Source organism: Chiloscyllium punctatum, chromosome 11, assembly GCF_047496795.1.
Source record: "Chiloscyllium punctatum isolate Juve2018m chromosome 11, sChiPun1.3, whole genome shotgun sequence".
Classification (NCBI taxonomy): domain Eukaryota; kingdom Metazoa; phylum Chordata; class Chondrichthyes; order Orectolobiformes; family Hemiscylliidae; genus Chiloscyllium; species Chiloscyllium punctatum.
In genome coordinates, this window is record NC_092749.1 from 15,916,005 (window position 1) to 15,980,293 (window position 64,289).

Consider the following 64,289-nt stretch of genomic DNA (forward strand, 5'->3'; position numbering starts at 1 on the left):
CACTTGCGTAGGCAGAGTGAGACCATCTCCACGCCAGGACCAGACCACACAATCCAAACTGCTAATTCGGGGCTGCGATTGCCCCAGTTGCCTTTCCCCGTGGGTAGGTGGGAAATATACAAGAAATAGGAATAGGAGAGCCTTTCAAGTCTGCTCTGCCACTCATTATGATCTTTGCCCATATTCTTCAGTATTGAAACTGGGTCTACAGCACCAGGTGAGGAACCAACAAGAGGGATCAATCTACCTGACTTCATTTTCCAATCTACTGTCACCTGTGCTGTGCAACCTTTGATGAGACCAGACCTCCTCTTCCATCCCGTTTAGCACAGTATGAATGTGACTTTGCTGAACACTTTAGATCCTGGAAAGAAGTTTAGCCTTCTAGGTACTTTTCTAATTCAATTATAATGTGGTGGTCATTCACTGATACAATCCGGTGAGGCTGCAGAGTTTCTTTAACAACAGAAGCTTATTATACAAAAGCCCTTGTTGAAAATAAGATTTTTTTGTGATAATCTCCTGGTTTTTTTTGTGAACTCCTGTTTTTTTTTCTCTCTCCTGTTTACTTTTTTATTATTTCACCCGCGTGGCCAGTGACACTCCTGTTTACTTTTTTTTATATATAACCCCCACACTACCACCTAACTGCGGTAGTGCTTTTTTTCCCCAGCACCCATGGTGTGTGTGTGTGTGCAGGTGTGAGACACAGTGAAAGACAAGGTGCACTAATCTTTATTTAATTTCCACCACCAGGAAGATAGGAAAACACCTAAGTGGCCAGTGATAAGCAGTGCCCTTCACATCAAAGGGCAATGCTGTGTGAGCAAAACAGTGAAGGGGAGGACAGGGATTAACTCAAAATAGAGTTGGAGGGGGAAATAATGCACTCCACTCCCTGCGGTGCCCACCTCTCCCTGAACGACTCCAGGGTGTTGATGGACACTGCGTGCTCCTTCTCCAAGGACACCCGGGCCCTAACGTAACCGTGGAAGAGGGGCAGGCAGTCGGCCCTAACGACCCCCTCCATGGCCCGCTGCCTGGGCCTGTTGATAGCCAATTTGGCCAGGCCCAGGAGCAGACCCACGAGGAGGTCTTCAGACCTGCCCTCCCTCCTCCGTACTGGGTGCATGGGACTGAAGTGCAACCAAAAGCAGAGGAGGAGGTTTTTGAGAAAATCAAAAAGGGAGTGCAAACGCCCACACCCAATATACACATGGTCCACTGACTCCACAGCGCCACAGAGCAAGCAGTTGGGTTGGGATATCTGCTTGGTAATGACGGGTTGGACTGAAGGGTCTGTTTCGTGCTGTACATCTCTATGATCTGTGAATGGGAACATCATGTAATGATTATATGATGTTCCCGTGCAGGACACATACTATCCTGACTTTGAATGCTATAGTGATTTTCTTTTCTTTTGTTGCTTGCTAAAATTTCTGGAAATCCATTCCTTATTAACTCTTCACCCAAGGACTGCAGTGGTTTGAGAAGGCAGATCACGGTGACTTGCTCCAGGGCAATTTGGGATGGCCAGTAGATGTTGGCCCAGCTAGCACTGTATGCATAATTTTTTTTAAAAAGAAGGACCTTTTCCATTGACACTACCAATCTTCCTGACTCACCAGGATCAACAAAGGGCTCACCTGTAGTTAATTTACCGATACTGCCCTGCTCAAACAAACAAGGAAGATTTATTGGTTCTGATGCAATTTAGGGCTTATTTGGTGTGATTCTGCAATATCAAGTCAGAAAAAAAAATGGTAACTTTTTGTTGCTGAACATTTTCTGGTTTTCTGGCAGTGTCAGTGGAGACAAAAGCAGATGTAGATTCATAGAACATTACAGTGCCCTTCGGCCCTCGATGTTGCGCGGCCCTGAAAAACCAATCGAATCCCATCTATTCCATTCTCGTGTTTCTGCGTTGGAATTGGAGATAATTAGTGAGACTGGGAAGAAGTAAAAGGAAGCTGTGATAGGGTGGAAAGCAGGAGAGATTGAACGTGTAGTTAGATTTAATATTGCAACGGCTATCTTAAAATTACTAATAAAAACAAAATAAAACTCCATTCGCTGAAAATCTGAAATAAAAACAGAATTAGCGAATCAAAAATACTGCAACACTCGCGGAGTGTATCCACACTTTGTGGTTTTTTTTGTGCATCCACAGCTCTTATTAGTCCGTGTCTTATTGAAGGGGATGAATGCTCAAAAGGGAGTGGTTTGTCCAGCCCCTCAAACCAGGATGCTCATTCTACGGAAGTGGCTTCAGGTTCGCTGTTTCTGTCCAGGTGTCGCTTCCGGGCTGAGCTGTGCGGTAACGTCAAAGCGGGTTACCTTGCTCCAGGTGAGGAGCGCCTGCAGACGGGGGCCAGGAGCAGCGAGCCCGAGCTCTCGGCGACATGTGCGGCTTCGGTAAGTCACTATGTTGTTCTTCATCGGTTAGAAAGGATGGAGTGGTAATAGTGTGTCCAGGGAAGAAAAGGATCCCGAAACGCGTTGGTGTAACCCACAACAGATCATCCCACGAATGACTTCCCCCTCCCCTAAAATCTTGTTAAGTAACTTCTTTGCTGAGAGTTAAGTGTTAAACAAATCCCACCTTAATGTAATGATGCATTTCCAATATTTGAATGCTTTTCCTTTTACGATTAAACACAATAGATTTAAAACAAAGGAATTCTTGTTCTGGAATATTGCGATGAATTTGAAATGTGTTGATTGAGAATGAAGGATTAGAAACAGATTTACTGGTGACTCTTGAGAGATTGAAGTGGAAACCTTTTGTAAGGCTGTGGTGAAATAATAGGTGATTGTGACTGAATAGTATTTCAAAGCACCAAGGCAGGTAGTGGAGCAAAAGGCCTAGTTCTGAAAGATTCTGTGAAAAAGCTGAGATAGCTACTTCCATTTTTTTTTAGATAACCAGTGCTGATTTTTCTTTTCAGTCTATAAATTGGTTGAACAAATATGGGACTATTGACACATGTTTTATAACTCTATTTGGTCAATTTCCGATGTGGAGCCAGGAACCTTTTGTCTTTTTTTAATCTCTGAGAAGAACTTTTGATTGCGTTCACTCCATTACTAATGCTACCTAGTCATCGCTTCTTTTGATTACAAATTACAGCCCTGCTACAGTTCATATGTAGCTGAACTTTCACCTTTGCCTTTTGATATAATCAAGTCCGTGAGGAACAATGTTCTCATGGCCAGCGAACTATTTTGTACTCTTTAAGAGAACTGAGAGAGGAAAATAAGAATTAGAATTAGAATTCCTACAGTGTGGAAAGAAGCCCTTCAGCCCAGCAGGTCCACACCAACCCTCTGGAGATTATCCCACTCAAACCCATTCTTCTACGTTTATCCCTGAATAAAGCATCTATCTTACACATCCCTGACCACTATGGGCAATTTAGTATGGCCAATTCACCTAATCTGCATATCTTTTGGATTGTGGGAGGAAACTGGAGCAAGAGTGACAGGAGGACAATAATAAAAGACACTATGGATTTGTAAAGGATCAATAAAACCTACTGATCCTGCTGGAATCTTTTGCACAGGGGAATATCAGTGATTACAATGGATTTTCAAAGGATGGAGTCTGACATGAGAAACTAATGTTGGAATTCATGGAGTTGAGAGTAAGTTATTGACCTAGTTAAAACACAAAGTAGCAGGAGAAAGAGTCACTATAATGCTCAGGAACTCTTTATTTGCAAAATGTAACCTCTGCATTCATTGTATTAATTAACAACTGGACAGCCTGTCCTATCCAAATTTGTTGTATGGCACAGGGATAAGTGGCATTGTATAGATTTTAAAAAATGACAAGTTATTGGTGAATTAAGTGAGTGGGTAAAGCTGACAGATGTCAATGTACTTTGGATCCAAGAACAGTTGATTAGAATACTTACACTGCAATAGCTTTTTACTCTTTAATAAGCTTGAAGAGACTTGGGAGTTTATGTACACAGATCACTGAACTGTCATTTACTGCCCCAAAATAAATCAAAATAATTGTAAAATGTATGGTGGCTCAGTGGTTAGCACTGCTGCCTCACAGCACTAGGGACCAGGGCTTGAGACCCCCCCCCCTCAGGCAGCTGTCTGTGTGGCATTTACATATTCTCCCACAGTCCAAAGATGTGCAGGGTCAGGTGAATTGGCCATGCTAAATTGCCCGTAGTGTTAGGTAAGGGGTAAATGTAGGGGAATGGGTGGGCTGCGCTTCGGCGGGTCGGTGTGGACTTGTTGGGCCGAAGGGCCTGTTTCCACACTAAGTCTAATCTAATCTCTGAACACAATGTGTAATTGGCATGGCAAATTCACTTAACTCAGCGAAAGTGAGAACTGCAGACGCTGGAGATTAGAGTCAAAAGTATGGTGCTGGAAAAGCACAGCAGATCAGGCAGCATCCGGGAGCAGGTGTTTTCACCAGGTGTTTTGGTTTCCTCCCACAATCCAAAGATGTACAAGTTTGGTGAATGGAGTATGGTGTTGGAAAAGGACAGCAGGTCAGGCAGCATCCGAGGCACAAGAGAATTGATGTTTCATTCCTGATGGAGGGCTTTTGTGCAAAACATCGGTTCTCCTGCTCCCGGATGCTGCCTGATCTGCTGTGCTTTTCCAGCACCATACTTTTGACTCTAATCTCCAGCGTCTGCAGTTCTCACTTTCGCTGAGTTAAGTGAATTTGCCATGCCAATTACACATTGTGTTCAGAGATTAGATTAGACTTAGTGTGGAAACAGGCCCTTCGGCCCAACAAGTCCACACCGACCCGCCGAAGCGCAGCCCACCCATTCCCCTACATTTACCCCTTACCTAACACTACGGGCAATTTAGCATGGCCAATTCACCTGACCCTGCACATCTTTGGACTGTGGGAGGAAACCGGAGCACCTGGAGGAAACCCACGCAGACATGGGGAGAACGTGCAAACTCCACACAGTCAGTAGCCTGAGGCGGGAACTGAACCCGGGTCTCTGACGCTGTGAGGCAGCAGTGCTAACCACTGTGCCACCATGCCGCCCAAATGTGTAGGTTGGGTGGATTAGCCATGGAAAATGTAGGGGTAGAGGGATGGGAATGGGTGGGAATCGGAGGGTTGGTGTGGACTCGTTGGGCTGAATGGCCTGTTTCCACACCGTAGAGATGCTATTCTATTCATATCTTGAGAACTTGAGTATCGCATTAGATGTCATACTGCAGTCTTTGAGGGAGAATTTTGGAAGGAGTATAACATCAAAAACGATAAGAGTGGGATAAAACCATTGAACGTGTTTATCATGTGTGTATTAAACAAATTTAACATTGTATATGTGGTTGTTGGGTCAAAGCTACACCAATGAAGCTCTGGTTTTGTGAGACTGTTGGGAGGATCTTAGAAATTGTGGTCTTGAATGCTCATCGTTGTTCTCCATCACTCCTTTTGTCTCTTCCCTCCCTGACGTTGATCTCTACTTCTGTCTCTTTCTGGTCTTTTGTGAAAGCAAGAGCAAAATAAAGTCCTTAATGTCTCTGAGCTACATGTCCTGCTTTTTAACTGCTTTGCAATGACTTACCATACCTTCTGCTCCGGGGCCCCCTGTTCTGAAATCTTTCCCTAAACGTCTCTAACTTTCCATGTCTCTTTCCCTGCTCCTTTTAAAATGGTCCTCAAAACCTACCTCTTTGACCAAGCTCATGGTTACCTGTCTGATACATCCATGTGTGGCTGAATGCTAAACTTTATTGGGATTGCTCCTGTTAAGGACCTTTAGGATACATTGCTCCGTTTAAATGTGCTGTATAAATGCAATTTGTTGCTCGTGTCATTACCCTGGAAGTGGTTGCAACAGATATGTGATTTTAGGATTGAGACAGCAGGTGTACAAGGATTATTGGTTGAAAGCATTCAGACTTGCATGCTGACAACTTTTATACAAATTTTAATTGATTTTAAATTATTCAGGTAATTCAACTCTTGACAACATCAGCAGTCAATTATCGCTACTTATTCAGGTGAATAGAAAATGACCAGGCAGATCTACCCACATTTGTTGCATTGACTTGTGTTGAGTGAATAATTGCGCTTTTAAATCATCTACCCATTTAGTTATATCACAGTAATTAGTTGCAAATACTTGTTTTGTGAGGTCCCTTTGACATCCCAAAGCCAGTTCTTGGACTTAAATAGGCACTGAGCTATAGTTGTGCTAAGGGTGGAAGCAAATGATGTTGTGCAGATCAAAATACGCTGTGTGTGCCTTGATAATGAAGGGGACATGTATACCGTAGTCTGGATTTGATTATAGCACATTTTCTCATGCCGGTTTAGTTTGAGCAAGCTGAAGTCAGGGTAAGAATATTCAGATGAACAAAAACAAACACATTACTAGAGAAGCTCAGCAGGTCTGGCAGCATCTGTGGAGAGAAATCAGTTACCGTTTTGGGTCCATTGACCCTTCAGAATTATTCAGAAAATGTTGAAGTTTGATGCAAGGCTCTCAAAGGTCTTGCCTTTGTTAAGTTGCAGAAGTTTGTTGAGAACTTGTTTCCGTGCTGAGCAAGTGGTGATCAAGAAATCAAAGGTAGCTGCAGACAAGTTAAAGCTGGGTATCATCAACATGCAATTAAATGCTTACTCTTATCTCTGGGTATTGTTGTTGAGAATGAGTAAGCAAAGGTCAAAGGGTTGAGGGAAATGGCGTGTTCAGGAGGTGATGTAATGTGAGGTAGGTGCTGGTATTGTAGAGAGGGCGAAGAAGAAGATATTTTGAAACCTCTGGAATCACCAGTATTCCCAAAATAAGATGAGCTACATTTCCAGTCAGAAGGTTTTGATTGGATTAGACTGGTGTTTTGTAGAAGGTAAGCGAATTCCTCCCTTCCCAATTTAAGATAATCTTGAAAGCCTGACTCTTACTTGCATACATTTCTGATTAAATGATATCTGATAAACTGATTCTGCTGAGGGCGGGTCATGCCAAGTGCAAATAAAAAAACACTTTGCAAATATTTGTGTTTTGGTTCAAATAGCAATTCAACTTATCACTCAATACTTTTTTTAAAAGAGCTTTTGCGCTGCAAGACCCCACATCAAATTTAACAGTATTATTTGTCCTTCTTCACCACTGCCTTAGATAATTAGCATTGTCAAATTGTGAAGCTACTTGTTGCCAGCTTTTTTTTTTGTAAATATATTTATTAGCGCAAAAAATTTTTCTGACTTTTATAAAATTATTGAAAGTACAACCAATAACAAATACCAGTATAATAAAGAGAAAGCAAGCACAAATTACAATACAACTACTGTCTACTAAGTACTAACCTACCCTATAATACAAAACAAAACCTAATACTGTGCAAAACAACACCAACAAATAAGTCACTAATAGATTTTAAAAAAAAGCAAAAGAAAACAAAAAAAACACAAAGTAGCTATGCTCAGCACAAAGCTCCCAAACAAAAGAACGGGATCATTGTGTATATATCCGTATTAACTCAGGAGTACCCCTCCAGGGCTCAACAAACCTAACCGTCCTGGTTAAACAAGCTCCCTAGTTAAAATAACTGACAAATCTATATCCAAATAACCCAAATACGGCTTCCATCTCTTATAAAAATGGTCTGTTGTGTGGTGTACCATGTTTGTAAAAAATTCCGAGGGAATGTGCTCCATAATTAATTTCCGCCATCCCAGCAAACCTGGCGGGATCTCAACTCCCCCAATTCATCAGAATATTCTTCTGTGCACAGTATGCCAGAATATTAAATAGTATCTTCCCATGCCCATCTAAGGATGATAAATTCGGTAGACGTAGAGGATAGATATTGGGTGTACTTTAACTGAAGTCCTCAATACCCTCCTTATCTCTCCTTCCACAGTGCTCCAATTAACATGGAGCCTGTGCCATATCCAGAAGCAATGGGTAAGAGTACCTGCACTTATTTTACATTTGGGGTACATTGAAGATGCCCCTTTTTAAACTTCACCAGACGGTCCAGTGCCAGATGAACCCTGTGCAGAACTCTTAATTGCATAGCACATGTCCTATTACAGATTGAGATCTTTTGTGCATTCTCCCATGTTTCAGAAGAGATCTCCACTCCTAACTCTCGCTCCCAGACCTCATGTAATGAGAAATATCCTGCCAGGCCCTGCCACCCAGCAGGTGATAGAAGGCACTAACCGAAAAGGTGCTTGTGGAACCTAGCAACAACCTCTTAATACCGGGCTTATAGGACTTAGTAAGAAGCGTAGTCATCTTCTGGATGAAATCCCTAATCTGGAAAAAAAATGGAAAATATCTCTGCTGGGCAACTCAGATGCTCAAAAGACATCATTACATCCCCCTCAAACAAGTCTCCCAAACTGGAAATGCCATAGTGTGAAGCCCGAGTCCATCACCCCTGGTCGGAACCTTGGCATACCAACCATAGGCATAAGTGGCGAAGTCTTGGATAAGCAATCCTCACTCTGACGCATTGCCCTCCATGCCTTGACTGTACTAACAACAATGGGGTTCTGACAGTGGTCCAGAATTGTCCTCCTCTTATCTATGAACAACAGGTTAATAAGAGGGTACTTTGCCTGGGAGGCCTCGATATCCCACCATATTGAACATGGATCGTTATCTACTCAATCACAAAGGACCACAGGGAACTCAGTTGATATCTCCTAATGTCTGGGAAATCAACTCCTCCCCCTCCTTGAGGCAACTGCAATTTAATAAGTTTGATGAGGGGCTGTCCATGATGCCAGACAAAGGAACCAAACCAACCCATAAGTTACCACAGCGTTGACCTGGGAAACATTATAGGGAGCATATGCATGGGATAAAGCAAATGAGGAAGAACGTTCATCTTGATAAGAGATATTTGGCCCAACCATGAAATTGGAAGAGCCTCCCATCTCTGGAGATCCCACCTAATATTGTCGAGCAAGTGAGCAAAGTTAGTCCGAAATAACCGATCAAACTTGGGGGTAATAAAAATGCCTAGGTATCGGAACACTGCCTGTGTCCACTTAAAAAGGAACTTAGGTCCACTTTCAACCTCTGGCACTTCCTTGAAGTTCCCAAAGGCATAGCCTCTGATTTTGCAAAGTTGTTCTTATATCCTGAAATAGCCCCAACGAATTGATACATTGTATCAGATGTGGCATGGAGGTCATCAAAAGGACATCATCCGCATACCGTGTAATCTTGTGTACTCTCAATCCCACACCCGGAGTGATTATGTGGACGTTCTGACAATTGGCCTCTGCCATCACCAACGTAAACAACAATTTGTGTGAAAGGGGGCAGCCTTGATGACTACCCCTATCAATCCTAAAGTTCCCAGACCTCACCCCATTGATGATGACCGTGGCTAGAAGGTGGCAATTATAAAACCTCCACCTACCTAGCAAAGACCCACCCAACCCAAACTACTCTAAGATATTAAAAAATACGGCCATTTCACCCAGTCAAGTGCTTTCTCTGCATCTAAGGAAATCAGCAACCCTGAATCGATCGTTGCTGACAAACTTGGACCATATTCAGCAACCTTCTAATATTATTGGAAGACCTACGGCCACTTTATAAAACCTGTCTGGTCCTCTTTAACAATATGGGGCAACACCTTTTCCAATCTTAGACAGAATCTTGAAATTTGAATTTAATAGAGAGATGGGCCTGTATGAGGCACAATCCTCAGGAACCTTCCTCTTTAAGAATTAAGGAAATATTAGCTTCTCTCAAAGATGGTGGTAAGCGTTCATGCATATAGGAGTGATTGTACATCTCCAACATCGGCCTTGACAGAATTCCTACAAACTCTTTATAAAACTCACCTGGGAGACCATCGGGGCCAAGCGCTTTCCCGCTCTGAAGTTGCCTAGCTGCCTCCTGTATTTCCTGAACTGTCAAGGGGAAATTAAGGAGAGAGGTCTGTTCCAAGGTTACCTCTGGGAGGTCCAGGTTCTTAAAAAAGGCCTCCACTTGTCCTTGCAACCTTCAGACTGATACAATTCAGAGTAAAAACTCCGAAAAGCCTCATTAATCTTTTTCGCATCATATGTTAAGGATCCTGGCACTGTCTCTGATTGCAGAATTGAATTGGGGAGCACATTTTCTCCTAGTCATGTATGCTAAATACTTTCCTGGCCTATCACCATACTCAAACAGGCTTTGTCTAGCAAAAGCAAGTTTGTTCTTTGTGGTTTATGTAAGTATTGAATTCAAGGCAGCCCGGAGGGCTATGATCTGCTGTAGCTTAGTCACAGAAGGCTGTGCAAAGCATGCTGCCTTGGTGGCTTTCAATCGCGCCTCAAGTGGACGTTGCTGTTCCTCCTTCTGTCTTTTCCCAAGCCAAACAGGAAATAGCTAATCCCCAGCAAAGGCCTTAGCAGTCTCCCATAGCATAGACTGACTACTAGACGTGCCTGAGTTGATAGTCAAGAATTCCCGAAATTCCTTCAGAAAGTATTCCACAAATTTGAAGTCCTTAAGGAGAAAAGGATCCAGACGCCAGTGCCGCAAACCTAGCCCCTCACTCATGGCCTCCAAATATACCGACACATGATCAGAGATACCTATGATCCCAATTTTACAACCCATAAATGAATCCGGAAGGGCCGAGGGAGCCAGAAGGAGATCAATCCTCGTTTGACATTTATGTGGGTTTGAAGAAAAAGATGAAGTCCCTGCCTGTAGGGTGAAGACATCTCCAAATGTCCACCAGCCCTAACTCCTTGCATAAGTCAGTCACCTGCTTGGCCTGTGAAGAAATAGTTGGAAGCCCACGAGGCGTCCTGTCCACTGTTGGATCCAAAAGACAATTTAAATCCACCCCCCTCCCCCCAATGATGATGTGCCGTGTTCCAGAGGCACTCTGCTTAGAGAAGGCACTAATCAAAAATTTGATTGGATGCACCGGAGGACAGTAGACATTTAAAATGCCATATTCGTCTCCATGTATCAGGGCCTTAAGTATTGCAAACTGCCCCTGCTCATTTTTCACCTGCTCTAATAATGCGAACGGAAGATTTTTCATGATAAGTACTGCCTCTCCCCTACTTTTAGTAGTAAAGAATGAAAAGAATACCCAGTCATAATTCTGCCCCCCCCACCCCACTGTTGTAGCTTCAGGTGTTTCCCATCATCAAGATGGGTTTCCTGCAACAAAGCAATATCAACCCTTTCACTCTTAAGGCTAGAAAGTACTTTTTTTTCCCCTTTTAACAGGTGAATGACTTCCCCTGATGTTCCAAGTGCACCGTTTAACAAGAGACTTGGCCATATCCCCTTTCAGAGACCCTTAAACCCCTGGGAGGAAGAACCCTGCTTACAATGTGCCACGCACAAGTAAATAAAGACTCCGAGTCAAAGAGTAGTTTTTGTTTACACAATTCTATCATAATTACAAACAACTATTACTACCAAAAAACTACAAAGAAAACCAACAGAAGACTCTCCCCCTGCCCATCCCCTCCTTCTCAACTCCTTCAAGCCTGGACTGTGCCCCAGCCTTAGCTGAAAAAAAAACAAGATGATCCTCAAATCAACAAAAAAAAGGCAAAGTCAGGTTAAGCACTCAGCCCATCCCCAGCTTCATGTCACCCCTACTTGTGACTAAAGGAGAAAGAGAACAAGCAAACAAAAAGACAACAAAGGACATCCACAAAATTTCTCATAATAAAATCCAGTTAGGTAAAAAAAGCATCAACATATTCCAATTTTTTTTTAATTATTAGGGGGAGAGAAAGGAAGATGCAGGGAAAAAAAGGAAAAAGAGGACGGGCATTAAAATAGATGGACTGGTCTGAAGAATGCAGTTAAAGTTTTTAGCTTTATCCGCTGAGTCAAATATATAAACTGAGTCCTTGTGGCTGAAATAGAGCATCTCATGGAGTACTGGATACCCGGGTTCCTTAGCCTCTTTTTAACTTAAAGGATGGACTTCCTCTTTTGAGTTGTGCAGCAGTGCCTGTGGATCTTTTCCCAGTGATCTGGAGGCTTCTATTACTTTTTGCTTGTCCTTGTATGAGTGGAATGCACTAGGGGGTGCTGTACTGACCCTGACCTGTGCACTGCAACCGATAGGCCCTTTTGATCTGCAGCCAGCTGGACTTGATTCAAAGGCCCAGGAACTCAGGCAGCCAGTGTTCAAAGAATTTGACTGGATGCCCACCACCTTCACCCTCTGGGAGCCCAACAATCCAAAGATTCATCCTCCGACCTTGATTTTAGAGGTGGTCGCCTTGGCCTAGTAAGGCCTGCACCTCCTCTTCCGGTGCCTGGATTCGACTGGATGAGGACTCCCATCACCGCTTCCGAGGCCTCGGTTTGACTCTCCACCTCCAGCTGCTCCCTGAGGCCCTGGATCTCCCGGTCATACTTCTGCAGCATGGGCATGATGGGTTGGATCTGGGCATGATTCTCACGGATCTCCTCAATCGCAGCCCCAACTTTCGAGGTAAGTCTCTCCATCACCGCTGCCACTTCCTGTGAGTCTCAGGTCCCTAGGGGCGGTTCAGGAGAGGCTGCTGCTCCTGCAGTCTCTGGTATGCCTCATGCTGCAGGAGAGTGTCCTCTTTGCTGCTGTTTGCTCACTCCTTTTCCCTTTGGCATCCTTCCCTTTCCCAAATATTAACAAATATGTGTACTGTAAGGTTTTGAACTAATAATTTCTCCACATAAGTTGGCCAGGGATGGTTTAAAGAAAACAATATGCCTTGGCTGTTCGGCAGAGTCGTCCATGGCAGTTCTACAGAATTGCCGCCATCTTAGAGTTGTTTCCAGACTTTTAAGACCCTATTAAACCTACTTCCTATGTTATGGATGTCTTTGGCAAGACTGACATTGTTGTTCATCCTAATTGTCATTGAACTGAATGGCTTGCTTGGCCATTTCAGACGGCAGTTAAGAGTCAAACACATTGCAGTGGGTCTGCAGGTGTGTAGGCCAGATCTGACGTGAATGGCAGATTGCTTTCCCTAAAGGGGAGTGGGTTTTTACAGAAATCAATGATAGCTCATCTTTATTTTCAACTCCAAATTTTTATTTATTGAAATTCAATTTCACCATCTGCCTTGATGGGATTTGCATCCATGTCCCCAGAACATTATCCTTTTGATTACTATTTCAGTTTTTACTATTGCCACTGTATCAACTGAGACCACAACCACTATTGACTGGTGGAGGCAGCTTGAAGGACTAAACGGCCTATTCTTTTCAATCATTCTGTTCAGACATGTTATGTCACATACGTAAACAGATATTGCTGGTAAAACTCAGTATGTCTAGGAGCTGCTGTTCCTAGATAAATCTACATTTGACATTTATGAGCTTTTTCAAAAGCCAAAAGTCAAACAACACCAGGTTATAGTCCAACAGGTTTATTTGAAATTGCAATTTCACATAAACCTGTTGGACTGTAACCTAGTGTTTTATGTTTGACCTTGTCCACCCCAGTTCAACTGTGGCATCTCTACATCATTTTGAAAAACCAGTTGACCCGAGTTCAGAACCAGCATGGTTCTGTGAGGATGAAAGATGCTGATGGTAAGATTTGGGAACCTTGGACGACAAGAGATGTGGTAAGTTTAGTTGAAAATAAAAAGAAAGTATATGTTGGGTTTAGGAAACAGAAATTAAACAAAGCCTGTGAGTATATTGGAAGCAGAAAATAATTTTTCAAAAATTGGGAGGGCTAGAAAGGGCCATGAAATGTCCCAAGGCAGGCAGAATCCCAAGGCATTTTATACCTATTAGGAGCAAGAAGGTAAATAGGGAAAAGGTAGGTTCACTCAAGGATAAAGGGCATTTGTGTGTGGAGCTAGAGGGAGTGGTGAGATCCTTTTAATGAGTGCTTTGCTTCAGTATTCACCAAAGAGAAAGACATGAATGATGGCAACTTTAAAGAGGGATTTGTTGTTACTCTCTAAGGCATCGCAATATTAAAAAGGAGAATGTGTTGGGTGACTTGAAATACATCTATCACTGTATACTGAAGGGAACAAGGGAGGAGATTGTTGAGGCCTTGACAAAGGACACAGATCTCTTTAACCACAGGCAGGGTCCCAGAAGGCTGGAGAATAGCCAGTGTTGTTTCAATGTTTGAGAAGGCCAACAGGGATAATCCAGGAAATTTATAGGCTGGTGAGTCCTACATCAATGGCAGGGAAAGTATTGGAGAAGATTCTGAGGGACAAGGTTTACTTGCATTTGGAGAAGAGTTGACTTGTTGGCAGTAGTCAACATGGCTTTATGCAGGCAAGGTCTTGTCTTATAAACTTGCTTGTATGTTTTGAGGAAGTTACAAGGATAATTGATTGAGGTTAAGGTGGTAGATCTTGTCTACATGGACTTTACAAAAGCATTTCACAAGGTCCCCCATGATAGGCTGGTCCAGAAGATCCAATAGCATTTAATCCATAGGAGTTGGTAAGTTAGATCAAAATTGGCTTGGCTTTCAAAGACAGTAGTTGTAGAGGTTGTTTTTCTGACTAGAGGTCTGTAACCAGTGTGGCTGTGCAAGGATCAGTACAAAGACCTCTGTTGTTCGCAAGTTATGTAAATTATTTAGATGAAAATGTTTTAATAAATTAGCAGATGACGTGAAAATTACTGGAGTTGTGGATAGTTAGGAAGGATATCAAAGGATGCAGCAGGATATAGATCAGCTGGAAAGTTTTGGGGAGAAATGGCAGATGGAGGTTAGTCCAGATAATTGTGAGGTGATGCATTTTGGAAATCCAAATGCAAGAGAAAAGTAAATGGCTGCACCCTTAGAGCATTGATTTACAGAGAAAACTTGACATCCAAGTTCATCACTCCCTGCAAGTGGAAACACAAGTGGATAAGATGGTGAAGAAAACATCCAGCAAGCTTGCCTTCATTATTTGGGGCACTGAATGGAAAAGTTGGCAAGTCATTCCGCAACTGTATAAGACTTTGGTCAGGCCACATCAGGAGTACTCTGCATAGTTCTGGTTGCCGCACTTATAGCATGGATGTGGAGAATTTTGAAGATGCAGAAGAGGTTTAGCAGGATGTTGCCTAGTTTAGTGTATATTGGCTATAAGGAGAGGTTGGACAATCCTAGCTTGTTTTCAGTGGAGTATCAGAGGCTAAGGAGCAGGGGCGCATCCTAATAGAAATACATAAAATTTGAGGGGCATGGGTAGGGTGGGCAGTCAGAGTCTCTTTGCCAGGTGGAAATGTCAAATATGAGGGGGCATAGATTTAAGGTAAGAGGGGCAAAGTAGGCACCTGGAATGCTGCTAGCGGAAATGGTAGAAGCACATATGTGAGCAAGATTTGAGGCATTCAGGTAGACAGTAAAAGGATATACAGTAGACCATGTGCAGGCAGGTGGCTTTAGTTTTAGAATAGCATTGTGGTCAGCACAGGGGTGGCCTGGAGGGCGTGTTCCTGTACAATTCTGTGGAGAGAAAAGAGTTAATGTTTTGAGTCCCATGTTTTGATGAAATGTCACTAGACTTTAAACTAACTCTGGCAGCATCTGCAAAGAGAAAACAGACTTGGTGATTTCTCCAGAAATTTCTGGTTTTATCTGTTTCATTTCTCCAGTTCATTTTTTTAAAACAGGATGTCTGATACTGCTGTTTTTTTTTTATTACCCCAACACTACCACCTAACAGCGATAGTGCTTATATTTTCCCCAGCACCCATGTGTGTGTGTGCGCGCAAGTGAGAGACACAAGGTGCACGAATCTTTTTATTCAATTTCCACCACCAGGAAGAAACTAAATACCCGAGTGGCCAGTGACAAGCAGTGCCCCTCACATCAACGGGCCATGCTGCATGATCAAACAGTGAAGGGGAGGGCAGGGATTAAACCAAAATAGTTGGGCAGGAAATAATACACTCCACTCCCTGCGGTGCCCACCTCTCCCTGAACAGCTCAAAGGTGTTGGTGGACACCGCGTACTCCTCCTCCAGAGACACCCAGACTCTAACATATCCAGTTCATTGTTTTGTGTTATGGCACATGCCTACGATAGGTGGGACTTGAACCGGGGCCTTTTGGACCCAAGGTATAGACACTGCCACTCTGCTGCAGGAATTCATCAAATCACAGAATCCCTCCAGTGCAGATTTGAGGCCTTTCATGACATATGGTAAACTGGCCAGATTTGCCGAGGGTTAACAAGGAGTGACCTTTTATTAATTTCCTTTGGTGAATCTGGAAGGTTTATGTGGAAGATCTTTGCCTCTCTTTTGTTTATGAACCTTTCTTTCCTCAATGCATGTGCAAACTGGTTGTTCTTTGCTTCAACAGATAAGGTCAAGGGTCCCCGGAATTTAATGAGAAAGGGAATCGCGCTAATTTTTCTTGGGCACATCAACTTCATTGTTGGTGCAATCGTTCATGGCACTGTCCTGAGGCACATTTCAAAACCTGAAGGAAAAGTGACTGCTGAGTATTCAGTAGCCAACATTATTTGTGTCATCTCAGGTTTGTTGGTGAGTTCCTATATTCCATTTATTTTATTGGAGTGAACTGCATTCATCCTGCCTGGAGTGTTGCTGTCAAATTCTTGATTTGATGGAATTAGATGCTCATGAGTGTTGTTTTATGAGAGAATAACAGGACTTGCATTTCCAGAGCAACTTTCACAATATTGTAACATCTTTAAGGGTTGATAGCCAAGAAAGCATTTTCATCTGAAGTGCACCTGTAATGGTTGAATAAGGCTTCAGTTTAGCATCTTGATCAAAAGATAGAAACTTGGATTGTGTAGTACTCCCTCAGAACTGCACTAGAAGTGGCAGCCTAAATTTTGCACTTAAACTATGGAGTAGGACTTGAAGCAAGAACCTCTTAGGGGAACAAATGCTACTTATGGGCAGCTCTAATTCGAACTGAGATTTTTAAAAAATCCTTGAGTGTTGCCATGGCTTGTTTGGAAGGAGTCTCAACAGTCAGAAGGTTGTGAGTATAGTAGCTACTTTAGAGATCAATACAGAATGTAGCGTGACAGTCCCGGTACTAGTACTGGGGCATGGTCAGAGCATCATCATCAAACCAAGACCTTGTCTGATGCCTTGAGTGGGCGTTAAAGCTTGTGGCACAACGTCAAAGAAGAGCAGGCAGTTATTACACATGTAATGAAAATAAATATTTATCCTGGAGCCAGCATAATTTTAAAAAAGACAAATTCTCAGGCTGTTTATGGGAGCTTCCTGTGTCCAAATTGGCTGCCATGTTTCCTACAGCAGTGAGTCCCTAAAGAAAAAGCAAATAAAGCAATTTTGAATTCTAAGATCATAAAATGTAATATTTTAACTTGGTGTACAGTGCTTCGAACTTAATAAATCAACCTAAGATGCTTCTTAGGGTTATAAAGCAAAATTTGGCATCCAATCCTATGAAGATCCAATCCTATGGGCGGCACGGTGGCACAGTGGTTAGCACTGCTGCCTCACAGCGCCAGAGACCCGGGTTCAATTCCCGCCTCAGGCGACTGACTGTGTGGAGTTTGCACGTTCTCCCCATGTCTGCGTGGGTTTCCTCCGGGTGCTCCGGTTTCCTCCCACAGTCCAAAGATGTGCAGGTCAGGTGAATTGGCCATGCTAAATTGCCCGTAGTGTTAGGTAAGGGGTAGATATAGAGGTAGGGGTATGGGTGGATTACGCTTCGGCGGGGCGGTGTGGACTTGTTGGGCCGAAGGGCCTGTTTCCACACTGTAAGTAATCTAATCTAAGTAATCTAATCTAATCTAATCAAAGACATTTTAAGGCAAATGACCAAAAGCTTCTTCAGAAGCAAAGTTTAGAGATTGTCTTAAAGGAGGGAAAGATGGAGAGGTTCAGGGTGGGAAATCCTAGTGTGAAGCCTTGCTGGCTGAAGGCATGGTTATCAGTCGTGGAGCACTTAAAATCAGTAATGTACCACCGAACAGAAGTGGAGAGTGCAGACATTTCTCCAGAATTTTGAGCTGAGGGTGGTCGCAGAGATCAGGAAGGACAGGGGATTCCAAATGCTGGCAATAAAAATATAAGGTACTAGAAATACCCACTGTCAATCAGCATTTGTAAAAGGAGGATGTTTCATGTTACTGAGAGACAGCTGTGTTCTATTGAGATTCTGTACTTAAAATAGTTAACTGTCCTTTCTCTTTGTACCTGCTGAGTGACCATTTCCCCCCTCAATGGTTGCACTATTCTGTCTTTTAGCAACAGTATCACTGCTGCTGTGTAGATTGTTGAATTGTTTGTTTAATCAAGAAGCACTCTTCAACTCTTCCAAGTGACTTTGTAGAACCCAGAACCCATTTAAACTCTGGGCGTGACTAATTGGAGTTTTTTATGTTTTGATTCTTTCAGAGTATCTTAACGGGTATCATCGCTATTCTGGTCTCACGGAATGTAACCAAGATAAAACTGGTATGTGGTTTAATTATAGTTATGCTGAAAAGTGAAAGGAATTTTTTTGAGTTAAGTTTTATTTTTGAACTTTTTATAAATGTGAAAATAGTGTGAAATGGTGAAGATTCAACAGGGGAGGGTTTGCACAATTTTCTAGCACTTATATTGTGATCTGTCAGCACTTGTCTTTAAAACTAACTGGTTTAGCTAAATGAGCAGCCTGCAAATGTCGAAATACAGAAGTTATCAGTGATTTCATGCCTTCTCTGTTGAAGGCTATTGTCTTCTCCACCGCCAACACTCATGCAACACACAGTCTACAATCAAGTACATAGCACTGAAATGATGAGAAAACTCTGCCCTTTTTATATTGCTCCTCTTCCTGTCAAAACCCTCAAAATAATTGCACCTTGTTGAATGAGGTGCATCTGCAGTTTTAGTGGTATACTATTGCCCACAGAAACCAATACTCTAAAACAGTACACTTCTAGTTGAGAGATCCCGAAACATTCCCATTGATACATGACCTCAAAACAAAACCTACACTTAGATGTGATTTGGAGATGCTAGTGTTGGACTGGGGTGTACAAAGTTAAAAATCACACAACACCAAGTTATAGTCCAACAGGTTTAATTGGAAGCACTAGCTTTTGGAGCATCGCTCCTTCATCAGGTGGTAGTGGAGGGTTGAATCCTAACATACAGAATTTATAACCAAAATTTCATGGTGTGATGTAACTGAAATTATACATTGAAAAATTGATTGTTTGTTAAGCCTTTCATCTGTTAGAATACCGTGATAGTTTCACTTCTTTCATGTGTAAATCACAACCTTTTTTTTAAAAAGTTGCATTCTCGGGTTAGTTGTTAACAATGGTGATAGCTAGACAATATGTTGGCCCCCTGTGTTCTCTGTCTATGCCATGATGTTTAGATTGATTCTAATCTAAAAAGTGAGGTAACTGACTTTTACATGAATTCATGCAGTTTTTGAGCAAAGTACAATGTAACCCTGCAAGTACAAATTCACCCCTCAAAATATGTGTGCATGTGGGTCTGACACTCTGTCTGTCTGGGTTGGGGATTGTGTGTGTAGGTGTAGTGAGTGCAGAGTGTCTTAAGTGTGTGTGTGTGGTGTGTGTGTGTGGTGCAATGGTGGTCACCTGTAATGTGACATGAACCCAAGGTCCCGGTTGAGGCCCTCCCTATGGGTACCGAACTTGGCTATCAGCCTCTGCTCGGCCACTTTTCTCTGCTGCCTGTCCTGAAGTCCACCTTGGAGGATGGTCACCCGAAGGTCTGAGGTCGAATGTCCAGGACATCCTCCAAAGTGGACTTCGGGACATAGCAGCAGAGAAAAGTGGCCGAGCAGAGGCCGATAGCTAAGTTTGGTACCCATAGGGAGGGCCTCAACCAGGACCTTGGGTTCATGTCACATTATAGGTGACCACCATTGCACTATACACACACGGACGGACGGGCACGCACACACACACTCCCATATTCTCACATGCACCCCCTCACAGACTTGAGACACTTTGCACTCACTACACACACACACTATATATTTGAGGGGTGAATTTGTACTTGCAGGGTTACATTGTATTTTGCTCAAAAACTGCATGAATTCATGTAGAACTCCGTTATCTCTTTTTAGATTAGAATCCATCTAAACATCATGGCATAGACCGAGAACACAGGGGGCAAACACCTTCAACATATTGTCTAGCTATCACCATTGTTAACAGCTAACCTGAGAATGCAACTTTTTTTTTTAAAAAGGTTTTGTGATTCACACATGAAAGAAGTGAAACTATCACAGCATTCTAATAGATGAAACGGTTAACAGACAATCAATTTTTTAATGTATAATTTCAGTTACATCACACCATGAAATTTTGGTTATGAATTCTGTATGTTAGGATTGAGCCCTCAACTACTACCTGATGAAGGAGCGACGCTCCGAAAGCTAGTGTGCTTCCAATTAAATCTGTTAGACTATAACCTGGTGTTGTGTGATTTTTAACTTTTTGTACACTTAGATGAAATCCTGTAGTGCTCATTGGAACATACTTAAACCAACACCAGTCCCAGCTACTTATAGCCTACCTGTGGTTCACTGCAAAAATCAGGTTCAACTCCAGCCTCAGGCGACTGTTTGTGTGGAGTTTGCACATTCTCCCAGTGTCTGCGTGGGTTTCCTCCCACAATCCAAATATGTGCAGGTTAGGTGAATTGGCCATGCTAAATTGCCCAGTGTTCAGGGATGTGTAGGCTAGGTGCATTAGTCAGGGCTAAATATAGGGTAGAGGAATAGGTTTGGTTGGGCTACTCTTTGGTGGGTTGTCGTCCCATTTTTTGTTTCCCCCCCCACCTCAGTCAAAGCAAAATGCTCAGAGATACAGTGTAGTTTTACTCCTTCATCTTTGTTCCGGGCTCTGGAGAGAGAGAGACAACGATTGCCCATGTGCACAGAGACATGAGTTCACGGTCTTCTCTGAAAGAGCAGTTACTCAATGAACTATATAGTCACATTCTACAGGGAGGAGCATCGGGATAAGGGAACATACATATTACTTGGGTGACTATTACAACCAACTAGTATCAATAGTAAAGATTAAGCCATCTGCTGTTACACAATGAATAACTGACTTCACATAATGAATACTTTTCACCTTGTTGACTGACATTACATACTGAATGCCACCTCATCTTGTAAAATGGCTCTACATAATGAATGTTTTTCAACCCATTACCCTTGTCTCCAGCACTCCATTGTTCACTGGAAGTTCTTATCTGATCTGAATCATGCTCAGCTGAGCGTCTTGTTTCACAAAATTCAGAACTTCACTCTTTCCCTACCTACTTAAACCCCATACACATTGTCCGGGTTAGCGTGGACTTGTTGGGCTGAAGGGCCTATTTCCACACAAGGGATTCTAATTTGAGCTAAAGTTGCTGAATGATTTGTTGACATGATTTGGAGATGCCTGTGTTGGACTGGGGTGTACAAAGTTTAAAAATCACGGGTTATAGTCCAACAAGTTTAATTGGAAGTACACAAGTTTTCGGAGCGCCGCTCCTTCATCGGGTGATTGTGGACTCTCAATCACCTGATTTGGTGGCCTCCAAATCAAACTATGCCTCCTTCAATCCTGCAATGTTTTTGAAAAAGGGGCTGACTAAATTCAGTGATAATGCAAAACATCCTTGATGCTGTTGAAAATCAAATTTTGCATTTTAAAAAGTTCACCATTTTAATTTCTAGGAGGCTTGATATTTCACCATTAGTCCTATTTGTACTTCACTCACTGTGAAACTTTAATTAGAAGTGACAATTTCAATGCCTTTCATTCTCTATATTTATAACAGTGGTGACACTTCACCTCACAAGAACTTCAGTGGCAAGTAGATTAAGCCATTAAATTAGCTCTTGAACTAGTTGCCTGGTTCAAGTAGAATGCATTATTTGTTCATTAGAGGCTACTGTCTGACAGGTAATCTGAGCACAATAAGCACATTACCTGGTGTGCATTGTATCCATTTATTGTTGTCAATCCAATAATTCCTGAAGAAGGGCTCATGCCCGAAACGTCGATTCTCCTGCTCCTTGGATGCTGCCTGACCTGCGCTTTTCCAGCAACACATTTTCAGCTCTGATCTCCAGCATCTGCAGTCCTCACTTTCTCCAATCCAATAACTCATACCTTGTTTAAATTTTGCTGGAATGTATTTTACAATTTCTGATTGTGCATCAGGAGGATCTTGCAGCAATACAGCACCAAATAAAGAAATGTCGTCTGGGTTATTTTCACTGAAGGATGCCCAGCACATTATTACATCAGAGTTGTGAGGTGAAATCATGAGTTTGTCTTTTGAAGTATTAATTATGATAGCACTCATTGTGCTCTCACGTGTGAATCAGAAGGTTGAGAGTTCAGTTCCACTCCAGATCAGCACCTCTTGTGTAGCGCTGAGGGAATATTTGAAGTTATCATCTTTAAAATCATACATTAAACTGAGATCATATCTGCCTACTCAAATGGTTTCTGTGGGAAAACAATACAAGAATATACTACAACAATGACTGCACTTCATAAATAATTCTTCATTACAAAGAAGGGAGGATGGGTAAATTGAAAGTTCTTCCCTTCTGTCCATAATCATGTGATTTAGTTTTGAAAATGTAGATTGTGTAAGCTTTGACAATAACAGACGTGAAACTCCACAAAGGAGTGCTGTTTGTGTCCAATCAAGGAAACCCCCACTTGTTATGACTGACTTTGGAATTTTCTGGAAGCTTGATCATTAGTGCTGAACTAGCGAAGTTCATCTGATATACATTTCAACTCCTGTCACCACCAACTAAGCAATCATTTTGACAGTTTCAGTGGTTTTTTAAAAAAAATAAACAATTGTATTACCCTCTAGCTTGATAATAAAATGCTTTGGGATTTGTTTTCATCACTTGTACAGTGTTTGTCCATACCTAAATGCCTGGAGATCAGCTAAAAGTCAACTACTGTACTTTGCTGTGGGTCTACAGTACATATAAACCTGACCAGATAAGAATGGCAGATTTCCTTCCCTAAAGGACATTAAGCTTACCAAATAATAGGTTGTTACAACAATTAAGTGGCCAGGTTAGTCTTCCCATCTATTAAATTCCAGTTTCATTATTTACCATGATGGAATTTGAATCCATGTCCCCACAACATTCACTTAGTCCTTTGGATTGCTAGTCCAGTGACATTGCCACTATGCCAGCTCCTCCCCAATTTCATGAAAGCTGCCACAAAAAATTTATTTTTCAAGGGCAAATGCAGCCTTGACCAAGGACTTTCTTTTTTCCCAGCCAACCATATTTGTCATTTTTTTTGCATTTGTACCTAGCTCAGTAATCCATCTTAATTTTTGCAATCAGCAATTAAGTGATGCTGCTTATCACTGACCACAGAAGATTTAATGATCTGAGATATGGATTTTCCCCTTTCTTGATAGCAGTTTGAACAAATTTGTGGACAGATTATGGAAAAGTGTAAAAATGGGGTGGTTGTGTTGTTTTGTTTTCACCTCCTATATTGACTGGAACTCTTCCAGGGGCTTGGATTGGAGGGAATTTGTTAGAGATGTCCAGGAGGGGTGATTTTTGAAGCCAGATGTAAATGGTCCAACAAAGGAAGGGGCCTACTAGACCTGTTATTGGGAAATGATTGAAGTTTCATTGGAGGAGCATTTTGGCAACCGTGACCAAAAATGCTGTAAGTTTTTTTAAATGTGAAAATGAAAGAGAAGGATGGCAAGATTGGGAACCTTCGATGATAAGAGAAATTGTGACCTTAATCAAAATTTAAAAGGGGACATACCTAAGGTTTAGGAAACTGAAGGCTGACAGCTCTCAGAGAGCAGGAATTACCTTAAGGAAGGAGCTGGGGCTTAAAGGAGCCTTGGCAAACAGGATTAAGAAAAATCCCAAGGCATTCTATGCATATAAAAGGAGCAAGAGGGTAGCTGGGAAAAAAGATAAGTCCACTCAAGGCTAAAGGAGGGAATTTTTGGATGGAGCCAAAGAAATAGGGTGAAGTCCTTAGTGAATACTTTGCCTTCTCTAGACTCACCACCCCCCATGTCCTACTCCTTTATGAATACCAATGCAATGTGGATGTTCTGAGGCATGTAAATTATAAGAAAAGGGAGGTGGTGTTGAAAAGCATTAAGATAGATAAGTCACCAGGACCTGATGGGATCTATCTCCAAATACTGAGAGGGACTATTGAAGAAAGTGCTGGTGCCTTGTGCGAAGTCTTTATATGATCTTTGACAGAGATCCCAGAGGACTGGAGAATGGCCACAGGCATAGTGTCATACAGCTTGGAAACAGATCCTTTGGTCCAACCAGTTCATGCCAACCATGTTTCCAAATGAAACTAGTCCCACCTGCCTGCCCTTGGCCCATATCCCTCTGAACCTTTCCTATTCATTAACTTATACAAATGTTTGTTAAACATTGCAACTGTACCTGTATTCCACACATGAACTACCCTGTATGTTTTTTTTAGAAAGTTGCCCCTCCTGTCCTTTTGAAATCTCTCTCCTCTCACCTTGAAAATATACCCCCTGGTTTTGAACTGTAGGGAAAAGACTTGTGATTCACATTATCCATGCACCTCATAATTTTATAAACATCAATAAGGACACCCCTCAATCTCCTCTGTTCCAATGAAAAAAGTCCCAGCCGTTCCAGACTATTTTAATATGTCAAACCCTCCATCCCTGGCAACATCCTGGTAAGTTTTTTTCTGAACTCTCTTCAGCTTAATATCCTTTCTATAATAGGGCAACCAGAACTGCACAGTCTTCCAGAAGAGGCCCCACTAACATCCTGTATAGCCTCAACATGACATCTCAACTCCTATCCTCAAAGGTTTGAGCAATGAAGGCAAGTGTGCTAAATGCCACCTTAAACACCCTGGCTATCTGTGATGCAAATTTCAAAGAATTATGTCCCTGAACTCCAAGGTTTCTCTGTTCTACAGCACTGCCCGGGATCCTACCATTAATTATATAAGTCCTGTCCTAGCCAATGGCGTTCCTTTGTTTAAGAATGGCAATAGGGATAATCCAGGAAATTACAGGCCAGTGATTCTTATGTCAGTGATAGGGAAATTTTAAAGAAGGTTCTTAGGGACAGGATTTACTCCCATTAAGAAAAATATGGACTTATTAGCAATAAGCAGCATGGCTTTGTGCAGGCTCTCTTTTGAGGAAATGATAAAGATTGACAGAAGTGCAATGGATTTTGTCTACATCGATTTTTAGCAATATTTTTGACAAGCTTCCTCATGGCAAGTTGGTTCAGAAGGTGAAGTAATGTCAGATCGGAGGTGAGATGGATGCAGAACTGGCTTGGTCATGGAAGACAGTCGTAGTGGAAGGATGTTTTACTGACTGGAGATCTGTGACGAGTGGCGTTGTGCTGGGACCCCTGTGTGTAATACATACAAATGACTTGTAGGAGAAGGTAGGGTAGTCTGATTAGGAGGCTTACAGACATCACAAAAATTGGAGGAGCTGCAGATAATGAGGATGATTTAGAGGATACAGCAGGATATAGATAGGAGACTTGAGTGGAGAAATGGTAGATGGAATTTAATCAGGGCAAATGTTGGGTAGTGGAAGATCTAATGTAGGAAAGACTTATACAGTAAATGGTAGATCATGAACACACAGTGATCTAGGCATAACAGGTCCACCGTTCCCTGAATACGACAACACTGGTGGACATGTTTGTGTTCATTGGTAGGGGCATAAGAGTATAAAAATTTGCAAGTCATGTTGCAGCTGTATAAAACTTGAAATGGGCCCACCTTTGGAACATTGTGTGTAGTTCTGGTTACAACACTACCAGAAGGATGTGGGGGCCTTGGAGAGGGTACAGAAAAGGTTTACAAGGTATTAGCTATGAGATACATTGAACAAATTTACTTTTTTCACTTGAACATTGGAGGCTTAGAGGTGACCTGATAGAAGTTTACAAAATTGAGATAGACAGATAGTCAGGGTCCTTTTCCTAGGATAATGCCAATTACTAGGAGACATGGGTTTAAGGTACAAGGAGTAAAGTTTTAAAGGAGAGGCAAGTTTTTTTTGTTTTTGTACCGAGGGTGGTAAGAATAGAGAGATGGTAGAAGCTGACACAATTGCATTATTCAGGAGGCATCTTGACAGATACGTGAAAAGGCAGGGAATACAGGGATATGGACCACCTAGAGGCAACAGGTTTTTGGTTTAGAGAGTCATCATGTGGCTGTGCAGGTTTGCTTTGTTGAAGGCCTGTTCTGTGCTGTACTGCTTTTTGTTCTTTGTTCTATATCCTTGTGTACTGTTCCCTAATGCAACCTCTTCCCCTCTGCATCTGTGATGATTGACTGCTTCTTCTGTGATCATATGCATCTTCATCTAAGTTGGGTGAAGTACCAGAGGGTGCTAGAGGTCCATAGAATACTTTTGCTAGCCAGGAAGCCATGTCATTTAGGAGAGATGGGGAGCTAAGGCTGGTGTATTTCACAAACATTGAAAGTTGTAAAGCACTTTTGAGGCAATGAGGTACTGTGTAATGTAAGAAATGTGAAGAATTCTGTGCAGAATTTCTTTCCTTGCCCTGCCTATGGTGTTGGTACTTGGACAAATCAGTTACTGAATCCTCTTCCTCCCATTGCAAGTTCTCCAGCTTTAGAACAGTTATCCTGAACCTTAGTATCAGTTAGGCAGTGGAGTCATCTGGATTCTCATTCTTTGTGGAGAGCTGTCCCAGTCTTTCTGACTATGCTGTCCCCTCCAGCCACTACTTGTTCCACATATTTGAATGGTTTCCTGTACTATGGTGCCATTGTTGGGTAGCTCCTCATCTGCTGCCTTTGCTGTCTCCTAGACCAGCTCAAAGAACTGTAAGACCTATTGAACAATTGCAAAGGCTGATGCTTCTGTCCTTCAGATTGTCATGCTTTTCTCATACTCTCTATCATACCCTCCTGTCCATGAACATGGAACAAATCAGAAGACACTTGCCTCTAGGTGGTCCATATCCCTGTATTCCCTGCCTTTTCACGTATCTGTCAAGATGCCTCCTGAATAATGCAATTGTGTCAGCTTCTACCATCTCTTTTGGCAGTGTATTCTTACCACCCTCTGTACAAAAACAAAAAAAACTTGCCTCTCCTTTAAAACTTTACTCCTTGTTAAACTGTATGACTGCCCCCATGTACAAAGAATCCAGGTATCATTGCCTTCCTTGATGTGTCAGTGACAGTTCAGCTTCCTACTCAAACATTTACCACAGATGTACTTGCCTTGAATCAAATTGGCATTCTGGAGTTCATGTTGCATCTGAGACATATCACCTATCCTATCATATTTAATATTATAATTAATTACTTGCGTATTCTTATGGTTTTAATGTTTTATCACCTTGTCACCAGTTAGAGTCATAGAGTCCAACTGCAAGGTATTCAGGTCCTTTGCCCCAAACTGGTCCATGCCAACCAAAATGTCCAACCACACTAATCCCATTTCCCTCCACTTGACCCATATCCTTACAAAGCTTTCCTATCTATGTATTTGTCCAAATGCCTTTTAAATGTTGTTAATGTACCACTTCAACCACTGCTGCTGCCAGCTCATTCCATATATGTGTTACTCTGTATATTTTTTAAAAAACTGCCCCTCCGGTTCCCATTTATTCTTCTTTTAACCTTAAAACTGATGCCCTTTAGTCCTCAATTCCACGTCCATGGGAAAAGCATTGAGTGCATTCACCCTATCCATGCCTCTCTTGATCTTATACTTGTCTATAAGATTTCCCCTCAGTCTCCTATGCTCTAAAGAAACACGTCCTAGCTTGTCCAACCTCTCCTTTTAACTCCCTATAGCAAGTGTACTATTGTAAATGTTTGGAATAGAGCAAACCTTTTGTTATTCAACTGATATTCACCAAATAAATAGCTTATTTTCCTGTAGCAGAGTCAAACTTCATTCTTGGAGACTCTAAAACCTAGAAAAGCAATAGCACTTTTTTTCTCTCTTATCCCTAACTCCCTTTCATCACCTTCCCTTTATATATTCACCAACAGAATATGGGCACACTGGCTGGGCCAGCATTTTATTCCATCCTAGCTGCCCTTGAAGATTGTTGGGCTGCCACAGTTCCAGTCCATTCACAGGTACATGTCCAGTATAAGTACACACACAATGTTTTATTGCAAGGCACACTAAATTGGCTAAATCTACCTGCTCCTAATACAGAATCCCCACGTGACCCAGTTAGAGGAATGTCCATACATGCAATCATATTCGGAGTAGAAATCAGCCATGTCATACTTCAAGCCTGCTCCACCATTCAACAAGATCGTGGTCGATCTGTTGCTATTCCAAATTCCACATTCCTACCTACTCAAAACCTTAGAATCTAATAAACCAAAGGAACCAATCTACCTCTGCCTTAAAAATATTCAATGGCAGAGATTTCCAGAGTTGTACAATCCTTTGAGAGACGGAATTACCCCTCATCTTGTCCCTAAAAGGATGATTGCCAATTTTAAAATACTGTGCCCGATTCTGGAATCACAAGATTAAATGTCCTTTCTGCATTCAACTTAAGATCATTCAAGATCCTAAACTTAAATCAAATCATCTTCCGTATTTCTAAATACTAGGGAAAAGCAAGCTCAGCCTGTTTAATTGTTCATTACAAGACAATCTGCTCATTCCAAGTATCGATCTATAAACCTCTTCTGAGCCACCTCCAATGTATTTACATCTTTCCTTAAATAAGGAGACCGAGGAAGGTACACGAGGATGTGTTCTCCCCAGTGTCTTTTATACTTGAAATGTGACATCTTGACTTTATTAATGTTCGATTCTTCTTGTAATATTGGATAGCATTCCATTAGTCTTGTGAATCACTTGCTGCAATTCATGCAGTAGTACGGGACTCATGCACCTCAAAATTCTGCAGTTGTCCTCCATTTAAAATTATACTCTACTTTTTTTATTCTTCCTTCCAAAGTGAACTCTTCATGTTTTCTCACATTATATTCCATTTACCAGATTTTAGCATGTGACTCAACAAGGGTCCAAAATGGTAAAAACAATGACTGGAGATGCTGAAAACCAAATACTGGATTAGTGGTGCTGGAAGAGCACAGCAGTTCAGGCAGCATCCAACGAGCAGCGAAATCGACGTTTCGGGCAAAAGCCCTTCATCAGGAATAAAGGCAGTGAGCCTGAAGCGTGGAGAGATAAGCTAGAGGAGGGTGGGGGTGGGGAGAGAGTAGCATAGAGTACAATGGGTGATTGGGGGAGGAGATGCAGGTGATAGGACAAGGAGGAGAGGGTGGAGTGGATAGGTGGAAAAGGAGATAGGCAGGTAGGACAAGTCCAGGAGACAGTAACTGAGCTGGAAGTTTGAAACTAGAATGAGGTGGGGGAAGGAGAAATGAGGAAGCTGTTGAAGTCCACATTGATGCCCTGGGGTTGAAGTGTTCCGAGGCGGAAGATGAGGCGTTCTTCCTCCAGGCGTCTGGTGGTGAGGGAGCGGCGGTGAAGGAGGCCCAGGACCTCCATGTCCTCTGCAGAGTGGGAGTTGAAATGTTGGGCCACGGGGCGGTTTGGTTGATTGGTGCGGGTGTCTCGGAGATGTTCCCTAAAGTGCTCTGCTAGGAGGCGCCCAGTCTCCCCAATGTAGAGGAGGCTACATCGGGAGCAACGGATACAATAAATGATATTGGTGGATGTGCAGGTGAAACTTTGGATGTGGAAGGCTCCTTTAGGGCCTTGGATAGAGGTGAGGGAGGAGGTGTGGGCACAGGTTTTACAGTTCCTGCGGTGGCAGGGGAAAGTGCCAGAATGGGAGGGTGGGTCGTAGGGGGGTGTGGACCTGACCAGGTAGTCACGGAGGGAACGGTCTTTGCGGAAGGCGGAAAGGGGTGGGGAGGGAAATATATCCCTGGTGGTGGCGTCTTTTTGGAGATGGCGGGAATGTCGGTGGATGATTTGGTTGATGCGAAGGTTTGTAGGGTGGAAGGTGAGCACCAGGGGCGTTCTGTCCTTGTTACGGTTGGAGGGGTGGGGTCTGAGGGCGGAGGTGTGGGATGTGGACGAGATGCGTTGGAGGGCATCTTTAACCACGTGGGAAGGGAAATTGCGGTCTCTGAAGAAGGAGGCCATCTGGTGTGTCCTATGGTGGAACTGGTCCTCCTGGGAGCAGATACGGCGGAGGCGGAGAAATTGGGAATACGGGATGGCATTTTTGCAAGACATAGGGTGGGAAGAGGTGTAATCCAGGTAGCTATGGGAGTCAGTGGGTTTGTAAAAAATGTCAGTGTCAAGTCGGTCGTCACTAATGGAGATGGAGAGGTCCAGGAAGGGGAGCGAGGTGTCCGAGATAGTCCAGGTAAATTTAAGGTCAGGGTGGAATGTGTTGGGAAGTTGATGAATTGCTCAACCTCCTCGCGGGAGCACGAGGTGACGCCAATGCAGTCATCAGTGTAGCGGAGGAAGAGGTGGGGAGTGGTGCCGGTGGTCCAAAATGACAGATATGTCTAACTATCTGTCATCTGTGAATTTGGCTTTCATGTCTGCGAATCCCTTGTCTAAGTTATTGATATGAATTATAAACTGTTGAGGGCCCAGTGCAAATCCACGGATCACATCTTGCTGATCTGAAAATAATTAGTTTATGCATACTGTGTCGTACCAGCCAGCCTATCTTCTAGCCATTTTAATATGTTACTAAGCAATTCATCCGTTTTCTGCAGCGGTATGGTCTTTTCTCAATCCCAGGAGTCATGAATTGACCTAAGAGGGACCTTGTCTTAATTTTTCAAAAATCTTTTCATGACTATGTCTTCTGTTATTAATATTGACAGTGTGGTATGACGACTTGAATACTTTTTGTAAAAAGTATGTGATTATAAATTACTTTTACTCTGTTCTGTCCTTTGCATAATAATCTATTATGTGGCATCTTGTCAAATGTTTTTGATATTTCAATTGCTCCTTTGATTAATTAAACCCGACTGCTGTTCTCATGGAATCTTTGTTAAAATCTAGCTTAAGGGTGTGCATTTAGCATTGAACCGAAATCTACATTTTGATTTGGACTGTACAAAATTTGGACTTAAACAAAAAGGATAGGACTTTGTTACCTACCACCTGCCAGTATTCAGTCTCAAATCTGCAGAACTAAAGTAAGTACTCTACGGCCTAGTGATGAATATGGAATTTGTGCTGCTTGTAAGTTTGCTTCCTACCAGAATTAGATTACTTAGTGTGGAAACAGGCCCTTCGGCCCAACAAGTCCACACCGACCCGCCAAAGCGTAACCCACCCAGACCCATTCCCCTACTTTTACCCCTTCATCTAGTACTAGGGGCAGTTTAGCATGGCCAATTCACCTAACTTGCACATTTTTGGACTGTGGGAGGAAACTGGAGCACCCGGAGGAAACCCACGCAGACATAGGGAGAATGTGCAAACTCCACACAGTCGCCTGAGGTGGGAATTGAACCTGGGTCTCTGGGGCTGTGAGGCAGCAGTGCTAACCACCGTGCCACCCAGTAAATGATTCACACTGCCAGTAGCTGATGGGGTTCTGGCATGGTGTAGTGGTCTCTGCTTTCTGTTTTTTTTTAATCATTTGACTTTCCGATTTTATTTCTGCAGCACTGGGGACTAATGTCAATCTCTCTACTAAATATTTTGATATCGTTGGCCTGCTCAGTTGGACTGATGCTTGCCATTGTGCTGACAGTATCACTTGGTGGCAGGAACCTGATTTCTGGCTGCAACTCCACAATGGTGCCAGCTATCTCTAACAGGGCAGCGATAATGAATGAGTGCCCATTTGACACCACACGTATTTATGTAAGTATTCAGGCATTTCGGCATCTTTTGAAGGTAGGAGAATAGGAAATGCTATCCTGTCCACCCGACTGGCTCTAATCCAGAGCTTCATCCATCTGGATTTTAAGTTGCAACAGAAAGATGTGAGGGCTTTTGACAAATTGAAGAGACTGGACCTGCGCTCTCAGTTTAGTTTAGAATAATGAGAGGTAATCTCATTGAAATATACAAAATTCTTACATTTGATAGCTGATGCAGGAATTATGGCTCCCTTGGTGGAGGATCTGGGGGGAGGTGGCATCCAGAGCTGGGGGTTTGGGGGAAGCACAGTCTCAAAATAAGGGCAGGCCATTTCTGACTGAGATGAGAAGGAATTTTTTTTCACTTGGAATGGTGAGTCTTTGGAGTCCTCCCACTACAGAGGATTGGAGGCCATTGACAGTCATTAAGTCGATAAACCTTCTACTTAATACAGTCAGTCCCATGTGTTTCTCTTTCTGGTGAGTTTAAATTAGAGCTCTTCAGTTCGCACCATACACATGGTCATTTATTTGATTCCACATGATTGTATTATTTTCATTATTCACTGTGGCGAGAATGGTCTGTTAGTCAGAAATAACGCAAAAGTTGTTGGTCAAATAAATGCCCAACATAGTGACTATACCAATTAGTGAGAGTTCATTTCTCCTTTAACTAAAATCTCTTCCCTTGATTCAGATCTGTTTGCTTCATGGAGTAGACACAAATGTATGATAAAACCAGTTTACTTGAGTCCTATAGCAGTTAAATCAAGTAAGTGTTTATTACCTGGCAAAGGATAGTTGAGGGTCGAATTTCAAACTGTGTGTGGAAGGCAGAATTCTGTTGCCTTGTAATTTGTGCAACAAACAGACGCCTTTAGTATTTTTTCCCCACCATATGATCAGCAGGAGCACATGGCGAGTCCTGAAATAAATAAAATTGGTACTTGCCTCCCCACTGTATGTTAAATCTGTGACAGTCAGGGGGTTGGCATTGGGCTGACTACAGCATTCGTTAAAGCTGGTTTTTATATTTTTCCCAACTCCCTTTCTTTTTGCTAACCTTAGTAAATTTGGAAATATTACTTGACTGTTGCTGCAAGCTGTATGAAATTTGAATGTTCAGGACTGACTGCTCTCACATGGCATTTAAGTAAAAGGAGTGTAGCTTAAGAGTGACACTACAGGTGCCTTCAATTTTAAAGCAATGACAATGTCAGCCTTGTCAACATAAATTGATCATAAAAATGGCATTGAGAGTGTTTGCAATGTAAAATCAGCTTATGAGTTGGTGCTCCTAGTATAAAAACGTGATCTGAAGTCATAAGTGAATCTGATAAACAAACCTTGAACCGATCAAAAGGAATATTTATGCACCTGGGACATCCCAAAAAAGGGAGCAAATAAAGACCAAATCTATTTTGCAACCCCACACCCCACTACAACAGATCCTGGATGTCCTTGTTTGTATTCGAGACTGGGGTTTTCTGTCAACAGTCTGGAACTGAAACCATAGAGAGACACAAGATTGGAGTAGGAGGAGACTGTTTGGCCCTTTGAGCCTGTACTGCCATTCATCACAATCATGGCTGACTGTCCAGCTCAACAGCCTAATCCTTAGAGGATGCTTTCTCTCCATAACCTTTGATTCCATTCGCCCTGAGTGTTATTATCTAGCTGCCTCTTGAATACATTCAGTGTTTTGGCATCAAGTACATCCTGAGGTAATAAGTTCCACAGGTTCACCACTCTTCAGATGAAGAAATGTCTCCTCATCTCTGTCCGAAATGGTCTACCCCAAATCCTCAGACTGTTCCCTGGTTCTGGACACACCCACCATCAGGAACATCCTCCCTGCATCTACCCTGTCGAGGCCTGTTAGAATTTTATAAGTCTCGCTCGTCTGAACTCCAGCAAAAACAATCCTAACCTAGTCAATCTCTCCTCATACATCAGTCCCGCCATTCCTGGAAACAGCCTGGTTAACCTTTGCTGCACTCCCTTGAGCAAAAGCATCCTTCCTTAGAAAAGTAAATCAAAACTGCATACAATATTCTAGGTGTGCACTCCCTAAGACCCTGTATAACTGTAACTGCACATCCCTAGAATCCCACAGTTCAAAAGGAACACATTCAGCCCATCATTTCTATGCCATCTTTTTGAAAGATCTCTCTGGTTACTTTCTCTACACCCATCTCTTACCTCAAACTCCTCAAATTTTATCCCTTGAACTATTCCTCCAATCTCCTTTTGCAGTCGTTACTGCATTCGCTAAAGCCACCTTTTTTTTTGTCAAAACCCACTATGTAAACAAAATTCTCTTCATCTTACACTGACCTCTGTTTATTTTCCCTTGGCAGAGTAAGTGTGCAAACAGCAATTCTAATGTCACTATTGTTATCTACCTGAGATTGACAAATTCAAAACTTATCTGAGCCACCTTGGGCTATCTGACTGCTGCATTTGGAGATAACCCTGTTACCCTTGTATTATTCTACAGATTATTTTCATGTTATTTTCTAAATGAAGTGAAATGTAGTGCAGTGGCAGTTTCATCTGCACCTGCGATTCTTATTGTCATCCCTTACTCCTGTGTGTTTTCAATCCAGAAACCAATCTGTTTGAAGAGCTGTAAATTAGCACATTTGGAATTTGGTTGCGTGATTCCAAACTAAAATTGACAGAATATTTTGCTCTTGTGGTGATCCTTTTTTTCCTGTTTCCAGGATACTACACTAGCTTTATGGATTCCATCAATGATGATGTCTGCAGTTGAAGCAATACTATCAATCCGCTGTCTTATAGTATCAATGATTCTTCGAGGGATAGGGCCTTGTGGACAGAATGATGTGATAGATCGGGTCAGTATGTCTTTGCACCCTAGAGCATGTGAATGTGTCTACATGAGGCAAATATGTATGCTAGAATTATGTAGTTGGTCATTTGGGTGTGACTAGCTGCATAGTATGTGAGAGTTTTTAAAAGTATGACATACGTATATGCATGACTGTGTGTGAAGTCATTGTTTTATTCTATTGATAATGCACAGTCTGTCTAACGATAGATTACATCTCTGGTTTGCTTAAGTATTGTTCTTCAGTGCATGTGAAACTGACATTCCTGACTGTAATGAAGACCCTGAATTGATATATTTGACCCCACCGAAACTGTTCATTTTTCCTTTTCTCATCTGCCATCTGTTAAAGATCCAGTGCAGGCACAGTGGTCTGAATGTTCTTCTGTTATGCATGATACCACAGCATGTGTAGGAGTATAGCACACCCTTAGTTATTTCACTTCAGTGTTCTTGGCCTGACTTTCACACTGTACAATGCTACTGATCATATATTAAGTATTTGATGATGCATACTCCAACATTAGTGTGACTGTGCAGAGGAGTTCAATGTGGTGTTAAAAAAAATATTCATTTCATTTTAAAGTTGCATTTTCATGAAAACAAGTTGGCAACATCCTTTCTCAATTAGTTTCACAGAACCTGTTAACTTGAGAAGGTGACAGCATTGTTTCAGATTTGATCATTATTCAGGTTCTTTCTCCCCAAAAAAGTACCCATGATTTTAAAAGTGCATAAATTGTCTGAAGTCCCTCAGAAATTCAATGCTGTGAACAAATGTTGTTGTTAGATCGAGGAGGAAAACCCAGCGAAAGGAAAGAAAAGCCAGGAATTGGAAACTCATAAACTCATCAGGAAGAGTAGAGACATCCAGGTGTAGTGAAGCAGGTGAGTGTGTGGGTTTTCCCACTGGCCTGAGGTCTAATAAAGTTACTGTAAGATCTAGTTTGTATGGTATTAGAAATTTTTTTGATTTTGTTTTTTGCTCACTCTGGGGCATTGGGGAAGATGGGGTTAAGGAAGGTGCAGTAGAAGATCAACAATAGTCATATTGAATGTTTGAGTAGGTTCAAGGAGCTATATGGTCACTCTTGCTCCTGTTTCTTAGGTTCATCCTAACCTTGGAGTAACAGTACTCCTGTATGCTACTGAAGGAGTGCTGCATCATTGGCAATTTCTTCTTTCAGCGGAAAAATTCTGAAGCTTTGAATCTCCTATTAAGTGGTTCCTCTAGTTGACAGTCCAGAGTGTAGTGTCTTGAGCCTTTCAATCATCGTGAGATGGTATCATAGAACATTACAGCGCAGTACAGGCCTTTCGGCTCTCGATGTTGCGCCGCCCTGTCTTACTAATCTGAAGCCCCTCCCACCTACAATATTCTATGTATGTCCATATGCCTGTCCAATGACGACTTAAATGCACTTAAACTTGGCGAATCTACTACCGTTGCAGGCAAAGAATTCCATACCCTTACTACTCTGAGTAAAGAAACTACCTCTGACATCTGTCTTATACCTATCTCCCCTCACTTTAAAGTTGCCGTCCCCATACTTGGAAAAGGGCTCTCCCTGTCCGCCCTATCTAATCCTCCTGATTAACTTATATGTCTCTATTAAGTCACCTCTCAACCTTCTCTCTAACGAGAACAGCCTCAAGGCCCTCAGCCTTTCCTCTTAAGACATTCCTTCCATACTAGGCAGCGTCCTAGTAAATCTCCTCTGCACCCTTTCCAAAGCTTCCACATCCTCCTTATAATGTGGTGACCAGAACTGTACACAATACTCCAAGTGTGGCAATACCAGAGGTTGTACAGCTGCAGCATAATCTACTGGTTCCGGAACTCAATCCCTCTATTAATAAAAGGCCAAAACACTGTATGCCTTCTTAACAACCCTGTCAATCTGGATGGCAACTTTCAGGGATCTGTGTACATGGACACAGAGATATCTCTGCTCATCTGCACTCCCAAGAATCCTACCATTAGCCCAGTACTTTGCATTCCGATTACTCCTCCGTCCAAAGTGTATCACCTCACACTTGTCCACATTAAACTCCATTTGCCACCTCTCAGCCCAGCTCTGCATCCTATCTATGTCTCTCTGCAACCTACTACATCCTTCGTCACTATCCACAACTCCACTGACTTTAGTGTCGTCTGCAAATTTACTAACCCACCCTTCTAAGCCCTCATCCAGGTCATTTATAAAAATGACGAACAGCAGTGGACCCAACACCGACCCTTGTGGTATGCCGCTAGTAACTGGACACCAAAATGAACATGTTCCATCAACTACAACCCTCTGTTTTCTTTCAGCAAGCCAATTACTGATCCAAACTGCTATGTCTCCCACAATCCCATTCCTCCGCATTTTGTATAATAGCCTACTGTGGGGAACCTTATTGAATGCCTTGCTGAAATCCATATACACCACATCAACCGGTTTACTCTCATCGACCTGTTTGGTCACTTTGTCAAAAAAGTCAAGATTCGTTAAGCATGACCTACCCTTCACAAAACCATGCTGATTGTCTCTGATCAGATTATTCTTTTCTAGATGGTTATAAATCCTATCTCTTATAATTTTCCAACACTTTACCAACAACTGAAGTGAGACTCACTGGTCGGTAATTACCAGGGTTGTCTCTACTACCCTTTTTTTGAACAAGGGAACCACATTTGCTATCCTCCAGTCCTCAGGCACTATTCCTGTAGACATTGATGATCTGAAGATCAATGCCAAAGGCTCGGCAATCTCTTCCCTTGCTTCCCAGAGGATCCTAGGATAGATCCCATCCGGCCCAGGGGACTTGTCTATTTTCACACTCTGCAGGATTTCTAATACCTCTTCCTTGTGACCTTTTTAATCTCCTCTTGTCTAGATGCAAGTATCTCTGTATCTTCCTCGCCAACATTTTCATTTTCTATAGTGAACAATGTCGAAAAATTATTTATTTAGTGCTTCCCCTATCTCCTCTGACTCCACACCCAACTTCCCACTATTATTCTTGATTGGCCCTAATTTAACTCTTGTCATTTCTTTTATTCCTAACATGCCTATGGGAAGCTTTAGGGTTTACCTTGATCCTATCTGCCAACTTCTCATGTCTCCTCCTGGCTCTCTCTCCACCCCCCCACCCCCCCCCCCCCCCATCCCAAAAACACGATCAGAGACATCACTGACCCTGGCACCCGGGAGGCAACACACAACTGTGAGTCTCTCTCATCTCCACAGAACCTCCTATCTATCCCCCTAGCTATAGAGTCCCCAATGACTACTGCTTTGCTCCTCTTTCCCCCTTCCCTTCTGAGCAGCAGGTGACCCACTGCTTTCCCCTGGCAAGTCATCCCCCTCTTTACCTACCCCCCCCCCCCCCCCCCCCAACAATATCCAAAACGGTATACTTATTGTTTAGGGGAATGGCCACAGGGGATCCCTGCACTGCCTGCCGGTTCCCTTTCTGTCCCCTAACTGTCACCTATCTGTCTTTTCCTTTTATCTGGGGAGTGACTACCTCTCTAAGTCCTGTCAATAACCGCCTCTGCCTCCCGAATGATCCGAAGTTCATCCAACTCCAGCTCCCGTTCCCTAACGCGGTTTTCGAGGAGCTGGTGTTGGGTGCACTTCCCACAGATGTAGTCAGCAGGGACACTGGTGGTGACCCTTACTTCCCACATTCTGCAGGAGGAGCATTCCACTGCCCTAAACTCCATTCCCACTATTCTAACTCCCAAAGTGACTACTCAAAAACAAAAGGGTTAGGAAATAAACTAATTACCTTACCTTGTCAATCTGGCTCCCACAATCTTTTTTAGGTTAGAGGAGGAGGAGGAGGATAGGTGGGAGACACTACCTGAGTAGTGTCTCTGGTAATGCAACCATGCAAATATAAACTGTTCTACTTACCCTTCCCAGAAGTTTTTTGCTCGCTCCTCCCTCGCTGGCCTGAAGGTAAGAAGTTTAAATATACTTACCGACCTTCCCAACAATCGCCTCGCACAAATGTCACCTCCTCCCGGCTCCGCCTCTTGCTGCTCCGAAGTGACTTTGATCCTTTTTGATACATGAGCACATTCTGAGGACTTCCTCAATGGCGCTGAATCTTTGGTAATTAAAATGAATTAATCAATCTATAGTTTGAGGCCTCCTGTTTCTCCAACCCACTTTAAAGCTACCCTTTTATCAGTGGAAGTTAGTTAACGTAACAGAGCAGAGAGTGACACTCCTTATCTATATATCTCTGAATGAAACAAGCCTTCAAAGCAATCAGGAATATTTGTTCAAAGGAAGAACAAATTCATCCCTGTTGTATTTGCTGTTGGAGACTGATAGAAGGTCATTTGGCCTATCGTGTCCTCCTTGGCTAACAAGTAGCCATCCAACCTAATCCTATTTTCCTTTGTCCACAACTTTTTCAGGCAGTGCTCCAGATTCCCACCACCCTCCAGATGAGACAATTACCTTTCAGTTCCCTCTTAAACCCCCATCTCTTATCTTAAATTCATGCCCTCATGGGCCCTGAACCAAACTCCTCCTTACCTAGACCACTCCATTTTATACATTTACTTTTGGGCCTCCTTTCATTCTCCTCTATTCCAAACAAACCAACCCCACCAGTCTGATCTTGCCTCGTACCTCAAGTTCACTAGTCCAGTCAACAAGTAAATCTCCTCTGTATCCTCTCGTTAGCACAATGTTTTTCCAAGTGAAGAGTAAACATTTGTACCAGTGTGAACTTTAATACCCAGGAGGGGCTGAATGCTTCCAGGCTAGGAGTTAGGTGATTTTCTAGGTGGTGGGGGCGAGTGAATATACCCCATGTGGAACAATATCATTACCAAAGCCTTTTTCTCATTTGAACAGTTTCAGGACATGGTTACTGTTGAATCTGCTGTTTAAGGTGAAGATGTGCAAAGGTGAAAATTTCTTGCCTTTTTTTGGAAGGAGATGTTTCACTGCTTTCTCAAGTTGGACAAATTTTAGAGGAACAAATTGCCTTGTAAACTGACATTGTTGCTTGAGATTTGAGGTGGGAACTTGCAGGTTTCCATATAAATTAATACTTGACTCCAACCAGACTCTGAATCTCTGACCCTGATCAAAAATATTTGTTTGCCTTCATACAAGCATTAAAATTAGAATTCATGTTTAAGAAAGTAATGGGAGTTGCTATCTCACTGATCCTCAACATGCTAAGTTCCATTGGATGAGACGTTCCAGTTGTAGTCTGGAGTGTTGGCTTGTTTCTGTAGGAGACTGGAAGAATGGGTGGATACTTGTGACCCCATGGTGTGTCCTCATGGTTGGTTACTTCAAAGCAGGATTGATGGAGGGCTTGGAGGAGGTTGGAGGTACAATATAATGCAAAACAATCCAAAAAATACAAAAGGGGAAACACATTTGTTCCTTTGCATGGGTGGTAACTTTGCATTTGCATTATTAATTTTCTCTACTTGCTACATAGCGTCATTTTAACAAAATGGCTTATGATGAATCAACGCAGTCTTAATCTCTACGACCAAAATACCAATCTTGGTGTGTTTCCATTAAAGATTTTAATGTTCTCTTGTGTTAGTTGAGGAAGTGCTGCACTGACTGATATTTCACTGCAAAATTCCTCAAACGAATTCCTTTGCAGTTCATCATTACTATATGAAACATGAGTCCTGGTCAGTAGAATTGCTACAAGTAATAAATTTCATGTTTTCTTTCTTTTTTCAGGTGAATGTTTCCTTTACCAATTCGATGCGATGCCACTTATATTAGAATTCACATACAGCAGCTGAGCATGATGGATTATTTTTGAGGAATGGGCATATAATTTTTGACAAATGAGGATGCTGCACTGATCATTTAATATCATATTGAACTTGTAATTTAGAACTCCAAGATGGATGTATATAAGAGTAACTGCAGTCCCTCTTCTATTGGGCGAAATGCTATTCTGATCAAGATTATTACAAAACAAAACTACACCCAATTGATTTGTATTTAAGGCAGAGAGCCAGAGAAGCCAAATACACTCCTGTGCAGTTTCCAGTTAGTGCCGATTTTGTATTAAGTCAAGAGAGTCGTATCTGCTGAATGGTTTATGGTTATTATCTAGAAAGGAATCAGCCAGGTTTCCTGCTTCTAGTTGCTGTCTAGATTGAAAATGAGCATCAGCTGAAGAAAGGTGCAGGCTTGATGTGATTCTGTTAATGAAAGAAAAAACAGCCCCATTCATTGCCTGTGGGAGTATATTCATCTCTTTCTATTTAGATCCCTGCTTATGACACACAGTAAATCCACAGAGCTTGGAAGGGAGGTGTGGTTTGTCTTTCCAGTTTCTTCTGAGAGAATATAGGAGCTGCCTCATGTTTTGCTCACAGTGCCTTTTCCCCGATGAACTGACCAAGCTTGGAAAATTACCACGTTGCAACTATGGGGGCTTTATGACTGCTGTATTCTGTAATTCCATCTGTATTGCCAGGCAATATCTGGATATGGTCTGCAATCCTTGGACTTGGTACCTGGATTTGGTCAGCAATCCTTGGACTTGGTACCTGGACTTGACAAAACCTCCAAAATTCGTGTTGTATTGCATTCCATTTTTTTTGATAGCTCAGGGTCATGTGGCCCTGAAGTTGGCCAAGAGAACATGGTTCCAATTCCTGTCTTTGACTTAGCTGAGGGCACTGATTAGCAGAATAATACAATTCAGTCTGGTGACTGAGTCAGTGGTGGGGGTGGGATGGTCTACTCAAAGTCCAGCAGCTTGTTTTGTTGGTAATCAACTTTTGGAAAGCACTGGTTGTGACATCCACCCAAAGGTCAGTAGGCTTTGCGAGTTCCACCAAGACTTGGATCTGAAGAATGACACTTTGGAAGAAATACCCAAAGTTGACCATTGAACTTGAACTTTGGTGCAGAATTGACAGCTTCAGGGGAGTAGATGGAAGCAGAAAACATTTTAGAGTTCTAATGAATTGCAACATTGTGACAGTGCTGATTTCCAAGGACTTGTGTTTATTTTCCTTAATCCCACCAAATGACTTTTCCTGCAGGTCGGTTGTTGCTACAAATTATGTAGAAATAGCAACAAATGTTAACTCCATGTTAAAATTTTAAGATGATTAATTATGAATATCCTTTTTAAAAATTGTAATTTGTTTTTTTAAGTATCGTTTTTAAGAAAGCTAATAGTCATTTGGTATTACAGAACTTGAATTAAGTGACACTTTTGTGAAAGCTTTTTCTTGTATTAATCAAAATGTTTGTTTGTAAAAATATGATTGGGAACATTTTATACTGTAACTTGTACAATATCATGGTTTAGAAATATTGAATGAACAAAACACTGCAAATACAAAATTAGTGAAGTAATCCTACGTTTTTTCTTACTGCTGTCTTTTTGTCCTTTATTCCATTTTCACTTTATTCCCTCCTTTTTATCTTTTTCAACTGAGTCTGTATTTCAGCACCGTGCCTACTTAGCTGGGAAAATTGTGATTAGATTGAATGAGTTGATGGAAACTGAAAGGTCTCTGATTCACTCCCAGTACTGTATGGAGTTGAGGTGGTCAAAGTATTATCCCGGTTAGCCCAAGAAATTCTTGGTTAGGGCTAGGACAGAAATGAGTCCGTGTCACTATCTGTGGAAACACTGCAGAAATTGCGGTTCGCCCTCCCATTTGAAGAGCTGTGGCTCGCAAATTAGAAATGGCTGTTAGTCCAGATCGAAGTGGAATTCTGTCATCTGTCTCCACCCTATTTTTCAAAAGAAAAGTGAAGAATAATAGGTGACATGGTGGCTCAGCAGTTAGCACTGCTGCCTCATAGCGCCAGGGACCTGGGTTCAATTCCCGCCTCAGCCAACTGTCTGTATGGAGTTTGCACATTCTCCCGGTGTCTGTGTGGGTTTCCTCTGGGTGCTCTGGTTTCCTTCCACAGTCCAAAGATGTGCAGGTCAGGTGAATTACGCCATTGTGTTAGGTGTAGGGGAATGGATCTGGGTGGGTTGCCCTTCAGAGGGTCAGTGTGGACTGGTTGGGCTGAAGGGCCTGTTTCCACACTGTAGGGAATCTTGAAGAAAAAATACTAAACCCCACATGGCTTTGTGTGTAATTTTAGGATTCAGTTATAGATTAGATTAGATTGCTTAGTGTGGAAACAGGCCCTTCGGCCCAACCAGTCCACACCGACCCGCAACCCACCCATTACCCTACATTTACCTAACACTATGGGCAATTTAGCTTGGTCAATTCACCTGACCTGCACATCTTTGGACTGTGGGAGGAAACCGGAGCACCCGGAGAAAACCCACACAGACACCGGGAGAATGTGCAACCTCCACACAGTCAGTCGCCCGAGTCAGGAATTGAACCCGGGTCTCTGGCGCTGTGAGGCAGCAGTGCTAACCACTGTGCCACCGTGCCGCCCAGATTAGATTAGATTAGATTACTTAGTGTGGAAACAGGCCCTTCGGCCCAACAAGTCCACACTGCCCCGCCGAAGCGTAACCCACCCATACCCCTACATCTACATCTACCCCTTACCTAACACTACGGGCAATTTAGCATGGCCAATTCACCTGACCTGCACATCTTTGGACTGTGGGAGGAAACCGGAGCACCCGGAGGAAACCCACGCAGACACGGGGAGAACGTGCAAACTCCACACAGTCAGTCGCCTGAGGCGGGAAGATTGAAGAATACTTGCCACAAAATATGTGGCTTCTTCATGTGAAGAATGACATTTTCACCTTTTGCAAATTGTCAGCATCTGACAAATTTTGAATCTGATTTGGTACTAATTGAAGCCTTTTTTAAAAATTTGGCTGTCCAATCCACATGTTTTAACTTCCCATTCCAGAATTCTGATTGTAACAGTTCACTTTTCAGAGTAGCTCTTTCAGTGACCATGCTGATAGGGTTTACAAATTATTTGTGATAAATTTGTATCAATTTGGCATCATATAGCCTATCAGCATCAATACAAATGCCCAACTGCAGAACACTATCAGATGATAAAGACAATCTGTGCTGTAATTGAGTATAGGCTCAGTGTTGAAACTCTGGTCTACTCATTGTCATTTAAAAAAGAAATGGCTGGAGTTAGATTTACTGAATGAATGAACAATGGTGCCCCATCAGATAGCTGGCTTTGAATTTTGGTTCTCTGCCGAATTGATCACTCACTCCAAGGGCAGATGTCTAAGGAAGGATGTGCTATGACAATTGGCCCTCGCTTCATTGGTCTTTTTTGAAAGAGGTAATGGAAGCTTTTCTACACCTACCCTTCTTGGTAGATCTCCTGTTTGCAGGAGGAAAGCAAATTAATTCAAATGTGCCAGATGCTTGAATCACTAATTTAATTTGGTACAACTGAATTCCAAAATAGCTGATGGTATAGCTGTGAGGTATTTGAATTAGGTATTTTAAATATTTTTTCAAAAAAATAACGTGTATTTTGGGCGTCAGTTCTATTAAAATCAGTGGGATTTCACTTCGATGAAGAATCTTCAATGTTCACCATGTATTTCAAATTTTTTTAAAAATTAATAACTCAATAGTTTTGTTCTACACTTTTCCATGGATTCCATTCTTGGCTCTAATCCAGGTGTTAGTCATTTATTGCAAATGGCACGAAGTGGGAATTACAAGCTTTGATCATATTTAGGACATTGAGTAGCTACATATGGATGGACCAAGGTAAGTTCCAAAGTTGATGCCCAGTCTATGGTGATCCATTTTTCCAGTCCTAATGTTGGAGGGATGAACAATTTAGCTCAGGCACAGTCTCGTGTGATACCTGCAGCACAAACAGGCCACTTGGTCCACAAGTCCATGTGCCATACGAGTCCCATTCTTCACTTTTTTTGTTATATTTAACTGCATGAACACAGCTTATTTATTTTTCCATTGTAAGTTTATCCAGCTTCCTCCTAGCATAGATCTATCTACTTGCTTCTTTGCATTTTAAAACATTTCACTTTCTGGATCAGAGTTTCTCATGAATTTCTGCCTTTTCTTACTCCCCCACCCCTTCGACCAATTTTAGCTGGACTAAAATTCATCAGTGGTTTGACACTCCTGGGATAGCGTGTGTGTGTGTGCATCGTGGATGATTGAGAGTCTTCTGACTTTTACTGATTTTAAGTCCACGAGTGACTGGGAGTGGTCCCTTCCTCCAGTCCTAGACCTTGCTACAAGGTGAAACATTCTCTCAACATCCATTCTGTCAAACCTCTTAAAAGAAAGATCACTTCTCATTCTTTAGTTAAATGACAAAAGAGTACTTAGTTTACTTAGCTTGAGGTATACTAAGGCTGCAACTTCATCGTTGTTATTGGCCTAATTTAATGCAACATAATGTAATTTAAAAGATAAACATCACATTCATAGGACTTTAAATCTTTCCCTGTTACCTTTAAACCTAAGGGGTAACTTGTTCATGCAGAACATGGTGCATGTATGGAAGAACTGCCAGAGGAAGTGATGGAGACTGGAACAATAATAACATTTAAAAAGACATCCAACTGGGTATATGCATAGGAAGGGTTTAGAGCTATTATGGGCCAAATACTGACATGAAGGACTAGATTAATTTAGGATATCTGGTTGGCATGAATGGGTTGGATGGAAGGGTCTGTCTCAATGCTGCACAGCTCTATGACTCTCGCAGATGAAGATTGAAAACCTTTTTAAAACTGATAAGAAATGGAATTAAATAATTTTAAATCGTTTTAACCAATTTAACCACTATTTTATGGGAAGATTTATTAAGACTGCAATTTTAATTGAAAATTGTGGAACAGTTTTATACTGTGCTTTAGCCCATAAAAGGTGCATAAGTAAGTGTCCATCTTCACATGGAAAAAAGGGCACTTTCATCTTGCAGCAGAAAGTGAGAAATCACCATCTTCATCATAGAAGGACAGGAAGATCCCCTATTGGCATTGCTGTTTTGCAGAGTCTAAAACTTTAAAAGAAAAATACTATATTGCTTTATTGTAGAGTTTAAAAGTTTGTGATAAAGAAAATAATTGCCATTTATGGAAATCTTTCAAAGAGAAAGCCTATAACTTCATTGACTTAGTTAAGGGTTAAAAGCTTTAATTCTAAAAATACTGAAGTATTTAGATATTGTAGAGTGTAATAACTTTAAACAAAGAATAAATAATCACATTAGGAAGACATGGCAACATTCTTAATGCCTCAAGGATTTAATATCAGAGGTAGATCAAATGCAGGGTGGAATTGGACATCTTGGAGAAAGCAGTTTTTAGGATACAGCATGCTTCAAACTTAAATCATAAACTGTCCAAGTAAATACATTATTCAACTGAACCAACAGTGGATATTAGGCAATTAATACAAGAGAAGACAAATATATTTTTGGATAAATTCTAAGAGCTATTAACAGGTTAATCCTTTGTAGAATTTATGACTATAAAGTTTTTAATTAATAAGAGACAATCTTGTTTTGGAATTAGAGCCACAGAGGGAGACAGCCTGGCAACAGCTTTGGCCCATCTCATCCATGCTAACCAGATATCCTAAATTAATCCAGTCCCATTTGCCAGCATTTGGCCCACATCACTCTAAATTGTTCCTGTTCATAAGCCCTCATTCCTGATAAACGGCTTATATCTGCAATGTTGATTCTCCTGCTCTTCAGATGCTGCCTGACCAGCTGTGCTTTTTTTTTTAAGCATCACAGTCTTCAACTCTTATTTCCAGCATCTGCAGTGCTCACTTTCTCTCTGTTCCTATTCATATACCCATCCAGATGCCTTTTGAATGTTGTAACTGTGCCAACCTCCACCACTTCCTCTGGCAGCTCATTCCACACACCCATACACACACACCCTCTGCATGAAAACATTGCCCCTTTGGTCTCTTTTATATCTTTTCCCTCTCACCCTCAACCTATGCCCTCTAGTTCTGGACTTCCCCCCCACCCCAGGGAAAAGACCTTGTATATTTATCCTATCCATGTCCCTCATGATTTTATAAACCTCTGAGGTCACCCTCCGTCTCCAATGCTCCAAGGAAAATAGCTCCAGTCTAAATCGGCCTCTCCATAGAGCTCAAACCCTCCAACCCTGGCACCATCCTGGTAAGTCTTCTAAACCCTTTCAAGTTTCACAACATCCTGTAGCAGGGAGACCAGAATTGCACGTGGTATTCCTATTGTGGCTTAGCCAATATCTTGTACAGCTACAACATGACCTCCCAATTCCTATACTCAATACACTGACCAATAATGTTCTTGATTAGACTGTCAGATAGACAAGCCAAAAAAAGATTTTACTTTGATAGTGCTATTCAACTTGTGTTGCTGAAAGCAGACACCAAGAAAACAAACTCCTGAGAGGAGGACAAACTTATTACAGTAGAGTAACAAACACTACCCACATTATGATGCATAACACCTGTGACACGTGAGAAATCAATACTGAGGGGCGGTCAAACAATGGATACTGAGAACAGTGGAACAAAGAAACCCTTACAGGCACAGGCTGCACCCTGCTGCAAAAAAAAAGCTTCGTCTATAAAACAATAAATCACTTCCAGAAAATGGGGTGAAGGTGCAGGTTCAGAGTAGCAAAGAGTGAAATGTGTTCTCATATAAATGTCTTTATACAATAAACTATATAATACCTGAGACATTCCAAGGAGAAATTGGAGAAAGCCTCCATATTCTTATGGTAGTGTGACAACCAGAACTGTACACAATGTAGAAATGTGGCCTAACTGAAGTTATATACAGCTAGAACATGACTTGCTAATGTTTATACTCTATGCCCAACTGATGAAAGCAAGCATGCCATATATCTTCTTGATCACCTCATCCCATGTTGTCACTTTCAGGGAACTGTGGACCTGTACACCTCAATCCCTCTGTATGTTAATGCTTCTAAGGGTTCTGCCATTTACTGTATACTTCCTTCCTGCATTAGACCTTCCAAAGTGCACTTGCTCACCTTTGGGAGAAAGTGAGGACTGCAGATGATGGAGATCAGAATCAAGAGTGAGGTGCTGGAAAAGCACAGCTGGTTAGGCAGCATCCAAGGAGCAGGAGAATCAACGTTTTGGGCATAAGCCCTTCATCAGGAATGAGGCTTGTGGGCCAGGGGGCTGAGAGATAAATGGGAGGAGAGTGGGGCTGGTGGGAAGGTAGCTAGGAATGTGATAGGTAGATGGGGGGGAAAGGTGATAGGTCAGAGAGGAGGGTGGAGCAGATAGAAATCTTTTGGCAACGTAGAATCCCTACAGTGTGGAAACAGGCCTTTCAGACCAACAAGTCCACACCGACCCTCTGAAGAGTAATCCACCCAGACCCATTCCCCTACCCTATTACTCTACATTTACCCCTGACTAATGCACCTAACCTACACATCCCTGAACGCTGTGGACAATTTGGCATAGCCAATTCACCTAACTTGCACATCTTTGGATTGTGAGAGGAAACCATAGTACCTGGAGGAAACCCATGCAGATGTGGGGAGAATGTGCAAACTCCACACAGACTCCACACATTCCAGAGGCTGGAATCAAACCTGGGTCCCTGGCACTGAGGCAGCAGTGCTAACCACTGAACCACCATGCCAGATAGGTGGGAAAGAAGATGGACAGGTGAAGAAGGCGGTGCTGCATTGGAGGCTTGGGACTGAGATAAAGTGGGGTGAGGGGAAAATGAGGAAATTGGTGAAACCTACATTGATCGTGTGTGGTTGCAGGGTCCCAAAGCAGAAGATGAGGCATTCTTCCTCCAGGTGTCGGATGGTTAGGGTTTGGTGATGGAGGAGGCCCAGGACCTACATGTTCTTGGTGGAATGGGAGAAGGAATTAAAATGTTCAGCCACAGTGCAGTGGGGTTGGTTGGTGCTGGTGTCCAAGAGATGTTCTCTGAAATGATCCGCAAGTTGCCATCATGCCTCCCCGATGCAGAGGAGACTACATCGGGTGCAACAGATGTGTGTGGAAGTACAAGTAAATTTCTGTAGGATGTGGAAGGATCTTCTTGGGTCTAGGACAGAGGTGAGAGAGGAGGTGTGGCACAGGTTTTGCACTTCCTGCAGTGGCATAGGAAGGTGTTGGGAGTGGGGTGTGGGCTGGTTAGGGTCATGAATCTGACAAGAGAGTCACGGAGGGAATGGTCTCTCCAAAACACAGGGTGGGGAGGGATATAAATCCCTAGTAGTGGGATCTGTTTGTAGGTGGCAGAAGTGGCAGAGGATGATGCAATGTATCTGGAGGTTGGTGGGATGGAAGGTGAGGACCAGGGGGTTTTGTTGTTGTTGCGATTGGAGGTGTGGGAAGTGGAGGTGATGCACTGGAGGGCATCGTCGACCATGTGGGAGGGGAAATTGCAGTCTTTGAAGAAGGAGGCCATCTGGCATATTCTATGGTGGAATTGGTCCACCTGGGGGCAGAGGAATTCAGAATAAGGGATGGCATTTTTACAGGAGGCAGGGTGGGAGGTGGTGTAGTCTAGGTAGCTGTGGGAGTTGGTGGGTTTGTAGTAGATGTCCGTGGTTAGTTGGTAGCCGGAGATGGAGATGGAGAGGTCCAGGAAGGGGAGCAAGGTGTCAGAGATGGTTCAGGTGAATTTGAGGTTGGGGTGAAAGGTATTGGTGAACTTGATGAACTATTCACTCTCCTTGTGGAAGCACAAGAAAGCGCCAATACAGTCATTGATGTAGCAGAGGAAAAGATGGGGAATGGTGCTGGTGTAGCTGTGAAAGATTTGACCTCACATTTGTTCAGACTAAATGCCATCTACCATTTCTCCATCCAAGTCTTCTGTCTATCTATATCTTGCTGTATCCTCTAACAATCCTCACTATCTACAGCTCCCCTAAGCTTTGTGTCATCCACAAACTTATTACTCAGACCATCGACCTTCTCCTCTGAATCATTTATGTATATTACAAACATCAGGAGTCCCAGCACTGATCACTACAGAACATCACAGTCACAGATCTCAAGTGAGAAAATCACTCTTCCATTGCTACTGTCTACCTTCTATGCCTAAGCCAGTTCTGTATCCATCTTACCAGCTCACTATGAATCCCATTTGACTTCACTCTCTTTGTCAGCCTGCCATGAGGAACCTTGTCAAAGACCTTGCAAAAGTCCACTGCCCTGCCCTTCATCAATTACCTTTGTCACTTACTCAAAAAACTCAAAGAAGATTATGAGACAAGATCTCTCTCACCCAAAGCCATGCTGCCTGTTGCTAACAAGTCCATATTTTCCAGTTTTTAAATTTTATGGGATGTGGTCATTGCTGGCAGGCCAGCATTTATTGCCCATCCCTAGTTGCCCTTGAGAAAGTGCTGGTGAGTCACCTACTTGAACCGCTGCAGTCCACCTGCTGTGGGTTGACCCACAATGCCATTAGGGAGGGAGTTCCAGGATTTTGTCCCAGCGACAGTGAAGGAATAGTGATATACTTCCAAGTCAGGATAGTGAGTGACTTGGAAGGGAACTTGAAGGTTGTGATGTTCCCATGTATCTGCTAGCCTTGCCCTTTTAGATGGTCATGGGTTTGGAAGGTGCTGTCTGAGGATCTTTGGTGAATTTCTGCAGTGCACCTTGTAGATGGTACACACTACTGCTACTGAGCATCGGTGGAGCAGGGAGTAGATGCTTGTCGATGTATCCACTATGTCCTTCTCTTTTGTGAATACTGATACAAAGTATTCATTAAGGATCTCACCCACTTCCTCTATCTCCAGGAATAATTCCCTCTTTTGTCCTTGTGTGGACCTACCCTTACCCTAGCTACCCTCTTGCTCCTTATATTCTTTTAAAAGCCCTTGGGATTTTCCTTAATTCTGTTTGCCAAGGACAATTCATACATTCTTTTAACTCTCCTAACTTCTTGTTTAAGTTCTTTCTTGCTTTCTTTAAATGTGGGATCGTTTAAATAACAACCAGAATCAGTGAATGGCAAAAATTCAGCAGTCACAGCACAGTTCAACACAGCAATAGAATCCCGAAATACAGTCCTTACAAAAGCCTCTTTATACACAGTTCTTACATATATTAAAATTCCATGACTATGGTGTAACTTTTTTATCTATAGTAGACAAAGGTTTGAGGGGTTTCTGTCCTGGAAGACAGGCGATGGGTTAAATTATGTGCTAAATGATGGCTGATACTTCTGAAGAGTGTCTATCTGGTTGCTTGCATAATTAAAAATGTAAGTCCTTTTGTCTTTTAAGTTAGCAAATGTTAGTAAAAATACTAGGCCTATATGCTCTAAAGACGTTACGCTGTGAAGGTGCTGGTGTTGGACTGGGGTGGAAAAAATGAAAAACCAGGTAAAAACAATGACTGCAGATGCTGAAAACCAAATACTGGATTAGTGGTGCTGGAAGATCACAGCAGTTCAGGCAGCATCCAACGAGCAGCGAAATCGACGTTTCGGGCAAAAGCCCTTCATCAGGAATAAAGGCAGTGAGCCTGAAGCATGGAGAGATAAGCTAGAGGAGGGTGGGGGTGGGGAGAGAGTAGCATAGAGTACAATGGGTGAGTGGGGGAGGAGATGAAGTGATAGGTCAAGGAGGAGAGGGTGGAGTGGATAGGTGGAAAAGAAGATAGGCAGGTCGGACAAGTCCGGACAAGTCAAGGAGACAGTGCTGAGCTGGAAGTTTGAAACTAGGATGAGGTGGGGGAAGGGGAAATGAGGAAGCTGTTGAAGTCCACATTGATGCCCTGGGGTTGAAGTGTTCCGAGGCGGAAGATGAGGCGTTCTTCCTCCAGGCGTCTGGTGGTGAGGGAGCGGCGGTGAAGGAGGCCCAGGACCTCCATGTCCTCGGCAGAGTGGGAGGGGGAGTTGAAATGTTGGGCCACGGGGCGGTTTGGTTGATTTGGTGCGGGTGTCTCAGAGATATTCCCTAAAGCGCTCTGCTAGGAGGCGCCAGTCTCCCCAATGTAGAGGAGACCACATCGGGAGCAACGGATACAATAAATGATATTAGTGGATGTGCAGGTGAAACTTTGATGGATTTGGAAGGCTCCTTTAGGGCCTTGGATAGGGGTGAGGGAGGAGGTGTGGGCACAGGTTTTACAGTTCCTGCGGTGGCAGGGGAAAGTGCCAGAATGAGAGGGTGGGTCGTAGGGGGGTGTGCCCTCAGACTCCACCCCTCCAACCATACCTCCGCCCTCAGACCCCACCCCTCCAACCGTAACAAGGACAGAACGCCCCTGGTGCTCACCTTCCACCCTACAAACCTTCGCATAAACCAAATCATCCGCCGACATTTCCGCCACCTCCAAAAAGACCCCACCACCAGGGATATATTTCCCTCCCCACCCCTTTCCACCTTCCGCAAAGACCGTTCCCTCCGTGACTACCTGGTCAGGTCCACACCCCCCTATGATCCACCCTCCCATCCTGGCACTTTCCCCTGCCACCGCAGGAACTGTAAAATCTGTGCCCACACCTCCTCCCTCACCTCTATCCAAGGCCCTAAAGGAGCCTTCCACATCCATCAAAGTTTCACCTACACATCCACTAATATCATTTATTGTATCCGTTGCTCCCGATGTGGTCTCCTCTACATTGGGGAGACTGGGCACCTCCTAGCAGAGCGCTTTAGGGAACATCTCCGGGACACCCGCACCAATCAACCAAACCGCCCCGTGGCCCAACATTTCAACTCCCCCTCCCACTCTGCCGAGGACATGGAGGTCCTGGGCCTCCTTCACCGCCGCTCCCTCACCAGCAGACGCCTGGAGGAAGAACGCCTCATCTTCCGCCTCGGAACACTTCAACCCCAGGGCATCAATGTGGACTTCAACAGCTTCCTCATTTCTCCTTCCCCCACCTCATCCTAGTTTCAAACTTCCAGCTCAGCACTGTCTCCTTGACTTGTCCGGACTTGTCCGACCTGCCTATCTCCTTTTCCACCTCTCCACTCCACCCTCTCCTCCTTGACCTTTCACCTTCATCCCCTCCCCCACTCACCCATTGTACTCTATGCTACTCTCTCCCCACCCCCACCCTCCTCTAGCTTATCTCTCCACGCTTCAGGCTCACTGCCTTTATTCCTGATGAAGGGCTTTTGCCTGAAACGTCGATTTCGCTGCTCGTTGGATGCTGCCTGAACTGCTGTGCTCTTCCAGCACCACTAATCCAGTAAAATGAAAAACCACTCAACACCAGATTTCATCCAACAGGTTAACTTGGAATCACTAGCTTTCGAAGTGCCATTCCTTTATCAGGTGGTTGTGGATTATATGATCACAGAATTTATAGCCAAAGGAATCCAGTGTCATGGAGATGTGATACATTAAACAATTTTAGATTAAATCTTTTACAATGAGATATGCTGGTTTCTGTTCTTTGATATGTAAATCCCAGAACTTCTTTTAAATTACATTCTCAAAATAGCTCAGCTTTTTTAACAATAGGTGTGAACTCTGTCTGTGTACGAATGCTGAGTCAGACTGACAAGCCCTCTGCATAGTTTTACAGAGTTTTATATGGGTTCATGCAGTTTTTGAGCAAAATAAAAGACAATTCTGCAAAAAACAAATTCACCCCATAAACTTATATGTGTGTGTGTGTAGGAGCGGAAGAGTGAGTGTACATGTGAGTGTGCGCGTGTGGGTGTGAGCGCTCGTGATAAAGTTTGTGTGCGTAAGCTTGGTTAAGTGTGTGAGTGTGATGGTGTGTCTGTGGGTGTGGGTGAGAGTGCAGGGGTGTATGTGTGTGCATACGAGAGACAACTTGTGTATGAGAGAGGGTCTGCATGGGTGTGTGAGTATGTTCGAGTGTGTGTGTGTGTGTGTGAGACAGAGTGTATCATGCAATGTCTGTCTTTAGTGTCCTCAACCTTACATGAGCATTTTTTTAAACTAAACTCAAAATTGCTCATCATTTTCACATGAATATGCTGATCCTGAATTCTAATCAACTGACCTTTAAAACTCATAATATAGATTTACCCTCAAGGAGTGACCTTCCAATCTAAATTCCCCAGTTCCTGCCGAATATTGTTGTCAGCCTTCACCCAATTTAGAACTTTCACCTGAGGACTACTCTTATGTTTATCCACAAGTAACTTAAAACTTATGGAATTATAGTCTCGAAATGCTCCCCCACTGCAACTTCGATCCCCTGGCCAGGCTCATTCTGCTATTACCAGGTCTAGAATGCCCCTTTTCCTGGTTAGATTTTTACATATTGCTTCAAGAATCCCTCTTGAATGCACCTAACAAATTCTGCGCTCAACATCCATGCCCCGAGCATGAAGGGAGTCCCAGTCAATACAGAGAAATATATCCGATTCTGGATTAGTGGTGCTGTTCACCCTTCAGGCACTCTGCCTGTATTTCTGATGAAGGGCTTTTGCCCGAAACGTCGATTTTACTGCTCCTCGGATGCTGCCTGAACAGCTGTGCTTTTCCAGCACCACTAATCCAGAATCTGGTTTCCGGCATCTGCAGTCATTGTTTTTACCTAGGGAAATATATCACCCAACCACACAACCCTACTGGTTTTATGTTTTTCCATAGTCTGTGCACATACCTGTTCTTCTATTACTCGCTGGATGTTGGGTGGCCTGTCGTACAACCCCAAATTATTTGTATCCTTCCTATTCCCGGCCTCTATCCATATGGCCTCGCTGAATGAGCCCTCCGAGATGTCCTCCCTCAATACGGCTGTGATATTCTCCCTAACCAGCAATGCAACTCCCTATCCTCTTTTACATCCTTCTATCTCACCTGAAATATTTAAATCACAGTATTTAAGTTACCAGTACCTGTACTTGAGTATGTGACAATAAACGTAATTCAAATTCTATTACCCTGATTTACTTAAGTAAGATTTGTCTGGTTAGCATGCAAAACAACACTTTTCACGATAAGTTGTTACATGTGAATAAGTCTAATTAAATCAAATAAAAAGTACTTATTTCCATGGAGCTACCTCTTTAAACCAAGCCTCTACAATAGCTACAACATCACAGTTGTGTGTGTTAAACAAAGCTCCAAGTTCAGCTGCCTTACCTGTTATACACCTTGTGTTAAAAACAAATATTTTCAGTCGCCAGTCCTGCTATGTTCAGTAACCTCTTCCTGTCTGTTCTTCCTCTTAGGAGAAAGTGAGGACTGCAGATGCTGGAGATCAGAGCTTAAAAATGTGTTGCTGGAAAAGCGCAGCAGGTCAGACAGCATCCAAGGAGCAGGAGAATCGACGTTTCGGGCATGAGCCCTTCTTCAGGAATGAGGAGTGTGCCAAGCAGGCTAAGATAAAAGGTAGGGAGGAGGGATTTGGGGGAGGGGTGTTGGAAATGCGATAGGTTTCTCCAGTTTCCTCATTTCTCCTCCCCCCACCTTGTCTCAGTTCCAACCCTCAAACTCAGCACCACCTTCCTAACCTGCAATCTTCTTCCTGACCTCTCCGCCCCCCCACCCCCACTCCAGCCTATCACCCTCACCTTAACCTCCTTCCACCTATCGCATTTCCAACGCCCCTCCTCCCTACCTTTTATCTTAGCCTGCTTGGCACACTCTCCTCATTCCTGAAGAAGGGCTCATGCCAAAACGTCGATTCTCCTGCTCCTTGGATTCTGCCTGACCTGCTGCGCTTTTCCAGCAACACATTTTCAGCTCTGATCTCCAGCATCTGCAGTCCTCACTTTCTCCTCCTAATAGGTGTAACACTATATTATGCATTGTGTTCTAATTTCATTTTTCTAATTTATACCTAAGACTTTGTACCTAAGTATCCTTACCTAAGATGGTGCTGGAAATGGTGACTTTGTACACTTTCCCTGTACTCATGTATGCCTGTACTTGAGTACATGACAATAAACATAATTCAAATTCTACTACCCTGATTTACTTAAGTAAAATGTGATTTGTCTGGTTAGCATGCAAAACAATACTTTTCACGATAAGTTGTTACATGTGACGATTATAAGTCTGATTAAATCAAATAAAAAGTACTCATTTCCATGGAGCTACCATCTTCCATGATGATGGGCATTCATGAGATCCCAGGTCCCCCAGCTGATGTTATAGGGCAGCAGCTTGAGTTAATTGGGAAGAATTCCTCTGTGAAGAAACTTCAGGAGATTAAGGATCCTTCAGATAAGGGAATGGACCAAATATCAGGTTTAGAAGGAATAAAAAGTTCCAGGTTGTCTGCGAGAGAGATATTTAACCCGGGTGAACTGTCTCTCGTGTGCTCATTTAGTCTATGCTCCTAAATCGAACAAACAAATCTAACAAGCCATTAGCAGCCTAGTTAGAAAGGAGAAAGTGAAACTGATAATGGTTTTCAACACACTAAATCTACTCAAGTTTAGGAGAGGTGGTGAAACAGTTTTTCTGTGACTGGTCTAATAATCCGGAGGTACAGGCTTATACGTTGGGGACATGGGTTCAAATCCCATTGCTGCAGCTGGAGGAATTTAAACTCAGTTAAAAGCTAGTTTCAATAATGGTGACCATGAAACCATTGTAGTTATCATTATAAAGAGCCGTCTAGTTCACAACATTTTTTAGGGAAGAAATTCTCCCAACTTTACTTAGTCTGGTCTGGCCTTTGTGGGCAGCACGGTGGCACAGTGGTTAGCACTGCTGCCTCACAGCGCCAGAGACCCGGGTTCAATTCCCGCCTCAGACGACTAACTGTGTGGAGTTTGCACGTTCTCCCTGTGTCTGCGTGGGTTTCCTCCGGGTGCTCCGGTTTCCTCCCACAGTCCAAAAAAATGTGCAGGTCAGGTGAATTGGCTATGCTAAATTGCCCGTAGTGTTAGGTAAGGGGTAGATGTAGATGTAGATGTAGGGGTATGGGTGGGTTACGCTTCGGCGGGGCGGTGTGGACTTGTTGGGCCGAAGGGCCTGTTTCCACACTGTAAGTAATCTAATCTAATCTAATCTAATATGATTCCAAACTCATGGAAATGTGGATGTAGGTTTGCTCGCTGAGCTGGAAGGTTCATGTGGCTGGTTGATGTTCATGTATCCTGGTGGCTAGTTTTCTGCCTGTTTGCCCAATGTAGTGTTTGTTATAGTCCTTGCACGATATTTTGTAAAAAAAAACATTAATTTTGCTTGTGAACACAGCAACAACCCCAAACAAGCAGATAAAACACGTCCAGAAACCCTAGCCACTCTCCCCTACACCAAAGATATCTCAGAAATGCCTGCCAGACTACTCAGACCCCTTGGCATCATGGTAGCCCACAAACCCACCAACACACTAAAACAGCAGCTAATGAACTTGAAAGACCCTATACAGACAACAAGCAAAACTAATGTCATTTACAAAATACCATGCAAGGACTGTAACAAACACTACATTAGACAAACAGGCAGAAAACTAGCCACCAGGATACATGAACATCAACTAGCCACAAAAACGACATGACCCTCTCTCACTAGTATCCTTACATACAGATAAGGAAGGACACCACTTCGACTGGGACAACACATCCATCGTAGGACAAGCCAAACGGAGACACGCACGAGAATTCCTAAAAGAATGGCATTCCAACCGGAACTCTATCGACAAACACATCAAGTTAGAACCCATCTACCATCCCCTGAGACCCTGAGAAAAAGAATCGGAAATGATATCACCACAGGAAATGATGTCACCACAGGAAATGTCATCATCAACCCAAAGAAACCCAAACATATCAAAAGAAAGCAGGAATTATCAACAGTGCTTTGCCCGGAGGCCCACTGAAGATGTTACCGAGTAGGGTGATGAAACATGTGTACATGAACCTTCCAGCTCAGCGAGCAAACCTACATCCAGAACCTCAACCTAAGCTACAAATCTTCTGAAAACTCATGGAAATGTGGGTGACTCTTAATTGCCCCCAGTAGCCTCACAATCCACTCAATTCAAGGGCAGTTTGGGATGAGCTGCTCTTGCTGGTGCTGCCCACATCCCATTAATGAATAAAGGAAAACTCAAGTGACTTTCTTTTACAGAATTTTGGAACAGAAGAAAATCATTCTGCCATTTAATTCATTTACTGCTGATTTCACCTACTTCTCTTGGTATTACTTAACACCTCTAACTAGTAAAAATTCATCCATCTCGGTCTTGAAGTTCTGCAGCCTATGTTTACAGAATGGATTGCAATTTTTCATTACCCCTTATCGGAAGAAATGATTGATAATATTACTCTCCAAAGACTTAGCTCTAATTTTATGGTTGTGCCATCTTGTTGTGGACTCTATCCCCTCTCACCTGGAGCTCCTGTATTCTTTATCAACCCCCATTGCTTCTTGTTGATGTCATCTGACATAAGGTTGTATAAATTTCTGAACTACCCCCTGTATCTATATTTACCAAATTGCTGATTGCTCTTTTTTGTGCAGAGGCTGCAGAAAAAAACAACTGAACTGGAACCAATTTTGCTTTGATGTATCTGGCCACCCACACAAAGCAGCAGTGATTGTAACTGTGGAGAAGACTGTGCCCTGGGTAATTGTTATCCCAGTTGCAGATGGAAGTGAAGCCTGGGTTATAAATAAACTGCAGAGCTTGTGTCAGAGACAAGTTAATATGTTTTGTAGTGTGTAGATCTGTTTATAAACTTACGGGGGACATCTACTGGTTGTTTAAGATATTAACATCTGGTAAATACCACCAATAATTCCCTATTTGAAGAAACAAAAGACTTGCTTTTATCAAGTTGACTACTATTCCAGTTGATACTGTCCACATCTTGGAAATATTCTGATGTTCAAATGCATTAAATCTGGCATTCGTAGAGTGCCTTTCACGACATTGTGATAATTCAAAGTATTTTACAACCGAAGTACTTTAAAAGTATAGTTACTGTTGTTATAATAATAATCTTAGATATGGTACTAAAGGAAATATATAGTGTTCATTTAATAAAGACTGTTCTATGAAAATAATGCAGTTTTAGATTAGATTATTTACAGTGTGGAAACAGGCCCTTCGGCCCAACAAGTCCACACCGATCCGCTGAAGCGCAACCCACCCATACCCCTACATTTACCCCTTACCTAATACTACTGACAATTTAACATGGCCAATTCACCTGACCTGCACATCTCTGGACTGTGGGAGGAAACCGGAGCAAACCCACGCAGACACGGGGAGAACGTGCAAACTCCGCACAGTCAGTCGCCTGAGGCAGGAGTTGAACCCGGGTCTCTGGCGCTGTGAGGCAGCAGTGCTAACCACTGTGCCACCGTGCCACCCACCCAGCAATAAGGCAGAATAGATATCACTAATAAAATGACTTACAATGTGTTAACATGTCCCAAATACAAGATTCATTTGTCAGCTGACTATCAGTAATGTTAGTCCAACATGGGCAAAGTAACTTCCTCCTGATAACCACATGCTGACCACCCATTCCACCCCCTACTTCACAGCTGATGGATCATAACCTTTCCATATTGAACATCAATTAGAAGAAGCACTGATAGTGGCAAGGTCACAGAACATACCCAGGTTAGGGGACTTCACTGTCACTTCATCAAATGTGGTTTGATAACACCACTATCCGCTGAGCTGGCTGAGTCCCAATAGGGTATTACTACAAGACTGGATCTACAATAGGCCACATGGTAAGTAACAAGAGGGAAAACCTACTTGACTTTGTCCTCATCAGTCTACTTGTTGCAGATGGATACGTCCATGACAGTTTTAGCAGAAGTGACCGCCACAGAGTCCTTGTGAAGAAAATATGCTGTCTTCACATTAAAGATACACTCCATGTTGTGTGGCATGACCATCATGCTACCAATGGATCAGATCAGATCTAAGCTTTGTAGTCCTGCATTACCCAGTCATCAATGATGATTGACAATGAAGCAACTAATGACGTATCATAAATATCCCTGAAGGACAAGCATGCCCAGCATATTAATGCATAGAATAAAGCTGATGCATTTCCAACCATTTTTAACAAGAAGCTCTGAGTGATCGATCTCAGATTTTCCCTTTTATAATAAGAACCAAGGTTGAAGACCAAAATGCTGCAACTCCTAGGCAGCTGGAATGGCTGCTGATTATGAGCTAATTCATAAAATAAAACCTATTTTCTGTCACCACATGAACTGAGAAGGATGGAGGATGGGAGATTAAAAGGTAGACAAGTAACCAGGTAAAGAAGGGTAGCTGCTAGTCTTCAATCAATTTGACTTACTCCACTTAAGATCAAGAATTAGCTGAAGACACTGGATTCTGCAAAGGACAAGAATCCTGCCAACATTATAGAAATGACACTGAAGACTTGTACTCCAGTACTAGTTTCACCCCGTTCAGCTGTTCCAGCACAGCTACAATATTGGCATCTGGTCAATGACATGGTAAATTGCTCAGGTATTCCTTGTCTACAAAAAAGTAGGACAAATCCAACCTGGCCAATTGCTACTCCATCAATCTTCTTGATCATAAGCAAAGTGATAGGAGAGGTGTCGACAGTGCTATAAACCAGATTTTGCTCACCAGTGACCTGCTCACTGACACTGAGTTTGAGTTCTGTCAGGGCTACTCAGTTCTTGACCTCACTATAGCCTTGATCCAAACATAGATCTGACCTCAAAAGGCAAGGTCAGAGTTACTACCCTCAAAATCAAGGCAGCATTTGACTGAGTGTGACATCAAGTCGTCCAAAAAAATTCAAGTCATTGCAAATCAAGGAGTAAATTCTCTGCTGCTTGGAGTCATAACTAGCACAAAGAAAGATGGTTATAGATGTTGGATGTCAGTCATCTCAGCTTCAAGACACATCTGCAGGTGTTCCTCAGGGTAGCATCTGAAGCCCTAATCATCCTCAGCTGCTTCATCAGCAATCTTTCCTCTGTCATAAGTTCAGAAGTTGGGGATGTTTATGAATGTTCAATGTTGCACAATGTTCAGCACTTTACAGATTTGAAATGGTCCATATGCAAGTTTTTAACTTGTACCCTGTACCCCATGGTCGATTGAAATATTGTATCACATGCCTTCTAAAGTCCACGTACATCACATCAACAGCACTGCCCTGAACAACCCTCTATTATCTTTTAAAACACACCAGTAAATTAGTTTAACTAACTGATTTATAGTTGCTTGGCTTATACTTACAACTTTTTCTGAACAAAAAGTATAACGTTTACAATGCTCTAGTTCACTGGAACCCCTCTGACTAAAGATGACTGAAAATTATGGCGACTGCCTTTATAATTTCCACGCTCACTTTTCTCAGTTTGCTTGAATGGATCTCATCTGTTTCACAATCTTGTCATTTTACCTAGAGATAGCTTCCTCGTTATCAATATTAAACCCTCCTAGCAACTGGATTTACTCCTCTTTCAACACGGTCTGGGTGCCATTTTCCTCCTTAGTAAAGAATGGTGCAATGTATTTGTTTAATACTGTAGCCTTGCCCTTCTGAATTCCATGTGTGATCCACTTTTGGGTCTCTAATTAGCCCCACTCCTCCCTTTACCACTATAAAATTTCCTTTTTTTAATTCAGACTGGTTCTCAACTGTATTTTCAAACTGACATCTATACATAAGTACATTTCTTAAAAATCACAATTATTACCGCTTTTGATAAAGGTAGAGCAGTGGATGTGGTTTATATGGATCTTAGCAAGGTGTTTGATAAGATTCCCCATGATAGGCTCAATCAGAAATTAAGGAGGCATGGAATACAGGGCAATTTGGCTATCTGGATACAGAATTGGCTGGCCCATAGAAGACAGAGTGTGGTAGTAGATGGAATGTATTCAGCATGGAGCTCACTGACAAATGGTTTACCACAGGGATCTGTTCTGAGATCTCTGCTTTTAGTGATTTTTAACCAAATGGCTTGGAAGAGGAAGTAGAATGGCGGGTTGGTAAGTTTGCCAATGACATGAAGGTTGGTGGAGTGTGGACAGTGTGGAGGGTTGTTGTAGGTTGCAACGGGATATTGACAGGACGCAGAGCTGGGCTGAGAAGTGGCAGATAGAGTTCAACCTGGAGAAGTATGAAGGTCGCATGCGAATGCAATTAGGGTAGTTCTCTGTAACTCATACTTTACCAGATTCCAAGGAGCGATGAGCTTTTCTGTGTGTTTGGTTTAAGTTAGCGGAGAGATTTACCCTGCATCACAATACCATTCTTACCCCTTTGATGTTGATGTCCTTCAATTAAATTACTCTACGACTATCTCAGTTTATATTTGGATAAAAAAAGGTCCCCCGAGGAGCTACTCTCAGAAATTACATTTATCTATGCTCAGAAATTACAGAGGTTCAATTATTGCCATTTACTTCCTCATTCTTTTAACTGTTGGGTTCCCTGCACAGCACTTAAGTGACTTTATGTTAAATCACATACAGTATCAGTTGTATGAAACCATAACAGAAATGATGACAAGCCAAAGGGCAGCACCGTGGCTCAGTGGTCAGCACTGCTGCCTCACAGCACCAGGGATCCGGGTTCGATTCCAGCCTTGGGCAACTATCTGTGCGGAGTTTGCATATTCTCCCTGTGTCTGCACGGGTTTCCTGCCACAATCTGAAGATGTGCAAGTTAGGTGACTTGGCCATGCTAAATTGCCCGTGGTGTTCAGGGATGTGTAGGTTAGGGGCAAATATAGGGTAGGGGTCTGGGTGGATTACTCTTCAGAGGGTCGGTGTGGACTTGTTGGGCCAAAGGGCCTGTTTCCACACTGTATGTATTGTATTCTAACTATTGCTTTATTACCTGGAGCTCACGTGGAATTTATTGTCACGTGTACCAAGGCACAGTGAAAAGCTTTGTCTTGTGAGTAATACAGGTTGTCCACATAGTTAGAGTCATAGAGATGTAGAGCATGGAAACAGGCCCTTCGATCCAACTTGTCCATGCCGAACAGACATCCCAACCCAATCGAGTCCCACCTGCCAGCACCTGGCCCATATCTCTCCAAACCCTTCCTATTCATATACCCATCCAGATGCCTTTTAAATGTTGTAATTGTACCAGCCTCCACCACTTCCTCTGGCAGCTCATTCCATACATGTACCACCCTCTGTGTGAAAAAGTTGCCCCATACGTCTCTTTTATATCTTTCCCCTCTCACCCTAAACCTATGCCCTCTCGTTCTGGACTCCCTGACCCCAGGGAAAAGACTTTGTCTATTTACTCTATTCATGCCCCTCATAATTTTGTAAACCTCTATAAGGTCACCCCCCCCAGCCTCTGACATTCCAGGGAAAACAAGTAATTGGCATAGATAAGTAAATAATAAATAAACAGCGGCAAAAACAAAAACACAAGTACAGGCGAATGAGAAGAGTTTGAAAGTCCATTCAACATTCTAACAATAGTAGGATTCGAAACCAGGTAGTGCTTGTGTTCAGGTTTCTGTACCTTCTCCTCGATGGTAGAAGTTGTAGAAAAACATTGCCAGGGTGGGTTGGATCTTTGAGAATGCTGGCAGCCTTTCCTTGACAGCGGGCCTGGTAGATGGATTCTATAGATGGGACGTTGGCCTTTGTGATTATCCGGGCCAAGTTCACCATTCTCTGTAACCGTCTCCGATCTTGAATGGTACAGTTACCACTCCTGGAGAAGGGGTTATGCCCGAAATGTCGATTCTCCTGCTCCTCGGATGCTGCCTGGCCTGCTGTGTTTTTCCAGCACCACATTTTTCAACTCTGGTCTCCAGCATCTGCAGTCCTCACTTTCTCCTGGTACAGTTACCATACCAGGTAGTGATACATCCAGACAGAATGCTCTTGATGGCACACTTATAAAAGTTGGCAGGGTATTTGCTGTCATGCCAAATTTCCTCAGCTGTCTGAGGGCTTTTGTAACCAGTGCATCCACATGAAGAGTCCAAGAAAGCTTGTTGTGGATGACCACACACAGGAGCTTGACACTCTCCACTCATTCCACCTCTCTGCTGTTAATGTGTAGGGGGGCATGAGTAGCATCCCGCTGAAAGTCAATAATAAAGTCATGGAGAGCTAGATTGTTCTCAGTGTACCATTATCCAAGTCTTCCACCTCCTGTCTATAGTCTGTTTTGTCGCTATCTGAGGTTCGACTGACTATGGTCGTGTCATCAGTGAATTTGTAAATGGCATTAATCTGGTATTTGGCAACGCAGTTATGGGTATACAGCGGGTACAGTAGGAGGCTGAGTACACACCCCTGGGGGGGGGGGCTCCAGTTTTGAGTATTAGTGAGGATGAAATATTGTACCCAATCTTCACTGATTGTGGCCTGTGGGTCAGGAAACTGAGGATATCGTTGCAGAGAGTGGGGCTTAGTCCAAGATCACTAAGTTTAGTAATCAGTCTCGAGGTGATAATAGTGTTGAAAGCTGAACTGTAGTCAATGAGTAGGATTCTTACGTAGCTGCTCTTGGTGTCAAGATGTTCTAGGGAAGAGTGAAGGGCAAGTGATATGGCATCTGACATGGATGGGTTAGTTCGATGGGCAAATTGGAGTGGGTCAAGAGTAGTGGGGAGGCTGAAGTTGATTAATGCCATGACCAGCCTTTCAAAGCACTTCATAACCACTGAAGTTAGAGCCACTGGATGGTAGTCATTGAGACTACCATCTTACTCACAGGGATGATGTTGGCCATCTTGAACAGGCAGGGACAGTGGCCTGCTGCAGGGAGAGGTTGAGGATGTCTGAGAAGACCTCTGCCAGTTGATCTGCACATGCT

The 64,289-nt window shown here is 42.8% G+C and overlaps 1 protein-coding gene across 2 annotated transcripts; it reads left to right on the top strand.

Annotated features, from left to right (window-relative positions):
- The first annotated feature begins 2,248 nt into the window (after positions 1-2,248).
- On the top strand, positions 2,249-42,009 carry krtcap3 (keratinocyte associated protein 3). Of its 2 annotated transcripts, XM_072580353.1 has the most exons (8): positions 2,270-2,415; positions 11,723-12,444; positions 16,276-16,460; positions 18,324-18,383; positions 31,587-31,787; positions 34,513-34,647; positions 35,431-35,528; positions 40,361-42,009. In XM_072580353.1, exons 2-7 carry the CDS (start codon positions 12,402-12,404, stop codon positions 35,518-35,520), a joined length of 714 nt encoding a protein of 237 aa, XP_072436454.1. In that variant the 5' UTR covers positions 2,270-2,415; positions 11,723-12,401; the 3' UTR covers positions 35,521-35,528; positions 40,361-42,009. The 2 variants fall into 2 exon arrangements, with proteins under 2 accessions (XP_072436455.1, XP_072436454.1); XM_072580354.1 differs by lacking the exon at positions 11,723-12,444 and having other exon boundaries at positions 2,249-2,415.
- Positions 42,010-64,289: the final 22,280 nt, after the last annotated feature.

Excerpts from the sequence above, each read along its gene's own strand:
- krtcap3 (XM_072580353.1), top strand. The coding sequence starts at position 12,402 with ATGATTCTCACGGATCTCCTCAATCGCAGCCCCAACTTTCGAG. Across the intron at positions 18,384-31,586 it reads ATGTAACCAAGATAAAACTG|CACTGGGGACTAATGTCAAT; the intron begins GTATGTGGTTTA and ends TTATTTCTGCAG. Across the intron at positions 34,648-35,430 it reads AGAATGATGTGATAGATCGG|ATCGAGGAGGAAAACCCAGC; the intron begins GTCAGTATGTCT and ends TGTTGTTGTTAG.